General features: G+C 41.3%; 3 protein-coding genes across 3 annotated transcripts; all 3 read right to left on the bottom strand.

Annotated features, from left to right (window-relative positions):
- Positions 1–29,795: 29,795 nt before the first annotated feature.
- LOC109399306 (cytochrome P450 4c21-like) lies at positions 29,796–66,822 on the bottom strand. The gene is made up of 5 exons (XM_062860872.1): positions 66,449–66,822; positions 66,135–66,387; positions 30,962–31,088; positions 30,652–30,843; positions 29,796–30,593 (listed from the first exon to the last, which is right to left on the bottom strand). Exons 1-5 carry the CDS (start codon positions 66,801–66,803, stop codon positions 30,012–30,014), a joined length of 1,509 nt encoding a protein of 502 aa, XP_062716856.1. The 5' UTR covers positions 66,804–66,822; the 3' UTR covers positions 29,796–30,011.
- On the bottom strand, positions 39,866–42,648 carry LOC134291109 (uncharacterized). The gene is made up of 2 exons (XM_062858427.1): positions 40,107–42,648; positions 39,866–40,050 (listed from the first exon to the last, which is right to left on the bottom strand). The coding sequence occupies exon 1, from the start codon at positions 42,644–42,646 to the stop codon at positions 40,175–40,177; it is 2,472 nt and encodes an 823-aa protein (XP_062714411.1). The 5' UTR covers positions 42,647–42,648; the 3' UTR covers positions 39,866–40,050; positions 40,107–40,174.
- LOC134290030 (uncharacterized) lies at positions 42,736–47,476 on the bottom strand. The gene is made up of 2 exons (XM_062856968.1): positions 47,262–47,476; positions 42,736–47,205 (listed from the first exon to the last, which is right to left on the bottom strand). The coding sequence occupies exon 2, from the start codon at positions 46,936–46,938 to the stop codon at positions 42,907–42,909; it is 4,032 nt and encodes a 1,343-aa protein (XP_062712952.1). The 5' UTR covers positions 46,939–47,205; positions 47,262–47,476; the 3' UTR covers positions 42,736–42,906.
- Positions 66,823–72,089: the final 5,267 nt, after the last annotated feature.

Below are 72,089 nucleotides of genomic sequence, written 5' to 3'. Positions count from 1 at the left end.
CCGTGTGTGATGACGGGGTCTTCCTACCCGCTGATGCAGGCAAGTACTGTTGCATTATGAACAATACTCTTCCGTTATTGTCGATTGCTTCTAGTCGTAAATCATCTGGTGAAACAAACGATGCAACCTGGATGTATTATAAAAACGTCCGTGGCCTAAGGACGAAAATAGACGACCTGCTTCTTGTGACAACCGACTGCAATTTCGACGTAATCATCTTGACGGAGACCAGTTTGAACGATTGCATTACTTCGCAACAGCTCTTCGGCACAGCCTTCAACGTTTACCGCTGTGATCGGAGCCCCGACAACAGCGATAAAACTCGATTTGGAGGAATTTTAATTGTACGTTTTGCGTGTTCAAATGGGTCTAAGAAGAAGTCCTCGTGGCTTTTGGCGCTTCGTTAATTCCAAAAGGAAAAATGATGCTATCCCATCAAACGTACATTTGAACGATGCATGTGCGATGTCAGCACAAGGATCAAGTCATTTATTTGCTAAGCACTTCGAATCTGTATTTTCCCTGAACGCCGCTTCTGAACGGGAGATTGCAGACGTTGTCCGTGATGTTCCCGTCGACGTCGTTGATCTAGGAATGTTCATGGTCTCACTGGCGGCTGAAAAACTAAAACGATCATATGTTCCCGGTCCCGATGGATTACCTGCAGTTATCATCTGCCGTTGTATTTCTGCATTGGCACAACCTTTGTGCGATATTTTCAATCGCTCACTCCAGCAGGCCGAATTCCCACGCATATGGAAACAATCGTATATGACACCTGTTTTCAAATGTGGTGATCGCCATAATGTCGCGAACTATCGGGGAATCACTAGCTTGTCAGCTGTCTCCAAACTGTTTGAGATAATAGTATGTGGAATCATCTTCGATGCCACAAAAAGCTATATCTCCTCTGAACAACATGGGTTCATGCCTAATCGATCGGTCACTACCAACTTGCTGACTTTCACATCAAAGTGTTTGAGGGGAATGGAAGCAAATGCCCAGGTGGACGCTAATTACACCGACTTGAAGGCAGCGTCTGATAAAATTGACCACGGAATAGTATTCAATACTTCTACGAAAGTTATCTCGCCTCGGTGTCGCTTCGCATTTGGTGTCTTGGTTGGAGTCATACCTTACAGTTCGAGAGCTTCGAGTGAAGATCGACGGCTGTGTATCACCACCGTTTTCCAACAAGTCCGGAGTTCCGGAAGGAAGCAATCTTGGACCGTTGCTATTCATTATTTTCTTCAATGATGCTGCTTTGGTTTTGGACGAAGGATTGAAGCTGATCTATGCGGATGACCTGAAGCTGTATATTGTGGTGCGTTGTATAAATGATTGCAGTCATCTTCAGAACTCGCTGACACTTTTCGCAGATTGGTGCCGTAGAAATATGCTGACTATAACGTGGAAAAATGTCAGGTGATAACTTTCCACCGCACAGTACAGCCGTTTGATTTTCGATATCATATTGAAGGAGATCCCCTGAACAGAGTGATTAGTGTGACAGACCTAGGTGTTCGTTTGGATACTAAAATGACTTTCGATCTTCATCGCTCTGAAATAGTATCGAAGGCATCGCGTCAGTTAGGCTTCATTTCCAAAATAGCCAAGGATTTTTCTGACACGCATTGTTGGAAATCTCTTTACTGTGCACTAGTACGCCCAATTTTGGAAAATGCCTCCGTCGTATGGCATTCGTATCAAGTCACGTGGAGCCTAAGAATTGAACGAATTCAGAGACGGTTCATCCGCTTAGCCTTGAGAAGTTTGCCTTGGAGAGATCCTGATAACTTGCCACCCTATCCAGACAGATGCCGACTACTGGGGTTGGAGACCTTGGAGCGACGGCGAAAAGTACAGCAATCGCTACTTGTAGCAAAACTACCTAATAGTGAAATCGATGATCCAGCGTTGCTTTCTTCATTAAACTTCCGTGTTCCGACTATACATCTTCGAAATTCGACGTTACTGCAACCAACTTTCCACCGGACCGTGTATGGCTACAACGAGCCCTTCTCAGCGTGTTTCGTGCTTTTACAGATGTGGAGGAATTCTTCATTTTTAATGAACCGACAAGAATTTTTGCTAATCGTATAAAATTTGTGATAAATGTCGTTTAAATGTATGTATATAATATTAATTAATTTTATTCATTAAGACTAACATGTCAGATAAACTATTTAAAATACAAATACAAATACAAATAATCAAGATTTGGGAGGAGGAAGTGTTACCGGAGGAATGGATGGAAGGTATCGTGTGTCCCATCCAGTGTTGAAAAATTAATTTCGTCATATCTAAATTCAATCACCTACAGCTCATTTTAGAAGCTGAACCTGAGAATATGGTATATGGAAAACTTGTGCGGCTAGACCAGTTCTGAAAGAAAGTCACGGAAAACCGCTATTTTTCGAATATTTAAGGTAAATGTCACGGACTACCTTCAAAAAATGCAAATGATATTCACGGTGAATTTTTTTTTCAGGTGGAAAATGTTTTTCGTTTATGCAGAAACCATTTTTTTGTAAAATTTTGTTTAAAAATGGTTTTTGCAAAAACGAAAAACATTTTTCACCTGGATCCACACTCTAAATGTGTACGAAAACCGATTTTGAAAATATTGCTTCGTTATTTTATAAAAAACCCGGATCAATCCACCTAGGGGTGATAGTGCCTTTCTCGTCGAATATGTAATCATGATCTTTCCGTCGACGTAAGCACCCTGAATCCTGTGAATACTTTATTTATAAAAGCAAGAATTGTATCCAAGCCATCATTGTTGGGATACTTATTGATGGCATATATTTCCCTATATTTCCAACGTTATGGTCGATGTATAGACAGCTGGAAAATATCAGACCTCTTAGTTGACTGCGTGACCACCTTTACTATTACTGGAGGCCGATCAATACCAAGACTTTATAACAAGCTAAAATATAATTTATTTCACAACAAAAAATCACTTAACAGTCTTTGATAAACTTTTTCCTGCACACTTAACTGGTTACTAGATTCATAAAATTTGACCAAAAAAAAAATGAAGCAAGTGAAATTTTTCATACTGAATCCAATTCAAATTTAAACCATATCACAGAGCGCGGGGAGCAACCAGTCGGATCAAAATTTTGCGCAGTAGTTTTAGACGCAAAAGGGGATTGAAAATTTTGTTCGAGGTTGATGCGATTTAAACAGGAATTAGAAAAAAAGGTGTGATTCGTTGAGCCTGCTTCAGTTTTGTAAAGATTTTGTTCTCTTACATATATTTATCGCTGTTTTCACCACTTCCTATGAGATACCTGGAACCGGTTCCAAGACAGTACCTATTGTTTTAAATACTTATGGTCTGAGACTAGTTTCTTGCTAACTGTTCAACAGGTTTTCTGAAAAGCCGAAAATTGATGTGCATGCATGGATTTGATTCATTTTACATTTTGGTCATTCTGGCGGAACATACAAAACGGGTTCTGGAACACTACCGGTAGTCTCTGATGTGATAAAAGGCTGTGTTCCTGCAAACCGTTCATTAGGTTATCAAAATAGCCGCGATTCAATATGTCGCATGCATGGTTTGGCTCTCATATGCATTTCCAGCAACAACGGTTCCGGAATACTGCTGGTTGCACCAAATATGGTCTGAAACCATTTTCTTGCTATCCGTTCATCAGGTTATCTAAAGAGCCGCGATTTGATGTGTCGCATGCATGGGTTTGGTTCACTTTTATATTTGACCACTTCCGGAGGGACATTCGGAACTGGTTCCAGAGCACTACCGGTAGTCTCGCTGTGATCTAAGGCTACTTTCCTGCTTACCGATCACCAAGTTATCGAAAAAGCCGTTATTTAATGTGTCGCATGCATTTGGTTTGGTCTAAGGTTTGGTTCACTTTTATATTTGGCCATTTCCGGCGGGGCACCCGGACCCGGTTTCGGAACACTACCGGTAGTCTCTGCTGTGATCTAAGGCTATTCTCATGCTTACTGTTCTTCAGGTTATCGAAAAAGCTGCTATTTAATGTGTCGCACGCATGGGTTAGGTTCCCATCTACATTTGGCCACTTCCGGTGGGGCACACGGAACCGGTTCCGGAATACTACTGGTTTTCCTAAATATACTCTGATTTCATTTTATTGCTACCCGTTTATCAGGTTATCCAAAGAGCCGCGATTTGATGTGTCACATGCATGGGTTTGGTTCAATTTTGTATTTGGCCACTTCCGGCGGGGCACCCGGAACCGGTTCCGGAACACCACCGGTAGTCTCTGCTTGATCACAGGCTATTTTCCTGCTCACTGCTCATCAGGTTATCGAAAAAGCTGCTATTTGATGTGTCGCATGCATGGGTTTGGTTCACTTTTATATTTGTCCACTTTTGGCGGGACACCCGGAACCGGTTCCGGAACACTACTGGTTCAGATATGGTCTGAGACTATTTTCCTGCTTACCGTTCATCAGGTTATCGAAAATCGCGTGGTTTGATGTGTCGCATGCATGTGTTAAAAGCATTTTCATATTTGGCCCTTCCTGTGGTACCGGTCTGGAACACCTAAATGGCCATAACTCCGGAACGGCTGGACCGATCCAAACCATTTTCAATAGGAAACAATGGGACCAGATTCCCCGTCGAATGAACCGTCGGTCATTAAAATCGGTTCAGGTTTACTGCCAAAAAGTGATGTGAGTTTTTTTGTACACACACATACACACATACACACACACATACATACACACAGACATCACCTCAATTCGTCGAGCTGAGTTGATTGGTATATGTGACTCGACCCTCCGGGCCTTCTATCGAAAAGTCATTTTTGGAGTGAACATATAGCCTTTCCAGTACACTTAGTGTACGAGAAAGGCAAAAATCAAAAATCAAAAAGTGAGGAAATGGATCCAGTTTCGCCTTAAGAGTTATGATCCAAAATGTATTTTCAGTAACTGTAGGCCCCCTTTACCCCCCCCCCCCCCCCCAAAACCTCCTGTAACACCCCTGACACCCTCTGAAACCCCCAAAAATGCCTGCGTATCGCTTCTGAAATTCACCCAAAATAATCTGAAGCTGTTTGAAATGCATTCAAAATTCCCCTAACATCCCCTTTGACGCCATGTAACGCACCTGAGATCCTCAGAAGCCACCAAAATCGCCTACGTAACGCCTGAGTAACGCCTATGAAACTGGTTAAAATTCCTGTGAAGCTCTCTGAAACGCTCTCGAAATCCCCCTGAAACGCCATCGGATCCCATGTAACGCAACTGGGACCCTTCTAAACTCCCCGAAAATACCCCTGAAGCTTTACCCCCCCGTGCAACGCCTCTGTCACCCCCCCTCCCCTCCTTCTCCTGAAACTCCCATGAAATCTCTCTGCAACCCCGTATGGCCCCCTTTAAATCTCTAGACCACTCGCCCTTTTTAAATTTCTTTTCAATGTTTAAGTCCATTAAGGTAATCTATTTAAGCAGTCCTGACTCGTTACCTAAATGGAGGTTTTGGTGTAATATAAAAAAAGGGCCTTAGGCGTTTGGCGTCCCTCTGAGGCTGACACTCTTTGCGGGGCCTATTTGGTAAACCACACGCCACGACTTTGTGTATGTGTAGACTAGATTTGACTAGACTAGATTAAATATACCTAGATCGAAAGTAAAAATTAAGTAATAAATAACTGGGTATGTTTACTCAGGATCAAGGCATTTACGTAAGCTCACCTCAGTAAAGGAAATAGAAATGCACCAAGTTTTTCCCATTGAAAACAGTAAGTGAATGTCACCACCGTGCATCTCGAAACTATCTCAGTCAGCAAAACCAACCTAAAGTAAGCCTTTTATCCACTTGAACCTACCAGAGCTGCCGCTCAGTTTGTATGTACCTTCTAACAGCAGCACGGTTGGTGTCATCAAAAAGCACAGACAGAACTTGCACACGTGCAAGCCATTCCGCCTCCGACACTCATCCCGTCGTCGTCGTGCATCGGCTCTCAAACTTCGTTGGGATTTCTCACTCAGGTGCATTCCCATAGCATCCTAAGAGTTGGATAGTGCTGAAGCTGAAGCTGATGATGTGACTGTGTGTGTGTAGGTGTTGTTACGATTCAAAATCCTCTTCAAGTTCCATGCTGCTGGCTACGCTGGTGCAACCTTCCGGTTGAAGAACTCCACAAAAAAAAAGAGATCTGCTCCTTGCCGTTTCGCCTTTCATCGCTTGCGGCGTAAATTGTTATGGCATCCAGTCTCGATTTCCCGTTTTCCGCAATCTCAGCCAGTTTTCCCAGTGGTCAGGAGGGTATCTTAGCACCAGATTTCTGTGCTATTTTTGCCTTTCTCGTACACCAAGGTGTACCGAAAGGCTATATGTTCACTCCAAAAACGAAAATTTGATAGAGCCTCCGGAGGGGTCAAGTCTTATATACCAATCGACTCAGCTCGACGAATTGAGGTGATGTCTGTGTGTGTGTATGTGTGTGTGTATGTGTGTGTGTGTATGTGTGTGTGTATGTGTGTGTACAAAAAAAACTCACATCACTTTTTGGCAGTAAACCTCAACCGATTTTATTGACCGACGGTTCATTCGACGCGGAATCTGGTCCCATTGTTTCCTATTGAAAATGGTTCAGATCGGTCCAGCCGTTCCGGAGTTATGGCCGTTTAGGTGTTCCGGACCGGTACCCCAGGAAGGGGCCAGATATGAAAACGCTACAAACTCATCCATGCGGCACATCAAACTACGGCATTTTTGATAACTTGATGAATGATAAGCAGAAAAATAGTCTCAGACTATATCTGAACCGGTAGTGTCCCGGAACCGGTTCCGGGTATCCCGCCGGAAGTGACGAAACATAAAAGTGAACTAAACCCATGCATGCGACATATCAAACCGCGGCTTTTTCGATAACGTGGTGAACAGTAAGCAGGAAAACATTCGCAGACCATATCGGAACCGGTAGTGTTCCGGAACCGGTTGTAAATGTCCCGCCGGAAGTGGCCAAGTATTAAAGATAACCAAACCCATGCATGCGACATATCAAATAGTGGCTTTTTTGATATCCTGATGAACAGTAAGCAGGATAATATTCTCAGACCATATCTGAACCGGTTGTGTCCCGGAACCGGTTCCGGGTGTCCCGTCGGAAGTGGCCAAATATAAAATTGAAATAAAACTATGCATGTGACATATCAAACCACAGCTTTTTCGATAACCTGATGAACAGTAAGCAGGAAAGTATTCTCAGACCATATCGGAACCGGTTCCAGATGTTCCGCCGGAGGGGGCAAAGTATAAAAGTTAATTAAACCCATGCTAGGGACATATCAAATCGTGGCTTTTTTGATATCCTGATGAACAGTAAGCAGGAAAATATTTTCAGAACATATCTGAATCGGTTGTGATCCAGAACCGGTTCCGGGTGTCCCGCCGGAAATGGCTAAATATAAAAGGGAACCAAACCCATGCAAGCGACACATCAAATCGCGGATTTTAAGGCATCTTGATTGACAAAAAAAAGTTTCCGGCTATATTGGGGACAACCGGTAGTGTTCCGCAACCGATTACGGTTGCCCCATCGGAAGTGGTCAAATGTAAAGGAGAATCAAACCCATAAATTCGACACATTTAGTGACTTTTTAGGTAAGCTGATGAACGGTTAACAAAACAAAATCATAGACCATACTTTGGAAAACCAATAGTGTGCTGAAACCGGTTCCAGGTGCCCCGACGGAAGTGGTCAAATGTAGAAAAAAAAACCAAACGCATACACGCAGCACACTAAATAACGGCTTCTTCGATAACGCGAAGAACGGTCAGCAAGAAATAGTCAGTAGTGTTCCCGAACCAGATTCGAGTGCCTCGCCGGAACTGGCGAAATGCACGAATGAACCAAACCCATACAAGCATTACATCAGTTTGCGACTTTTTAGAAGAACTGATTAATAATTTAAATGAACTCTAAGACCGCATCAGGGACAATCGGTAAGTGGTAAAATGTGAACCGAAAGTTGTAAATGTGAAATTGAATCAAATCCATGCGTGTCGTACCATAAAACCACGCTAATTCGATAATGATTGCTGTCAAATTACCTGTAAAACTTTCAATTCGATAAACTAACTCTATTTTAGTTTTGTTTAGATTGTATGATTTGTTTTTGAACACAAAACTTACAGATATTGTGGTGGTACGAATTGATAGCTTGTACATTTTATGATTGTTGGCTTCCGAGGTTCACTGCGGTTGATCACCAAACGGATCAGGTGTCGGAATGCACCAAATTAGAACTTTCGGAAGTAGCAGCTGCACGAGGAGCCACTGCGGGTGTAAGAAACATCACAATATTGTATCATTCGTATTTACAGTGTATTACACTGTGACATTTGATCATTTTTTTAATTCAACAAATTTCGAATGAGCGGGGTACAAGTTAAAAAGTGTCTTATTAAGGAGTGATGAATACGCGGGGTTTGGCAGTACATCAAAAAGCAGATTTTTTGATAACTTGGCCTGCCTCCCTTCTACTTAGTGTTCTTTAGAGCACTTCCACAGTTAATAATTGAAGGGTTTCCCAACCGGAACGGGAATCAAACCCGCCGTTTCCGGATTGGCGATTCATAGCCTTAACCACTAGGCCAACTGGAGACCCTTTTTTGATAACACGATGATCGATTCGTAAGAACATAGCCTCAGACCATATTTTAGACAACCGGTAGTGTCCCGAAACTAGTTCTGGGTGTCCCACTGGAAGTGGTAAAATTTAAAAGTGATTTGTACCCATGCATAAGATAAATCAAATCGTGGTTTTTTTTAGGAAACCTGATGTACGTTAGCAATGAAATTGCCTCAGACTATATTTGGGAGACCCGGTGGTGCTCCGGAACCTGTTCCGGAAAGTAACCAAATGTACCATGCGACACATCACATCACGGCTTTTTTAATGACCTGAGGAACGGTTAACTAGAAAATAGGCTCATATCACATTAGAGACTACTGGTAGGGTTGCACAACCAGCGTTTGATGCTTCGCCGGAACTACGAAAGTAAACAAAATCAATGCAAGCGATAAATATGTGTAAGAGAACAAAATCTTGACATATTAAACCCACATACAAACAGACGTCTCACTATACTCACTACGTTCTTGTTTTTAACGGTCAATAAAATATAACCTAGAATGTGCAGAAAAAACTTTATTGAAGACCGCAAAGTGATCTGTGAATGTGTAAAAAGTTATATCTTAGCTTGTTAGTATCGTCTTGATATTGATCAGCTCCCAATGTTAGTGAAGGTGCTCAAGCAGTCAACTGAGAAATCTGATATTATTCAGCTCTGCTTTTACGCTGAACGCAACGTCGGAGTATGTGCCATCAATAAGTTTTAAGTCAATTCAATGATGGTTTTGATAAAATGCTTGCTTTTCTTAAAAAAAATATCAGGATTCAGGAACACTTTGACTTACGTCGACGGAAAGATCGGGAGAACATATACGACGAGAAAGGCACTATCACCTCTAGGTGGATTAATTTGAGTTTTTTGCTGTTATTCTTGAATCACGTGAAGGCTACACTACATTCATCCGTTGAAAAATATCTTTCACATTTGTCAAGCTGCATTGTTTGATGGAACTTGTTGTTGGGATCCTTTTTTTTCGTTTGAATACGGCTTCTTTACAACCTGTGGTTACCCGTGCCTTACTGTTGCTCTCGACACGTGCTTCATAGTGTTTAAAATAAGTCAAAGGAAACGAATATCTTTAAAACTGGTGATAAAGCCGGTGTCTGAAGCAATTTTGACACAGTAACATGGCTGTAAGTCTGCTATTGATCAACAAATTAGGTAAAACAAAGTTGTCTGAAAACACTGTAATTGTAAATACACTCCCGATCAAAAGTTTGGGGTCACCCCCTCAAAAACATGTCATTTTTTTAGGCCCATATCTCCGCCAATTTGCGTCCGATTCCAAAACCCTAGGTTTCATTCAAAAGATAATGAGTCAAAGAAACTTTGAACATGATTTAAAAGAAACTTTTTCAAAAAAAAAAATGTATGTGAACTTCACCCAAAGTTGCCAAATTATCTAAAAAATGAATATAAACTTACGGCAGTGTCGCTGGAAATTGGGTCGACCAAATTTTAAGATGAAAGCGGTAATATAACCCATTTTCTATTAGCTTTCAACTGCTTTTTACAGAACTTGGCTAAAAAATCTAGAAAAAAAAGTTATTAAGTAAATTAACTCTTCATGTCATCGACCACAAGTTTGGGGTCACCCCTCAATATGATGTATCAGCCAAAAGTTTGGGGTCACTTTCGTAAAACATGGAAAAGTAATTTGGTGATATCTTCGTCATCTATAGTTCAATTTTAATTCTAGTTGGCTCATTTCAAAGATAGTTAACTAAATTTACGTTTGATGTCTTTAACTTAACGTATTTACCGATTTTTATATATAAAAATGTTATGTTAAGTTAACACATTCCACCACACTTCAAAAAATGATGCAACTTTACGTTAAGTTTTAGTATGTAAATTTCAACAAATATGTGTGGTTCAATGTCTATGCAGTAAGTATCATTCATGTTCTTTCAAATAAGCCAAGAAGTATTAAAATTGAATGAAAGATGACAAAGATATCAACAAATCACTTTTCCATGTTTTACGATAGTGACCCCAAACTTTTGGTCGATGACATCAAGGATTAATTTACTTAATAACTTTTTAATAAGTTCTGTAAAAAGCAGTTGAATGCTAATAGAAAATGGGTTATATTACCGCTCTCATCTTAAAATTTGGTCGATCCAATTTCTAGCGACACTGCCGTAAGTTTATATTCATTTTTTAGAAAATTTGGCAATTTTAGGTTAAGTTTACATACAATTTTTTTTTTTGAAAAAAAGTTTCTTTTAAATCATGTTCAAAGTTTCTTTGACTTATTATCTTTTGAATGAAACCTGGAGTTTTGAAATCGGACTCAAATTGGCGAAGATATGGGCCTAAAAAATGACATGTTTTTGAGGGGGTGACCCCAAACTTTTGATCGGGAGTGTATGTCTAATGAACATAGAGCTTATATTGGAAAATTACATTCAGAAGCATTCGGTCACCGATGTTGGCTACAGAAAATAAAAACATCCTATGTTTTTACCACCTATTTGGACCAACCCTGAAAAGTTCAATCCTATTGCATACGTGTGAACAAGTGTTCGCTTCCCAACTGTCTCAATTACTTCCATTCCCTGGGGTCTTCGCATGAAACGCTAAATGACCGCTATTATGTGTCCACCTCCCATCAACCACGACAAATGCTTTTCAATCTCCATAAAAAGCATCCTTTATTATTTCGATTCGCACCGTTTTTCAGTCTCCCCATCCCCGGTAGCCCGGAAGCCCATCACTTTTAAAAAACCATCACCGTGTACCGCTTCGCACATCGCAACAATTCGCAATTGGGTTTTTAAATTAAGAAAAATGTATCGATTTTTCGATTTTATACGAAAGAGCACCTTTTTCAGAGCCACTTTGATTTTTTTCAGATTTTTAGAACTTTATTTTGGTACCTAAAATCAATTTCAAAGAGATTTTTTTAAATCACCTTTTGACAGCTGGGCAACTGTTTGACAGCTCCACCCAGTACAAAATGCGACGAGGGGTGATTCGACAAATCGCTCCCATACAAACTTCAAATTGATTTTTAAATAGGTTCCCGGGCACCAAAATACATGAAAATTTGGATTTCGGCTCAGTTTTGCATGCAGATTCAGAATATGGAATTATCTCAACACTGCTAAAGAAGCCAATTCCCCGTATAAATTACCTACCGTCATCATATGTAGGTACGGTACCGAGTAGGGGGCAAACTGGCGATTCGTCCGAATTCTATCGTTACATGACAAAGCGATAAATTTTTAATAGCTGCAACTCAGGGGACCCCCGCCGGTGATGGTGGCTTGGAATGGCGAAGCGACTTCGCGAAATTGTGAATTCACATGGGAATTTATGTATTTTTCAAAACTTTGTTCGCCACTGGCATCAGGATGAAATTCTATCTGGTCCAGCCAGGATGCTCCAACGCAACCCAACCCAACGGACGATTGGCATATTTATGAACCATGCCGCACCTCCTATACTGCACTTCTGGTCTTGCCCGCGCTGGCTGTTGCTGCCATGGACGTGCCGTGAATTGTTGGCGTTCAATTTTCCACGCGATAAATATCCATTCAGTGACCAATTTATCGCTGAAAATGCGATTACTTATTTGTTGCCACGTTTTTTGCTCACATCGTGGATGCCTTGTTGGCTTCTAATGCAGGCAGACACATTGTCGGGTGAGAGTTCAAATGCATTTGGAATTATGGGAAGCTGGGCTGCATTGCAATGGACAGTCGAAGCTGCATCAATTTCGTACTAGCGGTTTTTGGTGCTATTGATATGGCAATCACATAAACTACTAAAATGAATTTTTTAGAAAGAGCATCCAATGCTATAGTGGCACTGTCCCGGATGATGTCCAAAAGCTCTGCGATGTGAAAAGGTTTATAGTTACTAGATGACAAAGAGTTAAATTTTTCATCTAGTAACTTTGTACCTTTTCACATCGCAGAGCTTTTGGACATCATCCAGGACAGTGCCACTATAGCAGTGGATGCTCTTTTGCAGGCGTAACCAACATGGCTACAGAAAGAAAGCTTATCGTCGATCATCACCCCCAAGTGTTTGACAAGACGCTTCGAAATGATAGTGCAGTCACTTCCACTTGGTACTTTGACTTTCGGTTGTTCACAAACATTACCTCAGTTTTGCGGTGGGTTAATTCCAGTTTCCGGGATCTCATTCACTCCTCCGCAACTGCGATAGAATGGGCAGCAGTCAATTCCGCTTCTTCCATCGATTCACCATAGACTTCCACGTAATGTCATCAGCGAAGCCGACGATTGCCACCAGGCCCGTATTAAGGGTTGTGGGGGCCCGGGGCCCGAGCGTATGTGGAGGCCTCTCGAAGAGATAACCAAAAATGTTTTTCCTTATTTTCGAACAGTATTTGAGCAATATGAAAAATAAAGCTAACGTTAGCAACCAAAAAAAAGGTTTTTGTGGAGGCCCCTAAAATGGGCACCCCCGGCCCCTCCACTAGATCCTGCCCAGATTGCCACTTCCACCGGAAACTTTACCCTCAACACCTCTTCGACAACATGACATTCCGTAACATCAGACCCAGGATGGAACCTTACGGGACTCCTGGGGTTATGAGAAAGCACGTCTGACTTAATTCTGTGTCGTAAACTAGTACTCGATTTCGGAAGTAGCTTCCGAGAATATTATACATACAGGTACCGGGATATTCCCAGACGCAGAAGCGCATCGGCACTATTCAACCTTAAATCCAGAGTCACTACTGCACAGCAGCCAATCCCCTTTCTCTTACGCTCAAGTGCTTTCTCGGCAGCATCAGGATAGCGCATACGGTCTACCTCCCCTTATGGAAGCCGTACTGGCTACTCGAAAAACCATTTTCACCCTCGGTGTTCCTCAACATTCTATTGAGGATGATCTTCTCGAGCACATTTTCCTCCGTGTCGATCAAGCATATTGGTCTATATGCCGACGGGTCTGCGGGAGGTTTCCCTGCCTTTGGCAATATAACCAGGCTCAGCCTCTCCATGCATCTGGGTAAACGCCCTCGTCCAGGCATTTCTATGCATCTCGGGAGCCTCTACAATAGCTACATTACATTTTAGGCCAGGTTAGGAGCTCCGTCTCGTGGAGCCTTACCTACGCTAAGGGGCTTTGCTATCCCCGCAAGTTCCACATCGGTGACCCTCTTCTCATCGCCAGCCCTTGTCCTTGTTTGTCCAACGAAAGAAGACCAAGGACTACGATCATAACGCGGAAAAAGCTCCTCTATGTTCCCTTCCATAATCTCTGGAGATTGCTCTGTAGGAGCCATTACACCGTCTCATCTTGGCCATTATGGTCCTGTAGGCATCACCCAAAGGATTTGCATTGGTACTCTGAAAGAGACCCTCGAAGCAGGCCATTTTGTTTGCCGCTTTATCTCGGTCTTCAGTGCGGCTTTTTCAGCGACGAACACCACCCGTCGTTCGTCTTGCTCTTCCGCAGATCGTGCTCGCTGCATCCACCGCCTAGCCCGTAGGCAAGTGCGGCCCGGTCCGCAATGGCTTGAGTCCACCAGTAAGCTGGTGGCCTCGCATTTCTAGGGTGGACTCGCCTAGGCATGGTCGCATCACACGCACACGAGAGCACCGCTACCAGCTCGTCTTCGTCTAAACCATAGGTTTCGCTCACAGCGGAGCGCCTCCCTACATTTAAGTATAATGTCTTCCATCAGCAAGGGCTTGACCTTGGCCTAGCCGCCTCTTCCTCTACCCGCTGCCTACTGTTGTTGTAGTCGATACTGTAGCGAACCGCCAGGTGATCGCTGTGAGTGTAGCTATCGGCTACTCTCCAGTTCGAGCTACTTGTTAGGCCAGGACTACAAAAAGTAACGTCAGTTAACGACTTCGCGCCGTTCCGACTAAAAGTACTCTTGGTACGGACATTAGCCAGGTCGATATCCAGTATGGTAAGTGTCTCTAGCAGGACCTTTTTTTTCCTTCTAAACCATAGGGGGATAATCTGCTCAACAGACACCCTAACAGAAGGTTAGGGTAGTGTAGGTCTGAGGCCGTCTTCTACAACAAAAATAAAAGCCGCGACTACTCTCTCCTCGTACCCACTAAACCATTCCTATGGTCGCCAAACCCTACGTCTCTCCAGAACCACCAAGAAGGTATTGCTTCAGAGAGGGGCTAGTGCACGTTAGCTGCGTAGCCTGCAGCAACGAACATCGATGACTCGCCCGCGCCCTACTGCAGAGCGGACATCAAGAACTGATGCCCACATGCAACCCGATCTGACCTGCCCGCAAAGGAAGGGTATCACTACCCTTCAGGCCCTATCAGATGCATCCGTAGGTTGCAGACAGCAGGGTCTCACCTACCCCGACCCTTGCCGGGGACCCCTTTCCAACCGCGGGCTCAGATCCAACCCAGTAGACTGACGCCACGACAGCACCGCTACCGGGACTTCCTCTCCGCTACCACATAATCGCTGTAAGGGTCGATCTCGACCGCAGGGCACCGGTATGACCTACGAAGCCGACTCCGAACCCCTGGACCACCGCTTGTACTGCATCTGGACTAGCCACTCTCCGAGTCCACGCGCCACCTCCTCTGTAGCTCCCAGACGACATGGGTGATAGCCGTTGAAACGACGTTCCAGCCAAACTCATCCCTACACATCCTCTGGACCAAGTTGTCCGGGTTTGTGTGCTCCCCGCATGTGGCAAGCATGCGGTCACGCATTGTGCGAAAACGCGGGCACACGAACAAAACGTGTTCCGCCGTTTCCTCTAAACCATTGCACACTGGGCATTCGGGAGAATCCGCATGCCCGAAACGGTGTAGATACTGTCGGAAGCAACCATGACCTGTAAGGACCTGTGTCAGGTGGAATGTAACTTCCCCATGGCGCCTATTAATCCAACTATCTACCCTCGGTATCAACCGATGGGTCCACCTTCCTTTGGTGGAACTGTCCCACGCGCGCTGCCATTTAACCATAGAGGCCATCCTGACAGTCCTGCGTATGCCTCTTGTGCAGCGCATTTCGAAGCACTCCATGTCCTCACTGATAAGAATGCTGATAGGCACCATACTAGTAATGACGCAGAGAGCGTCGTGTAATACGGTACGGTACGCGCTCGCAACCCTCAGGCACATAAGCCTGTAAGTACTTTCCAGCTTCCGTCGGTAGCATTCAGTACTTAGCGCGGTACCCCACGCCGGGCCGCCATACCTAAGTATGGACATAGCAACACTAGCCAGAAGCTTGCGCTTACTGGCGTACACCGCAGAGCTATTGGACATCATCCGGGACAGTGCCGCAATAGCTGTGGAGGCATAATCGACGTGGCTACCGAAGGTAAGCTTATCGTCGATCATCACGCCCAAGTGTTTGACGGAGCGCTTTGACAGGATAGTGCACTCTCCTACACTGATCTCCGTCTGCTGCTCCGACTTCAGGTTATTAACAACCGTCACCTCTGTCTTGTGGTGAGCCAGCTCCAGTTTCCTGGACCGCATCCACGCCTCCACAACCTTGATCAAGTGGTTGGTAGTCAACTTTACCTCCTCGATCGTTTCACCGTAGACTTCGAGCGTAATGTCGTCGGAAAATCCGACAATCACCACTCCCACTGGGTACTCTAACCTCAACACCTCGTCGTACATGACATTCCATAACACCGGACCCAGGATGGAACCTTGCGGGACTCCTGAGGTTATGTGACAGCAATTCCGACCCACCTCCGTGTCGTAGACTAGTACACGATTCTGAAAGTAACTTCCAAGAATCTTGTACAGGTACTCCGGTATCCCCAGACGCAAGAGCGCATCGGCAATAGCAGACCAGCTGGCGCTATTAAACGCATTTCTTACATCCAGAGTCACTACCGCGCAAAAGCGAATTCCCCTCCTCTTAGGCTCGAGTGCTTTCTCGGCGGTTTTTGTAACCGACAAGATAGCGTCTACGGTGGACCTCCCCTTCCGGAAGCCGTACTGGTTACTCGAAAGACCATTTTCGCCCTCGGTGAACCGCAACATTCTATTGAGGATGATCTTTTCGAGCACCTTCCCCGCCGTGTCAATCAAGCATATTGGTCTATATGCCGACGGGTCTCCGGGTAGTTTCCCCGCCTTTGACAATAGTATCAGGCTCTGCCTCTTCCAAGCTTCTGGGAAAACTCCTTCGTCCAGGCATTTCTGCATAGCAGACCTGAACATCTCGGGAGCCTCTGCAATGGCTACTTTTAAGGCCAGGTTCGGAACTCCGTTTCCATTGTTTCCTATTGAAAATGGTTTGAATCGGTCCAGCCGTTCCGGAGTTATGGCCATTTAGGTTTGAAATTGCGGAGTTATGGCCATTTAGGTATGAAATTGCAACAAACCCATGCATGTGACCCATCTAACCACGGCATTTTCGATGATCTGACGAACGGTAAGCAGGAAAATAGTCGCAGACTATATCTTTACCGGTAGTGTTGCAGAACCGGTTCCGGGTGTCTCACCGGAAGTTGCCAAATATAAAAGTGAAACAAACCCATGCATGCGACACATCAAATTACCGCTTTTTCTGTAACCTGATGAATGGTAAACAGGAAAATAGTCACAGACCATATCTGATCCGGTAGAGTTCCGGAACTGGTTCCGAGTATCCTGCCGGAAGTGGCCAAATATAAAAGTGAAACAAACCCATGCATGCGACACATCAAGTCGCCGCTTTTTCTATAACCTGAGGAACGGTAAGCAGGAAAATAGTCTCAGATCATATCTAAACCGGTAGCATCCCGGAACCGGTTCCTGGTGTCCCATCATGGCCTTTTCGATAACTTGTACGATCAGCAAGAAAATAAGCTGCCCACATTAGAAACTCGCTGAAAGTTGCCGAATGTAAAAGAGAACCAAAAAATATTCGCGACACATCAAATTGATTTTAAGGTATCCTGATGAACGGTTACCAAGAAAAAATATCTCAGATCATGCTTGGGAAAACTAGTAGTGTCCCGGAATCGGTTTCCGGTGTCCCTCTGGATGTGGTCAAATGTAGAAAGGAACCCAACTCCATGCATGCGCTTCATCAAACCGCGGTTCGATAAGCTGATGAAAGGTTTTCAAGAAAACCAGCTCAGATTACGTTAGAGACCACCGATAGTATTCCGCAACCGGTTTCAGGTGTCCCGCCGGAAATGGTCAAATGTAAAAATGAACCATGTAAATTTTCCGGAACCGGTTAAGGGCGTCCCGCTGGAAACTATATTTTAGCGCCAGCAATTTTAAGTTTTCATACGATTTAGTATGGGGAAAATCACTTTTTCAAAGAAAAATCCCCACGGATTGGCCCTTAACCCCTAAAAATAAATCGATGAAAGATTTATTTTGAAAATTTTACGAGGAACCAACCCTCCGAAGATCGCAAAGCGATCTGAGGCATGTGAAAAAAGTTATTGACTGAAAACCGAATGGCATGCACACGCTGTTTACCAAGTAAGGAATAACAATAAATAATAAAATCGCGTTATTATATCGATCGGGTGAGGCCTAATAACTTTTTCCACAAACGTCGCATCGATTTGCTGTCTTCAGAGGTCTGATTCCTAGTGAAGTTTTCTACAACAATCATTCGTCGACTTATTTTTAGGGAATTTGGGGTGACTCCTAGCGATTTTTCTTTGCAGGAGTAAAAGTTCCCCATAGTAAATCGAATGAAGAACTAAGAATGGCGAGCGCTAAAATATAGTTTTTCCGATCGATCTGAAATTTTGCACAGTTGGTATGGGACCAAAGTGGAACTCAAAAAGTATACAGGAACTTGAGTGTTTCCATTTTTTGTATTTTCCCATATAAACCGTGTACCAGGCTAGTGGACATACACAAAAGTGAATCAAACCCATGCTTGCGGTACATCAAATCGCTTTTTTGTCAGTAGCCTGATGCATGGATGATAAGAAAATAGGCACAGTCCACAGAAGTTACTACCGGTAGTGTTTTTAGTTCCGGGTAACCTGATTAACAGTTTCCATAAACTCTGATCCCATTTGAATATACCGGTAGTGTTACGGAATCATTTCCGGGGGTCTCGTAAGCAATACAAAATATACTCAGATTACATAAGAGGCTACCGGTGGTGTTGCAGAAGCAGCGTTGGGTGCTTTAGCGAAATTACAAAAGTGAACTAAATGAATGCAAGCGATAGATATGTGTAAGAGAACCAAAAACCTAAAAAAACTAAAGCGATCTCATCAAATCACACCATTTTAGATTCCTGAGACGTAAATTTACAGTAGGATGGATCAACGTTGTATGGAAAAATTAAAATTTAAGCGCATCAGCCCGGAACATTATTTTAAATCTTTATTTGCGTCTAAAATTACTACGCAAAATTTTGATGCGGCTGGAGGGCTAGCTCTGTAATGTGGTTGATATTTGAATGTGATATAGCACTGGCAATTCAAATTACTACATTACAAATTCTACATGAATTTTGCAATCAATGATAATAAAATATAGTACTGTAAATTTACGTCTCAGGAATCTAAAATGGTGTGATTTGATGAGATCGCTTTAGTTTTTTATAAAGATAAAACTTTGTCAAAGTGTTCTGTAGAAAAAGTTTAATCCTGGCTAGTAATTCTCATCTTGGTATGAATCAGCCTCCAGTGAAGGTGGTCAAGCAGTCAACTGAAAGGACTGATACTTTCAGCTCTGCCCATACGTTGTATATAACGTCGGAATAAGTGCCCCAATCCGATGATGACCTTGATAAAATTCTTGATTTTCTAAATAAAGTATTCTCATGATTCAGAAATTCGTAGGTGGTACAGTCCCAGATCGCTGTTATGAGCATTTCCCCTTTCTCGTCCATTACCAAAGCACAGAGATTTGGGGCTGATCACTGACTCTAAGGCTAGATTGATTGCGTCGACGGAAAGATCATGAGTACATATTTGACGAGAAAGGCACTATCACCACTAGGTGGATAAATCTGGTTTTTCTTCTAAAAATTTGCATTGGGCCCCAGATGTTTTGACAATTTTCAAAGGGGGTCGCCACATCAAAAAGGTTGGGAACCCCTGGTCTAAACCAAGTAAGTTTGGCTCACGGCGGAGCGCCTCCCTAACTACCCCTTCGTCGAAGTATGATGTCTTCCACTTGCGAGGGCTTGGCCTTGGCCTAGCCGCCTCTTCTTCTATCCGCTGTCTGCTGTTGTTGTAGTCGATACTGTAGCGAACCTCCAGGTGGTCGCTGTGAGTGTAGCCATCATCTACTCTCCAGTTCGAACTACTTGTTAGGCCAGGACTACAAAAGGTCACGTCAATAATTGACTCCGCTCCGTTTCGACTAAAGGTACTCTTGGTACCCCCATTAGCCAAGTCGACATCTAAGATGGCCAGTGTTTCTAGCAGGATCTGACCCCGCTGGTTCGTGCAACGGCTTCCCCATTCCACGGCCCAGGCATTGAAGTCACCCGCTATTACCACCGGCCTTCGCCCTGTTAGCACGGTCGTTAAGCGGTCCAGCATTTGCGTGAACTGCTCGATCGGCCACCGCGGAGGCGCATAACAGCTACAGAAGAAGACCCCGTTCATTTTGGAGACCACGAAGATTTCATAGATATTAGATGCCAACTTCTGAACGGGGTATATTATGGCTATGATAAAGATATCCATCATCGACTCAGAAACCGCCTTACAAAGCAGTTGCTGAGCTGCGTCACAGTGGTTCAGGTTCAGAGCACTGCGATTTGTTTACTGCGGCGTTCTCGAATGCCGGGCACTTTGGACTACCTGTTAGGTGGTTGTTGTTCACAGATTCCAGTTATAAATCAGACAAATGGGTGACCTCGTACAGCTTCGTGCCTTGGCCTTCGGTGCCGTATCTTCTACACAGTTTGCTCCTGTCAGGGTCTTTGCAGGAAGAGCGAAACGAATAGCGGGTGGTCGTTTTCGCACAATGGCTGACCGCATACTTGTCACATGCGGAGAGGACACAACTCCGGACAATCTTATCCAGAGGATGTGTAGGGGAGTTAGGATGCGATGCCGTTTCATCGGCTATCACCCATATCGTTTGGGAGCTACAGAAGAGGTTGCGCGTGGACTCGGAAAATAGCTGGTTCAGATGCGATACAAGAGATGGTCCTGGGGTTCGGAGACGGCTTCGTAGGTCATAGGTACCGGTGCCCTGCGGTCGAAATCGACCCTTACAGCGAATAAGTGGCCGCGGAAAGGAAGTCCTGGTGGCGCGTTGCTGTGTGGCGTCGGTCTACTGGGTTTGATCCGAGCCCGCAATTGGAAAGGGGTCCCCGGTAAGGGCCGGGGCAGGTGGTGACCCTGCTGTCAGGGTTCCACCACTGCTGCAGTCTTCACGAGTTTCACGTGATCCTGCTTGGCATTATCCATCGACTTACGAAGTCGCAACAGGACCGTTTTCAGGTCCTTACTAGCGTTGGACTTCGTGGACGCAAAGTCAATGATCTTGCCAAGCTACTGCTCAGCCACCTCGATTGCGGGCAGTCCTTCTTTTTTTTCGGGCTGATGGCCCTCAACAACCACGCCTTGTCCAGCATTTCCACCGGCTGGTTTGCCGGGAAGTGGATAGGAATTCCCACGCTGAAGCTGCGTGTGCAGCTTCCAGCTCCTACTTCTTCTTCTTCTGTATGGCTCTACGTTCCCACTGGAACTTGGCCTGCCTTTCTCTAACTTAATGTTCTTTGAGCACTTCCACAGTTATTAATTGGAGGGCTATCTTTGGCAGCCATTGCATGAATTTGTATCTTGTGAGGCAGCACAATGATACACTATGCCCAGGGAGTCGAGAATTTTTTTTCGACCGGAACGGGAATCGAACCCACCGTCTCCGGATTGGCGATCCATAGCCTTAACCACTAGGCTTACTGAAGACCCAAGGCTCCACTTATCTTCCGTAACTTGCGTTGTTGGCTACCACTGCCAGCGCCACGCCAATGCTGAATAAAAATAGTGAGATTTTTTAACGTGTTGTACAAAATACAACGGCGCTGCCACTCGAGGCTTAACGATTGAGCATATCTTTCACATACTCGCTCACTCATTCCTCAGTACGGGTTGCTTGACACCTTGAATTGGGGTTAGTAAGCCCTATTCTTAGCCGACAACTACACGGCTGACTCGCAGAAGATTGGCGGAGGGGGGGGGGGGGGGTGTGTGTGCAGGCCCCTAGACTACCGTCCCTGTTGCTCCAATGATCTCTTATCAAGAACAGGTTGTATGGATCTCTGCCGCCATCTACAAAAAGGGCGACAAGTTGGATTGCGGGAACTACCGCGCGATCACACTACTGAGCGCTGCCTACAAGATGCTCTCTCAAATTTTATGCCAATATCAGGCTGGATTTATGGGTGAACGCGCTACAACGGACCAAACGTTCGCCATCCGCCAGGTGTTGCAGAAATGCCGCAAATACAACTTGCCCACACATCACCTGTTCATCGATTTCAAATCGGCGTATGATACCTACAATCGATCGAGAACAGCTGTGGCAGATTATGCACGAATACGGATTCCCGGATAAACTGACACGGTTGATCAAGGCGACGATGGATCGAGTGATGTGCTTAGTTCGAGTATCAGGGACACTCTCGAGTCCCTTAGAATCTCGAAGAGGGTTACGGCAAGGTGATGGTCTTTCGTGCTTGCTGTTCAACATTGCTTTGGAAGGTGTAATAAGAAGAGCGGGGATAAACACGAGTGGAACGATTTTCACGAAATCCGTTCAGCTGCTTGGTTTCGCTGATGATATTGATATTATTGCTCGTAAATTTGAGACGATGGCGGAACCGTACATCCGACTAAAGATTGAAGCCAGACGAATCGGATTACTCATTAATGTGTCGAAGACAAAGTACATGATGGCAAAGGGCTCCAGGGAGGAATCAACGCGCCCGCCATCCCGAATTTATATCGACGGTGATGAAATCGAGGCGGTTGAAGAATTCGTGTATTTGGGCTCACTGGTGACCGCCCGCAGAGAAATTCAGAGGCGCATTGTGGCAGAAAATCGTGCTTACTTTGGACTCCGCAGAACTCTTCGATCGAATAAAGTTCGCCGTAACACGAAGTTAACCATCTACAAAACGCTGATTAGACCGGTCGTCCTCTATGGGCACGAAACATAGACCCTACGTGCAGAGGACCAACGTGCTCTTGGAGTTTTCGAACGGAAGGTGTTGCGTACCATCTACGGCGGAGTGCAGGTGGAAGACGGGACTTGAAGAAGGCGAATGAACCACGAGCTGCATCAGTTGCTGAGGAGTCATCAGGATGTCGGATAGCAACCTGACTAAAATGGTTCTCGAGAGTCATCCGACCGGTACAAGAAGACGTGGTGCGCAGCGAGCTAGGTTGGTTGATCAAGTGGAGGACGATCTGCGGACCCTACGCAGAGTGCGGAACTGGAGACTAACTGCCATGGACCGAGTGGAATGGAGGAGGCTACTATGTACAGCAGAGGCCATCCCGGCTTTAGCCTGATCGGTAACGTAAGGATCTCTGCTTAATATAAAGCAAAAGTGAATTCACACAACACAGTTCCCCATCTATAGTTAAAATGATGACACGAAACTTATAACTCCCACAAACCAATCATCAAACCGCCAGCTCCTTGACCCAAATTTGATTCCGGTTGGCGGCTAGCCGAGCGAGGACGACGCTCAGCCTTGAAATGTGTTCACAGATAGACGGGAAAATAAATCCCAGACGAGATGTTATCAATATCCATCACACCGCAGATTCGATGAAATTTCATCGACGGCCAACCAACCGACGACGCGACGTGGGTGCATATTGGAGCTGTGAATATTCCGGAAAACCTAATCGTTTTTGGAGATTGATTTACGATGTGCCAATGCCACTTGATTGAATGCGCGCGGTCTAGCACAATCTTTGATATACGCGTAGCTGGAAACTCGGGCGGAATGAACTGGGGGCGTTATGTAATGAATTTAACCGGATTTTTTCCCCTCACATCACTTGTGAGACATCGCCGAAAAAAAAACAATTTTCCCGTCTGATTCCGGCGTATACGATCGTAGGAGAAAAAGTTCTGATGTATCATCCACTCATCACACTCGCTTGGTTTGGCTGGTGGTAGTCGCGTTTTGCAAGTGACATCCATTTCGCCCAGCTGTCGTCACTCACGTTCTTTCGGTATCATGTTGCCCTGCTATTAACCGAGAACAGAAGCAACAGCAAAAAGTAGCCATTGTACTGTGTTGTGGAAAAGCGTCCATTCCAGGAAAATGTCACCAGGCGTTTTTTGCTCACGTTGAGTATCATTCTGTCATGTGCCTGGAAGAATGCACAAGTACTATTTGCTCCTAAAGCTATGTTGTTCAGTCCATCCACATTAATGCGTTAATGTTAAACTTTGCACTTGCACTTCGAGTATATATATGTAGTATAATAAAATGACAAATGTAAACGAGTGTAAAATAAATTTTGTTTGGCATTAACGTACTAATCAAGTATTATTGTAAACGTCAGCTGAATTAGAGTTCGACTGCAATACTTCAGCTGTTTTGATAATCGCAAACGCAGTCTTATCAATCATAGAATGAGTTATATTATTTAAATCGACGATTCAGTGCGTTGCCGATAACACTAGTTTACAGCTTTTTTGAACTCGATAAGCTGATGATCATTTTTGGTGTAGAATCATGCCCTGAGTTCGAAAACGCGAAGGAAAAAAATTACAGTAGAGCGGAAATTTTTTCGACTTTCTATACAAGGATGATAATTTCAAATCGATTTTTTTCTATTTTTAAGCAACGTCGCTCACTTCACACATCTTATTCTCCGTAATCAATGCTCCGATTGAGCTGAATTTTTTACTGTAACTTGCCTACATATGAAATGTCAAATAAACGTTGAGAAAGAATTTTAAGATTGTTTTTTTCTTATTGAAAAAAATACATTTCTTCATATCGTCCCCTTAATGCTAGAACTAGGTAACTGGTTTTGCGAAATTTCGCGTTTTTTTATGTCAGAACAAATACTACAATAAACAAAAGTTTGTCCATTTGAACTGAGAAAACTTATAACAATTCTGCTTTTAGAACCATAAAAGTGTTAGTTTTATAGCAGAATTATTTTTACCAGCCATTGTTAGCCGCAATTCCCATAGCTAGTTACCTAGTTCTAGCTTTAAGGGGCGATATATTTTTGGAAATTTGGCTAAAATTTGAGGAGATCGTCCCTGAAACTCGCCAATATCTTGAATTTCATCAATCTGACGCAAAACCTGCATTCAGATGATCGAATGGTATTTTATTCAGCTTTTAATTTATGGAAAAAGATTTGAAATTGGTTGACTTAAACGCAAGATATTTGAATTTTAGAAAATTCCATATTTTTAAATGTTGTTAAACTCGATATTGAGCTAAAACTCAAAAACTGCTCTACTTAAAATTTTTTGAAGCACGGTTTCGAAATCAGCACTAAATTGTGCTACAAAAATTTTGGTCGTTGACAGAAGTTCACGACTTTCGTTTTATTTTGTAAACTACTGTAATCAAAACAGTAGACGAGAATTGTTGGTAAAACCAGCTTAAACCTTAAGGTTAGCCCAATAAAAAAAACAAGGAATTTGAACAGTGGAGCGGACCTGGTGTGATGGTTAGAACACTTGACTATCACGCCGAGGACCTGGGATCGAATCCTCTCTCCCGACAAACTCGCAAAATGTGAGTTCTTCCTTCGGAAGGGCAGTAAAGCATGGGTCCCGAGATGAATTAGCCTAGGGCTAAAAATCTCGTTAATACAGATAAAAAAAATCTATTAGGTATGGGAGAATATACTTTAAGAGGGGAGGAGCTGTCAAAAATTTTCCACTAACGCTACCGTGATTTAGAATGCAGCGATATGGTCAAACTCAAACATTACAAAATCCTTGAAAAAGGTCCAATAAGGACCGAAACGTCGAGTTTAGAAAACATATAGTTGTTTTTGATTGACCAAATTAGACTGAAATGCCAATTAAAGATATCATCCAACGTACAGTCGATCACCCAAAGAAAGTTAAACTCAAAGCAATAAAACAAGTACGACCACGATTCTCATCAGTCAACGAGATTGAAACTTTTATTACAAAGCATTTTATTGCAATAGGTAAATATCATTTAAAATAAAAAATCAATAATTTCGCTTTCGGGATGAAATTGATCAGTAAATGAAATACCTTTGCATGTGCCAAATATATGTTTTCCACCTGATTTAACCACCCCAGAATGCGAAATGCTACGCAAAACTATTAGGAGTTTTCTCAATTTTTAATTATTCAAGTTTTAAATTTAGTATTTTTTTTGAAAACGCCTTAAAGTATGCACTTTTTATACTGAAAAAGTGATTACTTCCGGAAAAGTGCAATTTTATGTATAAATTTGAATATTTATAAAATTTTTGATGATGAAATCGTGTTTAGCAAATACTTGGCAGCTAAAAGCATCCACAGCCACGGTAACAAAAGTTTGAAAGGGTATTTGAGATTCGCCAAACACGCAATTACGGAAAATATTGAATTTAATACAGAAATATGTGACTAATCTATATATATAAAAATGCAGTGGCATACGTGGGACCGCGCATAACTTGCGAACGGGTGGTCCGATTTGGGTCGTCTAAGTTTTGTTCTGTTAGTTTTCACCCAAGGAAGGTTTATGAGGCCTAAAACATGGGAAAATTGAGAGTTTTTGAAAATCGGGTTTTCATACATTTTGAACGGGGACTTGGGCGCTTGGCTAGGGACTTGAAACGTCAAAAAACGTAGTAGGCAAGACAAAGTTTGCCGGGTACAGCTAGTTGACTGTAAAACATGTAACTCATCATCCAATAATCCTTTAGCCGGATGATGGTCATTTTATACAAATTGTTTTAAGTTTAAAGCAATATTTTTAACAAATGAAAATGAACCTCACGTCGATCAATTTCACCCCACTGATCAATTTAACCCGAAATCACGGTACCTCAGAAATGCTTTTCTTGAAAAGTGTCCATCTTGCGATATATGGCAAAATTTTCAATAATTACAAAAATGTCATGTTTTGCAAATTGAAATAATTTTTCTTATTTGATTTTTTTTTGACTTTTAAAGCTTATTGACATTTTTCAATGTTATAAAAGTTCACATGATTATCTAAAAATCATCCATACATAACTTTTTTTGTAGGTAATGTCATTTTTATGTTATATTGAGTAAAAAACGGTCAAATACTTTAGCCCTTTTCAAATATTAGTCTAGATAAATAAAAAAACAACGTATGCAATCTTGCTTTAAAATACATAGTCTTTAAACCTAAGAAATTCCATCGGATTCTGAGACAGTTTTGCCAAACCTCTACGGCGAGTTTGGATGAATTCGTCATACACTCTTAAAAACACACAACCGAAAATGTTCAATGTGCCATAACTTTTTTGTACATTTTTTTACCATTATGAAATTTCTACAGATGGTAGCTTACAGAATGAACTTAATTCTCACAAAATATCATGAAGGTAAAAAAATAGCTTTTTGAGATATTTAATTTTTAGTAACAAAATTCAATTTTTTCGGAAGAAAAACTAAATAAATTTTTCAATGTGTATTTTTCTGAGAGCCACCATTTATTAATCTACAACTTTTCCGAAGACAGTTTTCTGATCAAACAAGCAGTTTCAGAGATATGATTTTTCATTCGCACGTGTTCCATTTTTTCATGGGCCCTATTTGAAAGTTAGTCGAGACTCCATAAAAAGTTTTAATATGAAAAAAATGTTATTTATATTGATAAGAACAGCTGTGCAAAATTATATGCAAATCGAAAATGCAAAATAAAACAACAATGGATTTTTTTCGTGCTGCTTCGTGGAAAGCCTCTCTTGAGACAATCCTCCAGCGATTTCTTAGATATTCCTTCCAGGGATTGCTTGAAGAATTCTTCAGAATGAATTGTGCAATTTCTTGAAGAATTGCTGAAAATTTCGGAAGAAATATTTGGGAAAATATTGCAAGAATCTAAACATACATTCCACTAGATATGTCTGGTTCTCAAAAGAAAAAAACCCGCAGAATCACTAAAATTTCACAAAGAATTCTTGAAGAAATCTTGCAAATAGTGTTCGAAGCAATGTAGGCTACGTAAATATATTTAACAATTTTTTTTATAATGTGGAATAAATTTTGAAGATAGCTCTTGCTTAAATTTCTGAAGCAATCCTTAGAATTCTGAAGAAATCTCTGGAGATAAAAATATCTTTTCAAAAGAATTACAGAAGGAATCCCAGCAGGAATTTCTTAGAGAAACCTTGAAAAAATTTCTGAAAAAATATTCATTAAAAATCCTGTAGACATTACTTTTGAAAAAATCTCTAGAGGAATATCCGAGGAAATCTCAGGGATGTTCATGAATGAGTCCCCGAATTTCTTTAGACCTTTCTGGAGAAATACCTGGGGACAGTTCTAGGAAAATTCTTAGTGGAATTCTTGGAAAATAAAATATTTGAGAATAAATGAGAAAATTACTAAAGAATCCCGGTTTAAAAAGTCGGGGTTTTTTAAACATTCTTCAAAATGTGGACGAATTTCTAGAAAAAAAATCCTTAATACTTTGAGAAACACATGGATAAGCGTCTACAGAAATCCCGAGAGGGAACTGTGGAGATATTTCCAATTTCCAAAGGAATTTTAGTAGAAATTCCTAGGCAAATATTTTGAATATTTTTTTTAATCCATCGAGAAATCCTTAGAGGAATAGCCGGATAATCTTCCGCGCTAGTACATGGAGGATTATCACAAGAAAATCCTAAAGAAATACTGTACTTTCTGGAATCTCTAGAGGAATTTCTGCCTGAATCACAGAAAGTACAAATGCAAGCATCTCTGGAGGAATTCCTGCAGGACTTCCGAGACAAATTTCTAAAGACATTGTTGGACACATTCATGTAGGAATTCTCAATTCAATTCCTAGAGCAAATTCTGGATATATAACACTGGGGGACTTCCGGGAGAAATACCTGAACGAATTTCTGGAGGAATATTTGGAAAATTTTCTGATGAACCACTGAATGAATTTCTTAAGAAATCTCAGTAGAAAATTCTGAAAAAAACGTGGGAAAATTTCCGATGATTTTGTTAACGAATACCTGCTTTCGAAGAATTTCTAAAATAATACCTGGTTGAGTTTCAGAAAAAAATCTTGGGGAAATTCATGAGGGAATATCGGAAGCAACACCTTTTAGAAATTTCTTGAAGAATCTCTGGAACAGAATTTCAAAAAAAGAAAGGTTTCTGCAAGAATTCTTGGTAGATTTCAAGTTTGAATTACTGGATAAATCCATGGATTAATTTGAAAAAAAAAAAAACATAGAATATTTTCTTGGATTTATTTAAAGAAGAGTCTCATAAGGAATTTTTGAAGGAATCTCCATGGAAATTTCTTAAAGAATTTTTGGAAGATTTTCTAAGGAATCTTTGTAAGAATTTCTAAGGGAGTCTCTGGAAGAATTTCTAGAAAATCCATGAAGGAATTTCAAGAGGACGTTTAATTTTCTTTAAAAAAATGGCTAAACACATTTAAGAAGGAATGGAAACTTCTCTAAGGCAACTTATGGACAAATTTCTGGAGGTAAGATGTTCTAAAGATTTTTCAAAAGAAATCCATCCTTTCCGAATGGAATTCCTGGAGGATTTTCTAAAGGAATCCGTAGAGCAATATCGGAAAGAATACAGGGAAAGTTTTGTTGCAAAGTTTCGAAATTAGTTTCTGGGGTAATCCAAACTTCGGAAAAAAATCTAAAGGAAACTAAGAATTTTCTAAAAGAATCAATGAAAAAGAAATCCCCGAAAGCTTTCTCTGAAATTTCCTAGTAGATTTTCTGAAGAAATAGCTGGAGGACTTGGTAACGTTACCCTAATGGGGAAGCCTTAATAGATTGCTTCTAAAAGGATTCTACCTCAGTGGAGGTTTCTTTCTATATTAAATAGAAACATCATTGTAAAAAGCCGTCCATTTATCCAATGAGGCATGCTGATAATAATGTAATTAGCTAAAATCAGATTTTGAGTAAGTTCACGACTACTAATTTGTTCTTTAAAAGAATATATCCCCTTACCTTCAATTAAACAAGTTAAAGGATAGTTCGGAACATTAATGTAGCCTTTAAGTAATGCTTTTATTTTCCCTCAAAACGTTACAACACCACATTGTTTACAGAGACAGGGAAGTTTCCTATTTGGTAATAGAATATGAAACGGTGACCTTTATTTCATCCTTTTTACATTCCACCCCACCCCGTTCCCTCTTTAGGTATTACATGACCACAGCCTTTCTCTGCGGAGGAAATTATGTCCCGCCGAGCACACTCAATGCACAACAATCTCCAAGAAAATGTCATCACCGTCTTACTTCATCGTCGTGCTTCCAGAGTTATCAAATGCTTGAATGCCAGATTCAGCGTAACATTGATGCGAAACTTTAAATCCTCGAACTGGATTCGCGTGCTCATCCGAAAGTTTCTCACCAAATGGATGAGCATTATTTTATTGCTTATCATGGCGTACCGGGCTCCGATGCAGTTCCTCGAACCCCCACTGAAAGGTAAAAACGCAAACGGATGTCGTCCCCTCGAGCGTTCCGGTGCGAAATTCTCCGGATCGAATTGCTCCGCGTCCGGCCCCCAAATGTCCTTCCGACGATGCAGGGCGAAGAAGTTGAAGACGAAGATGTTTCCCTTCGGAATGCGGCACCCGTCCAGCTCGATGTCGGTCATGTTGACCCGGGCTATGGTCGATCCTACCGGGGCCAGTCGAAGGCACTCCTTGAAGAATTTGTCCAAATATGGAAGATTTTTGAGAGTTTCGGCTGTTAGCTCCTGTTCGCTGTCCGGCAGCACGGTTTCAATTTCCTGGGCTACTTTTTCCTGAAGTTCTGGGAACATGGCCAGGAAGAGACAACTGTGGGCGACCATGTTGGCGGATGTGTCGTAACCCTTAAACGGAAGTTTGGGATGAACATTGCTTCTTTTGCATAGACTGTTCTAAGCTTACCGCACCCATGATGGTAAGGATTTGTTCACTCAAGTTTTGAGTTGAAATCTCATTTTCAGAGTGATTATCACCTAGTACCTGGTCGATGAACAGTTTTGGCCGGCGAATTTGGTAGCCATCGTCGTCGTCATTTGCATCGGGATTACTAGTTTGCGGTTCAGTTTCTAGCACTTGACGTCTTTCCTTGATGATCTGTTTGTTTGAAACAATGAGTTGAGCAGTTCAAGAAACATTAATATTATAAAACAACATGTGTGGTTACAACAGCTATAATTTTAATATGCGTTCTTACAAAACAAACTATACTTACACGTTGTGCAAAATCTAAACAGTTATTTCGGGCATTTTCTTCCTCGCGGAATGCTTTGGTTAGCCGATAGTAAGTTTCATTATACAGGCTCACACTTAACGTTCTGGTAGCTACTCTACTGATGAACCTGAACAAAAAAAAGTGTATTTTTATTTATTTTTTGTTCAGAAGTCTCTGTTATATTAATTTTATTGTGTTAACGCCTGTGATTCTTATTCTTTCATTTCTTTTTGCCTTTCTCGTACACTAAGTGTACTGGAAAGGCTATATGTTCACTCCAAAAATGACTTTTTGATAGAAGGCCCGGAGGGTCGAGTCACATATACCAATCAACTCAGCTCGACGAATTGAGGTGATGTCTGTGTGTGTGTATGTATGTGTGTGTGTGTATGTATGTGTGTGTGTATGTGTGTGTACAAAAAAACTCACATCACTTTTTGGCAGTAAACCTCAACCGATTTTAATGACCAACGGTTCATTCGACGCGGAATCTGGTCCCATTGTTTCCTATTGAAAATGGTTCGGATCGGTCCAGCCGTTCCGGAGTTATGGCCATTTAGGTGTTCCGGATCGGTACCCCAGGAAGGGGCCAGATATGAAAACGCTACAAACCCATTCATGCGACACATCAAACCACGGCACTTTCGAAAACATGATGAACGGTAAACAGGAAAATAGTCTCGGGCCATATCTGAACCGGTAGTGTTCCGGAACCGGTTCCGGGTGACCCGCCGGAAGTGGCCAAAATAAAAGTGAACCAAACCCTTCATGCGACACATCAAACAGCGGATTTTTCGATAACCTGATAAACAGTAGGCAGGAAAACATTCTCAGACCATATCTGAACCGGTAGTATTCCGGAACCGGTTCTGGGTGTTCCGCCGGAAGTGGCTAAATATGAATGTGAACCATATCCATGCATGCGATACATCAAACAGCGGCTTTTTCGATAGCCTGATGAACAGTAGGCAGGAAAATATTCTCGGATCATATCTGAACCGGTAGTGTTCCGGAACCGGTTCCGGGTGATCCGCCGGATGTGGCCAAAGATGAATGTGAACCAATGCCATACATGCGACACATCAAACAGCGGATTTTTCGATAACCTGATAAACAGTAGGCAGGAAAACATTCTCACACCATATCTGAACCGGTAGTATTCCGGAACCGGTTCTGGATGTTCCGCTGGAAGTGGCTAAATATGAAAGTGAACCTAACCCATGCATGCGATACAACAAACAGCGGCTTTTTCGATAGCCTGATGAACAGTGGGCAGGGAAACATTCTCAGACCATATCGGAACCGGTAGTGTTACTGAACCGGTTCCAGATGTCACGACGGAAGTAGTCAAGTATAAAAGTTAACCAAACCCTTACATGCGACGCATCAAATCGCAAGCTCTTCAGGCAACCTGATAAACGGTTAATAAAAGAGAATAGTTTCAGATCATATTTGGATCAACCGATAGAGCTCCGGAACCGGTTCCGGTGTCCCGCTGGAAGTGGTAAAATGTAGTAGATATCAAAACCCATGCCTGCGGCACATTAAACAGCGGCTTTTTAAATAACGTGATGAACGATTAGTCAGAAAATAGGCTCAGACCACAACGAAGATCTTTATAAAGGCTACCGATAGTGTGCCAGGACCGATCTAGGGTGTCCAGCCGGAAGTGGCCAAATGCCAAAAAGAACCAAACCTATGCATGCGACACATCGAACCGCGGTCTTTTTTTAAACCATGAGGAACGATTAGCAAGAAAATAGGCGCAGACCACAATAGAGGCTACCGATAGTGATGCAAAACCAAGATTGGGTGCTTCCTAGGGTGCTTCGCAGGAATTTCAAAAATGAACAAAGTCAATGGAAGCTATAAATATGTGTAAGAAAACAAAATCTTGACTGAACTAAGGCCACATACATACAGACGTCTTACTCTACTCACTCTCCATCGTCCTTGTTTTCAACGGTTGAAACAAATATGTATTAATTGTTGCTGCTTGTTTGACGTCTACTCACTACCAACATCAAGCCGCAGTGAAACGCAACCTGATTAGCATTTGGCGATTATTTTTTTCGTAACGATGAATATAATAGCAATATGGTACGAATGATATGTCTGTTTGTCTGTACTAAAGCAATCTCATCAAATCACTGAGGTGTAAAAATATACAGTAGGATAGGTCAACGTTATATGAGAAAATTATCGCATTAACCCCGAAGAAAGTTTTTTCAATCCTCTTTTCCGTCTACTACTGGGAATTTTTTTTATGGGATTTAGTATGGGCAATTTCACTTACTTGCATTTTTTGTCAAATTTTACATGAATTTTGTAACCTATGATAATAAAATATAGCCTAAAGTGTGAAGAAAAAACTATGTCGTAGACCGTAAAGCAGGGCTGTCCAACATACGGCCCGCGGAATCGATGAATCAAACTTGGCCCAAGGATTTAAATATTTGAAGATATTTCATATTTAAATAAAATTTAATATTAAAAATAAACTCGAAATAGGTAGAGTGTTTTGTTAAAAATTTTCAAAGAATAAAAAATTAAAATACATAAATTTAAAAATTTTAAACTTGAAAGGTACAGCCAAATTTGAAGCAGAATTTCAGCAAAATTTACTGAATTTCAGAAAAACGTTGCTGCTGAACAGCAGAGTTTACTGAACGAATCAGGAAAGTTTGCTGAATTTCGGCAAATTGTTTGCTGCAACCTGCAGTTCGGCAAAATTCAAAAAAAAAGTATTCAGGGTGATTTTTGCAAAACAATCAAGAATTCTTGCTCACATTTTATGACCCAAATGATGTCAGTGTTGTGATTTGCCGTGAGAACGGGTAATCGGATGTACAAAATTTCACTGTTGCATTCGTGCTTTCAAAATTTGATGTCGAAATTTAATGTCTGGCCCGTCGACTGGTATGGAGTATCACTTGTGGCCCGCGGCCACGAAAGGTTGGGCAGGCCTGCCGTAAAGTCATCTGTGATTGTGAAAGACGTTATATCCTAGCTTGTAATTATCGTCTTGATGTTGATCGGTCTTCAGTGATAGTGAAGGTGCTCAAGCAGTCAACTGAAAATTCTGATATTTTTCAGCCCAGTCTATACGTTTAACGTAACGTCGGAATATGTTCAATTAATAAATTTCCCAATTTAATTAAAATTATTGCTTTTCTAAATAAGGTATTCTCAGGATTCAGGAACAGTTCGCATTACGTCGACGGAAAGATCATGCTTCGGAATGATGGCCCTAGCACAGAAACTAGCTTAACAAACAATAGTAGAAGATTCCAAAAACAGGACCGAATTCTAAACCGCCCGATAGGTAGGAGATTGTCCACATCACGACGGTTTCAAACCGATCGGACTCAATAAATACCAAAACTTCCGTATGACATTTTTAAGTTAGGCTAGGCATCTTGACAGGGAAACCTTGACCGATTGAACCCTTGAAAAGGCGCCATACAGATCGAAACGTCGGAAAAAATCATAAACTAGTGTTTTCGATTCCCCCAAAAGGCTGAAGCCAACATTCTGAAGCAAAACCATCCCAGTCGTATCCCAACCAAGGAAAGATCATGAGTACATGTTCGACGAGAAAGGCACTATCACCACTAGGTGGATTAATCTGGGTTTTTGTCTTTCTCGTACACTAAGTGTACTGGAAAGGCTATATGTTCACTCCAAAAATGACTTTTTGATAGAAGGCCCGGAGGGTCGAGTCACATATACCAATCAACTCAGCTCAACGAATTGAGGTGATGTCTGTGTGTGTGTATGTATATATGTGTGTGTGTGTGTGTGTGTGTGTGTGTGTGTGTGTGTGTGTGTGTGTGTGTGTGTGTGTGTGTGTGTGTGTGTGTGTGTGTGTGTGTGTGTGTGTGTGTGTGTGTGTGTGTGTGTGTGTATGTGTGTGTGTGAGTATATGTGTGTACAAAATAAACTCACATCACTTTTTGGCAGTAAACCTCGACCGATTTTTATGACCGTCAATTCATTCGACGCGGAATGTGGTCCCATTGTTTCCTATTGAAAATGGTTCAAATTGGTTCAGCCGTTCCGGAGTTATGGCCATTTAGGTGTTCCGGATCGGTACCCCAGGGAGGGGCCAGATATGAAAATGCTACAAAATCATGCATGCGACATATCAGACCGCGGCTTTTTTGGTAACCTGACGAACGGTTAGCAGGAAAATACTCTCAGTCCATATCTGAACCAGTAGTATTCCGGAATCAGTTCCGGATGTCCCGCCGGAGGTGGCCAAATATAAAATTGAGCGAAATCCATGCATGCGACACATCAAATAGCGGCTTTTCCGATAACCTGATGAACAGTGAGCATGAAAATAGCCTTTGACCCAGCAGAGACTACTGATAGTGTTCCGGAACCGGTTCCGGGTGCCCCGCCAGAAGTGGCCAAATATAAAATTGAACCAAACCCATGCATGCGACACATCAAATCGCGTCTCTATAGATAACCTGATGAACGGTTAGCAATAAAATGGAATCAGACTATATTTAGGAAAACCAGTAGTATTCCGGAACTGGTTCCGTGTGTCCCGACGGAAGTGGTCAAATGTAGATGGGAACCATACCCATGCATGCGACACATTAAATAGCAGCTTTTTCGATAACCTAAAGAACGGTAAGCAGGAAAATAGCTTTAGATCACAGCAGAGACTACCGGTAGTGTTCCGGAACCGGCTCCGGATGTCCCGCCGGAAGTGGTCAAATGTAGATAGGAAACAAACCCATGCATACGACACATTAAATTGCAGCTTTTCCAAAAACCTGAAGAACGGTAAGCAGTAATCACAGCAGAGACTACCGGTTGTGCTCCGGAACCGGCTTCGGATGTCCCGCCGGAAGTTGTCCAATATAAAAGTGAACCAAACCCATGCATGCGACACATCAAATAGCGGCTTTTTCGATAACCGGGTGAACAGTAAGCAGGAAAATAGCCAGCAGAGACTACCGGTACTGCTCTAGAACCGGTTCCGGATGTCCCGCCGGAAGTGGTCAAATGTAAAAGTGAACCAAATCCATGCATGCAACACATCAAATCGCGGCTTTTTAGATAACCTGATGAACGGTTAACAAGGCATGCACATCAATTTTCGGCTTTTCAGAAAACCTGTTGAACAGTTAGCAAGAGACTAGTCTCAGACCATATTTGAGACAATAGCTACAGTCTTGGAACCGGTTCCGGATATCTCACAGGAAGTGATAAAAACAGTGAAAATAATCAATGCAAGCGATAAATATGTGTAAGAGAACAAAATTTTGACAAAACTGATGCAGGCTTATCAAATCACATTTTCTCATAATCCTGAGGTGTAAATATACAGTAGAATGGGAAAAGAGAGAATTGAAATTTATTCGCATCAACCTCGAGCAAAGTTTTTTAATCCCCTTTTGCGTCTAAAATTGCTGCGCAAAATTTTGATCCGTCTGATATCTCCTCGCGCTCTGTGATATGGTTCTAATTTGAATTGGATTTAGTACAAAAAAATTCACTTGCTTCCATTTTTTGATCAATTTTTTGAATCTAGTAACCAATGATAATAAAATATAGCCTGAAGTGTGCAGGAAAAAGTTTATCGAAGACTGTAAAGTGATTTTTGGTTGTGAAATAAATTATATTTAAGCTAGTTATTATCGTCTTGGTATTGATGGTATTCCAGTAATAGTAAAGGTGGTCACGCAGTCAACTAAACTAAGAGATCTGATATTTTTCAGCTCTGCCTATACATTGAACAAAACACCGAAAATATGTGCCATCAGTAACTCGATGATGGCTTGGATTCTTGCTTTTATAAATAAATTATTCACAGGATTCAGGATGCTTACGTCGACGGAAAGATCATGAGTACATATTCGACGAGAAAGGCACTATCACCACTAGGTGGATTAATCCGGGTTTTTCTTCTTGGCACAGCCTAAGGCAAAACTGAATGCATTTTCTCATTTTTTCGATTCCCTTTTTTTTTTAATTGAGGCAATATTAACAAAATTGATTCCCATACATAAAGAAAAAAAGTATCTCCTGATTTTTCCTGGTGGAAAATATTATCCAGATTTACAGAAACCAATTTCAAACAAAATAAAAAAAATCTTTGATTGACTGAGTGCTCTTGACTGAGCTCCATTGCCACAATGACCATTTTGGGCTGTCACATGAACATGAAGTTACCCTATGTCCTAGAAAGTCAATTAAATTCCCTTAAAAAAAAGTTCCTGGACCGACGGTGAATCGAACTCATCATCTCAGGCATGGCCTTGCTAAATTCCTACGCGTTCACCGCTTTGGCTTCATGGTTTCTTGCACAGAAAATTGTTTGTCTGTGATACTAGATATGTAATCTATAATGCAGGTTTTTGAAACGGTTTACTCACGAGCTCATGCGTAGTGCATATTTATGTAAAAATTCTGTGGAATAGAAATCCAAATTGACTCCAAGCTCACACAACTAGGACCAGGGCCGAAGCTGACATTTGATCAAAAATTCCTCCGGTGATTTTCAGTTATTCTTGAGGGGTTGGCAATACTCTTAGTTTTATGAATAAATCTGATTTTTTTCAATAGTTATTATTGCAATTCGTTTAGGGATTCTTCCGACAACTTCTTAATTATGTATTATCTTCAAAAATATCTTTGGTAATTCCGGAAAATTCTTTAAAAGGCCTGTGGTAATTTCTTTGGTAATTTCTTAACCTTAGTAAGGTCTTGGGGTCTTTTTTGACCTTTTCCGAATTTCAATTCGCTATAACTTTTGTTTCGAAAGGCCTAGAAATCTGAAATTTTCAGACAATTATTTTTTTGTGGAAAACTATCATTTCCATTCATCCAAAACATTGGACGACCCCTAGGGGAGCTCCCATAAAAAAAGTTACAAATAAGACCTTGGGGTCATTTTTGACCCCAAACTTTGAACGGCTCTCAAAAATCAGTGGCTGGGCCGATTTTGATTTTCTTTGACCCAAATGAAAGCCACACATGTCTAGTTTTTGAAACCACCGGAGAGTTCCGGATTTGGTCACTGTGGCCACCGGGAACCTGCTTCAACTGAAAAATGCCGCTTTAGAGACCAAGCTATAACTTTGCAACCAAACAAGTAATCAGGACCGTTCAAGAATCGTTGGAAAGGTACTCACGTGGACTTTGATTAAAGACATTAATATTGACTAATTCTTAAGAACCGATTCCGGAAATCCGGAACATCCGGAAAGTAATGTTTTTCACGATAATGTGCTACACGGAGAAATGAAATAACCCAAACTGGAGATAAAAATAACTAAAAATCAAGTACGTCACCAAGACTGCTGTATTGGGTACATTTTTGATCTTATTGTTGGATAACTTAAACTTAATATTGAGGTATATGCCGAACACTCAGGAATGAGTAAATTTGGAGTTGTTGAATTTCTTTGTTTTCGTTTCTTTCTATGAAAGTATCCAAAAGTAAGTTCTTCTACCACACTTGATTTTGGATGAAAATTTCATTCTGCGCCATGTTCAATTGATGTTGCCATTCGCTGGTTATATTTTTGCTAAATTTGGTAAGTTCTCAAATATTTATGATATTTTATGAACTGTAGTTATTTTTTTTCATTACAGCAAGGATTTACTTTTGCTCCGAAGCGAAAAACGTACTCCATTTCCCAGGTTGCCGAGAAGTTTTGAATTTGGAGATGATAAGCTATAATTCATTTATTTGCAATCGTTAGTAAAATCTAAATAACATTATTTATTTAACGCAAAATTGATAAATTTATCCTCGTAGGATGCTCGAAGGGATGCGCCCGAAGATTGAGGACGATTTCCATACTGAAAACTGCCGTACCCGTAACAGCGCTCAGGATCCGGATGATGTATCCCGCAAGCGGGCAAAATTTATTAGAAATAGTGTTGTGATGTGTTCCATGTACATTGTAATTATCGGATGTGTATAAATAGTAATAATAAACATCGTTTTAAACCAATGAGTGCCTTTATAATTAATGAGAATCCAATATAAAATTTTCGTATAAAAATCTATAGTAAAAACCTAATTTTGAGTACTTTAAGCGCAATATTCGCTATTCTCATAAGACCTACTATTTACCTAAAACAATGTCTTTGTGAAACAACTCAAATTTGAGTACTTCGCAAATAACTCAAATTTGACTGGTTTTACTTTGCTGTCAAGCTGAGTGAAAAAGACTTAATTTTGAGTTATTTCGTTTCCCCGTGTACAAAGCACATTCACATTATTTACAGGATAGAAGTTTTTGCATCAAACTTCTTTAGGCCATAATACAATCTGTCGAGAACTATTTCTGTATGTTTTTGGTTATGTCCCGTCCTTCTGGAACCGGTTCCAGGGATCCCACAAGATGGCCAACGAGTTAACTGTAACGAAATTGAACGGTTTTCCGCGCTTAACACATCTGCGTTGGTTAATTCATGATGAAATCTCAATAATTTCACATGCTCCATATTGTTGTGATATGTAAAAACATTGTTGGACATTGTGGTCCTATGTGGCCACCGGAGTGACCACCGGAGAAACCCGTATTGAGGGACTTCCATGTTTTTGCAACAAAGATAGGCATTCGACGGCTCTAACTTCATGATTTTTCATGGCCATGTTACTTCTGGCACTGAAAAGAAGAATTAACCATTCTGGTCTGTTTTGGCCACCGGAGTGACCACCGTAAAAACCCGTATTGAGGGAGTTTCATGTTTTTGCAACAAAGATAGGCATTCGACGGCTCTAACTTCATGATTTTTCATGGACATGTGGCTTCTGGCATTGAAAAGAAGAATTGACCACAATGGTCTGTTTTGGCCACCGGAGTGACCACCGGAGAAACCCGTATTGAGGGACTTCCATGTTTTTGCAACAAAGATAGTGTTACGGGACGGACGGGTTTTAGAAAATCTCTCCAGACAAACTCGCTTTTTTGGTGGAGTAAGCTTCAAGCTATAATAAATTTTATTCATTCATTGCATGATTTTTACCAAATTTAGGTTAACTTACAGTTTTTAGTTTTCTTCGTGTCTGTCCGTCGTTTGTAACTATTTATTCTTCAATGTTTTGTGTTTAGCTGTAGGTAATTTAAGTTTAGTTTACAATATAGTTAAAGAAATTCACTTTACTTACTTTTTAATGATAATTTTAGGGAAAACAAATTTCAACAAATTTAGCACTAAATAATTCACGTGTTCTTTCTATGGCTTTCTGTTGTTTTGTGTCATAGGATTAGGTTGGTTATTGTTCTGTTGATTGTCATTTGGTGACAGCGGTAGATTTGTTGTAGTGTCGGTAGTTGGTAGCGCATCTACATGGGCGGTACTGAACGCCATGGGTTCGGTCGCGTACATACCCCCACCCGTATTGCTGCCAGAACCTTCAGCTATACCTGGATCTACAGCGACGTTTAGTATAGCCAACTTCGACACCGGACGTTGCTGAACTCCCATCGTAGTTTGCACGTCGACTCGCCGAACTCTCCGGTCTTTCCCTGGATAAATTCGGAGTATTCTTCCTCGCGTCCAGCTGTTTCGCTCCTTATCGCTGGCAATCATCACCAAATCGCCGACTTCAACATTGCGCGTCTCCCCAAACCATTTCGACTGAGGAGATATCACCGGGAGATATTCCTTGAGCCAACGCTTCCAGAAATTGTCCAGCATGACCTGGATAGCATTCCAACTGGAACGCAGAGCTGCTGCATCATCCATCGGTCGTACAGCAGGTTGAACCACCCCACTGGAGTTCAAGAGCAAAAAATGGTTGGGCGTCAAGGCTTCGTGCTCTTCGCTTTCCAGGGGCAAATATGTCAATGGGCGTGAGTTGACAAGCGATTCTACTTCTGCAAGCACAGTAGTCAAAGCTTCATCGTCGGGATTTCTATCCGTTAGTAAGCAGCTAAGCCCTTTCTTAACGGAGCGCACGAGCCTCTCCCACACGCCACCCATGTGAGGGGCGTACGGAGGATTGAACTTCCACTGGGTCCTTTGGTTGGTTATGGTGGAAGCCAACGACTCGTTGATAGACCGCATTTCTTTGTCCATTTCACTACGAACACCTTGGAAATTTGTACCCTGATCCGAATAAATTTCCTGGGGAGCTCCTCGCCTTGCGATGAACCTCCGTATAGCTTGCTTGCAAGAGTCCGTTGTTAACGAAGCCGCAACCTCCAAATGGATGGCCCTGGTCGTCAGGCAAGTAAACAAGGCCACCCAACGCTTGGCTTTCGCCAGTCCAACGCGAACTGTCAATGGCCCGAAATAGTCCAGTCCTACGAAAGTGAAAGCTCTGACGTAGGGGGTGATCCGGGCTACCGGTAGCGGACCCATTTTCGGAACCTGAGGCAATACTCGGTACACCGAGCACCAACTGCAGCGTTTCGTAGCCTTCCGAACGACTACTCTCATATCCGGGACGTGGTACTGTTGCCGCAGTTCATTCACCACGGTTTCACCGTTTGCGTGGCCATATTTCCGGTGATACCAGTTCACAAGAAGGTCCGTAACGTGGTGATTTCTTGGAATGATGATCGGGAACTTCGTACCGTACGGAATGTACGGCGATGCTGCTATTCGTCCATTCTTCCGCAGGAGATCTCCTTCGCCGATAAACGGCGACAGCTTGTAAATATGGCTACTCTTTTCCACAGTTGTCTGCTGGCCTTCGGGAACGGACTGATCTTTGCATAGTGAGCGGATCTCGTCTGGAAAAGCCTCTGCCTGCACCAACCTCCAGATGGTATGTTCCGCTGCATTCAGCTCCTCGCTCGAGAGAGCATCCACGTGGATCGCACAACCAGCCTTTTTTCGCTGGCAGTTTTTGTAGAACCGCCGAAGATACGCCGTCGCTCTGAGCAGTCTTTCCCATTTGGAGAACCGCTGGAACTGCATAAGAGGCTCGATTGAAATCTGCACGTTGACGTGAACGCTTCGCAACTCTTCGGTCGTAGAATCCTCCATCCCAGAATCTTCCACGGGCCACTGACTTTCATCCTCGTACAAGAATGCTGGTCCTTTAAACCAACGGCAACTCTCAAAGTAGTTGGGACTCTTTCCCCATTTAGTGGCCTCATCCGCCACGTTCTGCTTAGATGGCACCCATCTCCAATCTGCAACGCTCGTTTCCTCCAATATCTCCGTGACGCGGAATGCCACGAACTGGCGATATCGTCTTTGATCAGAACGGAGCCACGAGAGCACTGTTCGTGAATCGCTCCATAGTACTCTGCGCTTGATTGCAATGGTGTGGTTGTCGGTAACTGTCTTCATTAGCCGCGTCCCAATCGTCGCTGCCTGAAGTTCCAAGCGTGGTATGGAAAGCTGTTTCAATGGAGCTACTTTTGTCTTCGCTCCAACCAAGCAGCATCGAACCTCCCCATTATCGACGACTCTGAAGTAGGCAACAGTCGCGTACGCACTCTCGCTGGCATCGACGAAGACGTGTAGTTCCAGTGATTCGTAGGCTTCTTTGCTGTATCCTGGGAAGTAGCACCTAGGGATCTTCACTTTATCTAGTGACCGCAGCACCTCCAACCACTGTTGCCATCGAGGAATGATTTCTGCGGGGATACGTTCGTCCCAGCCGACTTTTGCCCTCCAAACTTCCTGAATAATTACTTTTCCTTCGATGACAAAAGAAGCCACGAGACCCAGAGGGTCGAACAGACTCATTACCAGCCGCAAAACCTCTCGCTTGGTAGGAATGACGGCTGTATCAAAAAGACGCCCAAATCGCTACGGAAGGTCGTGGTGTACGAGAACATGTCCTCGCCGGGCATCCAGACCATTCCCAGGATGCGTTCCTGTTGGCTGCCTTTGTCCATCACGAAGCTTTTCACTGCTTGGGTATTGTGTTCTCCTATTCGCTCGAGAACTTCTGGAGAGTTCGACGTCCAGTGTCGTATTTTAAATCCTGCTCGTTCATGTACCGTTTAAACATCGGTTGCCAGTTGCACTGCCTCGTCGACACTGTCGACGCTATCCAAATAGTCGTCGACATAATGGTTCTCCTTGATCGCAACGGCTGCTCTCGGGAACTCCTCTGCGTGATCGTCAGCGTTGACATTCTTGGCATATTGGGTGGAGCACGGCGAGCACGTGGAACCAAAAATGGCCACATCCATCACGAAAACTTGCACTAGCTGTGCTGGGTTGTCTCTCCACAGGAACCTCTGTGATTGTCGATCCTCCGGTCGTATTTGCACCTGATGGAACATTTCCATTATGTCGGCGCTGATGGCAATGTTCCTCTGACGATAGCGACAAAGCACGGTTTGAAGGGGTACCAACAAATCCGGTCCTTCGAGGAGTACCGAATTGAACGAGACTCCTTGAACTGCGGCGGCTGCATCCCACACTACGCGAAGTTTATCGGGTTTTCTTGGGTTTACGACCACCCCTAACGGTAGGTACCAGACGCGTTTGGGGTCGGATTCTTCCAGTTCCCGTTGTGTAGCTTTATGAGCGTAACCTTTCGTCTGATAATCGACCATCAGCTGTCTCATTTTCTCGTAGAGTTCTGGTGACTTGGTGAGGCGATGTTCAAGGCATTTCAGACGTCGCTCGGCCATTGGACGACTGTTCGGAAACTCGACGGCATCGTACCTCCAGAGAAGGCCTGTTTGGTATTTACCGGAGGGAGTCCTAACCGTTGTCGATTCCAGAATATCTCGTGCTCGTTGATCATCCGCTGATTCCGTAACCTTCGCAGCAGACACTCCTACGCTTTCCGTCGAGAAGAACTGCTTGACAAGTTCGTTGAGGTCGTCGTCGTGAGAACGGGTACAGACGTGGAGGACCCGATTAGGCTGGGCTTGATCAAGGGTCCCGGTACGGCCGAATACCACCCATCCTAGCCTTGTTTTGGTGGCTATCGGTTCGTTGGCTTTTCCTTCGCGTTGCTTTAGGGAAGTCTTCACCTTGGTGTTGTCCAGACCGATTAGGATACCCGGAACTCCATCACGATAACTCACGACGGGTAATCCTCGCAGATGGGCGAATCGACCTTCAAGTTCCTCGAAGCGAATCGACTGGTGGGGTAGGTCTAAACTCTCCACGGTCTGTACGCCTCGTAACTGGAACTGCTTGCCTTGTCCTACTCCGGAGATATTGAATTGGACCCTTCTGGAATCTTCCTCGGTTCTTTTAACTCCGTTGGTCCACTGCATGCACAGTGGAGACACAGATCCTTCCACGCCGAGCTGATCCACTAGCGACTTCTCCACTAAAGTTGAGTCCGACCCTCCGTCTAGAAAGGCAAAGGTTTGGACGGATCTGCCGTTGGCGTGCAACATAACGGGAATGATTCTGAATAGCACTTTGTTGTGCCAGTTTTGGTGGACAGTTACTACTCCTGTTACAGCACTTGAAGATGCGGTAGATTCTCGTTCTTCCCTTGGGTCGCCGGGGTGAAGCAGCTTGTGATGGCGTTGTTCACAGCCATCCGCGCCGCACAGCGATGCTTTGCAGGGCCACTTTCCGTGCGGGTAAAGACATCTTCTGCAGAGGTGAAGTTCCTGCGCGATTTTCCATCGGTTCTCCAGAGATTTCGATTGGAAAGACGAGCAGTCCTTCGGCTTGTGCCCACTAGTCTTACAAACCAAGCATGGCTTGTCACTAGCTCCTACTGGTGGGTTTGTGTAGCTTGTCTTCGTCGTACTCGGTTTCTGCTCTCCGCGGCTCTTGCTCGCATAGCTTTCCGACGCGTGGGCATTCACGACGGCTCTTTCCTTTGATTTCTCCGGTTTATTCATTACCGGCGTTACCCGGCTCGCAGCATCGACGATTACGTTCATATACTCCGAGAAAGCTCGCAAATCCGCGCGTGCCACGCGCTGTGTATACAAGGCCCAGTCCAGCTTGATGTTGGCTGGAAGTTTGTCGACCAACTCGTTGATCAACATCGGGTTCGCTAAATGCATCTCTTGCCCAGTCGCTATCAAGTGGGCACAGAGATTCCGTACCGCCAGTCCAAAATTTATGACGGTTTCCAACTTCTCGGATCGGGGAGCAGGAGTAGCTCGTACCTCCGCAAGCAATGTCCCGATGATGGCTTCTGGTCGTCCGTAGAGGGTGCACAAAGTACGAAGAATTTCCTGAACATTCAACGGGTGGAGAAGGAAACAGTTCACCGCCTTCCTGGCTTCTCCTTTAAGGCATCTTTGAAGCCTCATGAGGTTCTCCGCATCACTGTAGCCGCAAATTCTCGTCGACGTCTCGAAACTGCTCCAAAATAACGGCCATTCAGCAGGATTCCCAGAAAATGGTGGAAGTTCCTTAGGGACGACGTGACGGGCCGCCAGCTGCTGGGCGGTGGGAGCGTTGAAAAGTTGAGCGTCGTAACTTGCTGAAGATACGGGATGACCTGGACCACCTTGTACCGCCTGTGGGTACGGAGAATAGTTGAAGCCTGGTACACTCGCTGGTGCAGCGGAGACTGCTCCAGGGAAAATTGCTGAAGCGGCCGGTATTCCAATTGGATTCACTGGCGCCGATCCAATCGGCAGAGGATTTGCTGGCTGTCCTAGTCTGGAGTTGATAATCGGTGCCGACGAAATGGTTCCACTGTGATAACGGTTGCCGATAAACGGAGAGGAATGCACTGGTTGTTCACTTATACTCGCATACACTGTCACTGGAACACCGGTAGCACTGATCGGTAAAGCACTCGTCGATCTTGGTAAGACCGAATCACTCGCGAACGGTTGAACGTTTGTCGTTGAGGGGAAGGGAGGAGCGGAGGAACCCATTGGAAGCGAGAATATTGGGCCCGGATAGCTCGAGACACTCCGCATTGGAGCTGTGTTAGTAGGGTGTGGTGGTGTGACAGTTGGGAATATTGTTTTGTTTCCTATTGCCCTATGCTGGTTTGATAAAGTTTCGTGTGCTATGGGATAGGCTCTACCTGCAGTATAGGAACTAATATCAAACAACTGCTCAATCGGATTTGATTTCGATTGAATTATTCCCCCCACATCAGGTGCCCTACTAGCTGCATTTGTATCGGCTGCGATCCTTACATGTCTAGTTGGCGTACTTACCGGAGCCGAACCTGTATACAAACTTTGTTCGGCTTCCAGTGGGTTGCCGGTGCTGATGGAACGGTCGATCTGCACCGAATACGTGCGGTTGTGGTAGTCCTCTTCCTGGTCGGCATCGACGTCATCGGGCTGGCTACGCTGTACATTTGCTGCCGACGATGCTACGAAGGGAGTAGATTGGCACGCGGGAATGAGTACCGCGGCGCTCGATGCTGGAGCGTTGTTAGATATAGCAAACGACGAAACCGAATCCACCATGCTACTAGATGGCTGGATCGCTGCTCCGATGGACTGATCTTTGGGCGCGCCGATTACATTCGCTGTTTCGACTGGCTGCTGCTCCCGTGGCTGGGGTGGATTTCGGGAATGTAGGCTTGGGCCCTGGTTTGAGGAACTGCTCTGCTGCGACGTGATTCCAGTGGGGATCGTTTCCCCAGAATTGGTGGTCAGGGTCGCGGGCTGGTTGTCAATCCAGGACTGCACCTTGGCGATACTTCTCCGACTGCTACGTCGGCTGCGCACACTCTTGCATTCCTCCTCCACTTCCGCTTGAGCGAGGAGAAGATCGTACTTACGTGTAATATACACCTTCTCAAGCTCGATTTTCTCCGCGATTGCTTTTTCCCGCTCGGCAATCAATCGTTCTTGGAGACGTTTCTCCTCAGCTAGTTTTTGCATCTGTATCTGCAATCTAGCCCGCGCGCTAGCTGATGTAGACGCAGACGACGATACGGAGGGCGCGGGGCACCTAGGTACACACATCTCGCAGTAGTACGGGCTAGAGGTTGCCGATGTACCATCCTGAGCGCCGGCACACGAATTGTGGTACCGCGTGTGGCATCTAGCACACTCAATCATCGGCGCTTGGTTGTCTGGCTGCTCGCAGATAGAACAATGCCGATCGGTCGTCGCTTTGTCGGACATGTGGTTTTGCCCGTGGTGACGGCAATCATACAAGAGATCAATCTATTGATTGAAATAAAAACTCTTGAAGATTGTTACGGGACGGACGGGTTTTAGAAAATCTCTCCAGACAAACTCGCTTTTTTGGTGGAGTAAGCTTCAAGCTATAATAAATTTTATTCATTCATTGCATGATTTTTACCAAATTTAGGTTAACTTACAGTTTTTAGTTTTCTTCGTGTCTGTCCGTCGTTTGTAACTATTTATTCTTCAATGTTTTGTGTTTAGCTGTAGGTAATTTAAGTTTAGTTTACAATATAGTTAAAGAAATTCACTTTACTTACTTTTTAATGATAATTTTAGGGAAAACAAATTTCAACAAATTTAGCACTAAATAATTCACGTGTTCTTTCTATGGCTTTCTGTTGTTTTGTGTCATAGGATTAGGTTGGTTATTGTTCTGTTGATTGTCATTTGGTGACAGCGGTAGATTTGTTGTAGTGTCGGTAGTTGGTAGCGCATCTACATGGGCGGTACTGAACGCCATGGGTTCGGTCGCGTACAGATAGGCATTCGAAGGCTCTAACTTCATGATTTTTCATGGACATGTTACTTCTGGCATTGAAAAGAAGAATTAACCATTCTGGTTCGCTTTGGCCACCGGACTGACCACCGGAGAAATCCGTATTGAGGGAGTTTCATGTTTTTGCAACAAATATAGGCATTCGACGGCTCTAACTTCTTGATTTTTCATGGCCCTGTGGCTTCTGGCATTGAAAAGAAGAATTGACCATTTTGGTCCGTTTTGGCCACCGGAGTGACCACCGGAAAAAATGGCATTGAGGGACTTCCATGTTTTTGCAACAAAGATGGGCATTCGACGGCTATAACTTCATGATTTTGTACTATTTAGACTATTCTGGTCTGCTTTGGCCATCGGAATGACCACCTGGAGAAACACATACTAGGAAACTTCTATGTTTATTTTTAAATGCTCATACAGTCGAGTCTCTTATTAAACGAATTCCTATTAAACAGACTCCTATTAAACGAACTCCTACTAGACAGGGGTGAGCGTTATAGGAGACTAAGAGCTTATGGGATTTCGGCATTTTGGGGGTGTGGCCTATTATCTCGGGTGTGTTAAGAGTTAACGCAATACTTTCCGCGGCAAAGTTTTAGGGCTTGATAAGATCTACCATTTAGAACTTTGGTTCATATGATTAGTTGGCAATTTGGCCGCTAGAGGGACCATCAACAATTTGATGCTAAATTGCACTACAGGAACCATATCAGGTTGTCAAGCAAACGTTACGATATGCGACAGCTCAAGACCCTGATAATTTGGAAGGATAGTGTGTTCGTGAAAGTTGTTGGGTACGCCAATAACTTACTGACGATGAGTTGCGAAGTTCGAAATTCCTCCACTGGGCGGCGCTAGTGAGCAAGTAAATTTTCAAAACCTCATATCTCAGAATCCCGATAACTTAGAAAGTTGGTGTCTTCGGCAAAGTTGATCAGTATGACATAAACTTACATAAAAATAAACACTTGTTTCACAATTCTGCCACTAGGCGGCGTTTACTGGGTTTTTACGTCTTTTTTCGATTTTTTTGGCGGTTTTTCGGCTTGGCAAAACTAGTGTCGCTCCCCCCGATAACTTAGAAAGTTGGTGTCTTTGGAAAAGTTGATCAAAATGACATGAACTTACATAAAAATAAACACTTGTTTCACAATTCTCCCACTAGGAGGCGCTAGTAAACTTGCAAATTTTAAAAATCTCATAGCTCAGAATCCTGATAACTTAGGAAGTTGGTGTCTTCGGCAAAGTTGATCAGTATGACATAAACTTTCATAAAGATAATCACTTGGTTCAAAATTCTGCCACTAGGCGGCGTTTACTGCTTTTTTTCGTATTTTTTCAACTTTTTTGAGGGGTTTTCGGCTCAGCAAAACTAGTGTCGCTCCCCCCGATAACTTAGAAAGATGGTGTCTTTGGCAAAGTTGATCAGAATGATATAAACTTACATAAAAATAAACAATTGTTTCGCAATTCTTTATTTTTTTAATTCTTTTAATTCGTCTAGTTGTTTCAGCTGGCATACTCTTAAAAATTCCAAGGATTCCTTTCGAGTCCGACTGACATCAAGTTATACAACTAATAAAATATGCATGCTTCCCAGGGGCAGAATTTCAAACCAAGTATCTTATCAATGAAGAATTCAGTCTCTCCAAGATTGCAGAATTCTAAGCCATGAGATTTTCAAAATTTGCGTGATTACTGGTGTCACCTAGAGGCAGAATTCTGACACTAGTGTCATTTTGTGCAAGTCAATGTCATACTGATCAACTTTGCCGAAGACACCAACTTTCTAAGTTATTAGGATTCTGAGCTATGAGATTTTTAAAATTTTCATGTTCACTAGCGCCGCCTAGTGGCAGAATTGCGAAACAAGTGTTTATTTTTATGTAAGTTTTTGTCACTCTGATCAATTTTTCCAAAGACACCAACTTTCTAAGTTATCGGGGCGAGCGACACTAGTTTTGTCAAGCCGAAAAACCACCAAAAAAGTCGAAAAAAGACGAAAAAACTCGGTAAACGCCGCCTAGTGGCAGAATTGTGAAACAAATGTTTATTTTTATGTAAATCTATGTCATACTAATCAACTTTGCCAAAGATACCAACTTCCCAAGTTATCCGAATTCTGAGCTATGAGATTTCTAAAATTTGCAAGTTCACTAGTGCCTCCTAGTGGCAGAATTTTGAAACAAATGTTTATTTTTATGTAAGTTTATGTCATACTGATCAACTTTGCCGAAGACACCAACTTCCTAAGTTATCGGGATTCTGAGATATGAGGTTTTGAAAATTTACTAGCGCCGCCCAGTGGAGGAATTTCGAACTTCGCAACTCATCGTCAGTAAGTTATTGGCGTACCCAACAACTTTCACGAACACACTATCCTTCCAAATTATCAGGGTCTTGAGCTGTCGCATATCGTAACGTTTGCTTGACAACCTGATATGGTTCCTGTAGTGCAATTTAGCATCAAATTGTTGATGGTCCCTCTAGCGGCCAAATTGCCAACTAATCATATGAACCAAAGTTTTAAATGGTAGATCTTATCAAGCCCTAAAACTTTGCCGAAGAAAGTATTGCGTTAACTTTTAACACACCCGAGATAATAGACCACACCCCCAAAATGCCGAAATCCCATAAGCTCTTAGTCTCCTATTAAGGACAGACTTGTTAGAATCTCAAAATAGCCGCCACAATGGCCGACTTTGGCAGCTACTCACAATTTCGAGGGCACAAACAAAACCAGCGCACCTGATCTTCTTATTTTATGCTTATTACAAGTGAGCAAGAACAGAATAATAAAATGGACTGTTGTTTGAAGCTTGCTTCTTGAGATTTGTGCGTTTGAAGTTTTGATGCACTGTTGAAGCGGGATGTCAAGAAGTTTGTCCTTAAGCGGATTCCTATTGCGCCCCCCGACCAGTGATCTTATAAGAGTCTCGACTGTATTATCTAGATTTATCACCAGAAGCAGTCTTTCGACGGCTCAATTTTCGTGCTTCGACACGCGACATATTATCTTTATGCTCAGTTGTTATTCTTATTGTTCAACAAGGTTATTCTGTAGTAGAGGCAATTCATGTTAAAATATACTGCGATTCTTGTAGTCTGATACTGTACTGTCAATGGTAATATGATTAGTTCGAGAGTTGAGGATAGTTTTACTTCGGTTTACAAACAAACCTTTCATCGTATATTTTGGTTAACACCACTTAACGTTTTGGTCGTCTATGTTCACTGTTCTTGAAAATCACATCGTTTCTTTTCATTATCTTTTTAGATATGTCCACATTATTTGTTAGTAATTGATATGCTTTCTCCTTGCTGGCTCTATTTCCTTATACGTGAAGTCAGCTTTTTCAGAATGAAAAGTTGTCTTAGTTGGTAGGAGAAGGGCTTTCTTTAGGAAGACAAACAATGTTTCATTTGAATTGGGGAATCATCAAGTTCTGCAATCGAGGAATTCAGTCACAAATATTATCCATTTTGTGAATTTTATGAACATTGTACAATTGGGTTAATAGTTGATTCAGATTATTCATAATCGGAAAACCAAAAATATTTCATCATTTTTGGTGCACGTGGAACAATTTTTAAAATTCATTTTTTTAGCTGTCATTCTATCAATTGAACTGTTCTTTATTTCATTCACGAAAATTTAAACTGTTTTTGTTTATAAAGAAAATTAATCGTACTAAAAATGTGGTATACTAAGAAAAATGAGCTCTTTCAATTAGGCTAGAGAAAATATAAATATTTTATTCACTTAACAACCCGATTCATGTGAAGAAAAATTGGGAAAATGTGGGACTTTTTTGCCTATTTTTGTGAGATTATTTTGGATATACAGTGGGGTTCCGATTTTGGCAACAAAATTTTTATTTTCAGTTGCCAAAAACGGAACCGTGCTTAAAACGGAATCTTTTTTCATCAACATTTTTTTACATTTCTCTGTTTGTAAATGATTACATAATATGCCTAGTTACCATTATGGAACCATAGGATGATCTAACCCCGGAACAATTAGTTTGATCATATTTTCGTAGAGCAGTTTGTAGCCTCATCAATGAGGATCAATGAAAGGATCTCTAAAATCAAATATCCTTATGCGTGTAGCTAACAATATTTGTTACTTTTTTGAAACATAGTATAAGTTCTATGTGAACTCCATAAATGTCCTTTGTGCAATTTATAACCGCATTAGTGACGTTAAAACGCCTTAAAAGCTTTGAATTTATGATAATGTTGATTTTAGATATTAACTGCTTCTCAGAGACTTTACAGGTAGTGTTTTTTGTTTAATGTAGAATGACAAACAACATAGTCAATACTACACTGTGCTTACAGTTGAGTAAGGCCTTATAAAATGTGACCTTGTTTGCCAGGAAAGAAGGTATTAAAACAAAGTTTTAAAGCAAAGAGGCAGCATTTACGTTGTCACAAAAATAGGATCATTCGTGAAAGATACAAACATGAAAATCATGGACAAATTCCCAGTCAACAAACCCAGTCTACACACGACTGCATATTATACAGAATGAGACAACAAAAAAGAAAAAAATGGCAGCCATTTAATTGGTGTATGTCCGCATATGCATCATCCCATTCAGCAATATTTGCAAACATTACGTCAGTTTGGCATTTTGAACCTAACCATAAAATTTCTCAAAGGAACAACAACTTTCTCGAAATTCTTAACGAAATTTCTGATCTATTTTGTAACATATTCTCATAATATGTGGATAATATTCACGAAATTTAACAGGAATTGCTGAAAAAATCCCTTCTTGTAATATTTTGTGAAAACTCTGAAAAAGTTCTGGCAAAATTTCTGTAGGTGTTTCTGAAAAATAAATCTTGTGGGTTTATTCCCATTCGCAACGAAATTCATGTGTAAATTCATATAAATATCTATGGAATTCTTGAAAAGAGCCATACAGACTAAACGACTCATAACTGAACAGCGAACACTGAATTGACAAAGACCAGTACTCAACCAACATTTTGGTCGTATAAGCATCGAATAAACTGCTTTTAACCCTCGAGTGATCGCGATGCTGTATTTTGTACAACACGTTGAAATAATCTCGCTTTTTGTTCTCAGCATTAGCGTGGTGCTGACGGTGGTGGCCAACCGCGCAAGTTACGGAAGGTTAACATAACTTCAACTAAAAGTGGAGCGGACCTAGTGTGATGGGTAGAATACGTGACTATCACGCTAAGGACCTGGGATCGAACCCCACTCCCGACAAACTCACAAAAATACCAACCTATAGGGCTAAAAACTTCAACTAAAGAAACTGTTGTTCAGCTACTTCTGTTTGTTAGGTATGACTATTAGACTGGGTCAATAAAGTCGATTTTTCGGAACAAAGCTTTTTCGATTCCTTTTAGCGTCAAAAACAACTGTGCAAAATTTGGGAGCGATTGGTTGCTTCCCCGTATTCCGCATTGCGATTGAAATTTGTATGGAAGTTAGTATGGGAAAACGTGCATTTTTGCATTTTTCTCATAAATTGAAATTTTTCGTCTAAATCGATCTAACTAATGACGTTGAAGTATAGCCTAGGATATGCCGAAGAACTTTGCCGAAGACCGCAAAGTGATCCGACACTTGTGAAAAAAGTTATAACGTACAGATTGCCCGGTGGTGCTTAACATTTAACATGTAAAGGAATAACATCAATAATAAAATCTCAATTAGCCTTAGTTACCAGGCTAATAACTTTTTTTACAAGCGTCGGATCACTTTGCGGTCTTCGGGCAAGTTTTTCGGCATTTCCTAGGCTATACTTTAACGTCATTAGTTACATGGTATTAGGCAAAATAATTCAACTTATGAGTAAAATGCTAAAAAGTACGTTTTCCCATACTAACTTCTATACAAATTTCAATCGTAATGCGGAATACGGGGACGCAACCAATCGCTCCCAAATTTTGCACAGTTGTTTTGGACGCTAATATAGATTGGAAAAGCTTTGTTCCGGGTTGACACGATCAAGTTTATAGTTTCTCCATACAACGTTGACCCACTCTAATGACTATGAACCAGAGCGTTCATGATTAACAAAAATTTTAATCATGATTAATCATTGATGATTAACATTCCAATTTTGGTGATTATTGATTATGATTAATGATTAATGTGATTTTTAGGATGATTAAAGATTATGATTAATGATTATAATTGGTTTTATCTGTGATTATTGATTATGATTAATGATTAAAAAAGGCTCATTGATTAAAAATCATGATTAATCATGATTAATCAATCACAAAAAACTGGAAAAGATTAAAATATATTTATTGTTTAACATGTTTTTAAAGTTTCAAAAGTGAGAGGTAGCTCTGTCTGGAAGATTTTTGAAAAAAAGAAACATGAATTATATTATTAAGAACAGCATTTGAACCAATTTAAATTGGATCATATATTTTATATGATGAATCATTTTTGGTGATGAATGATTAATGATTGATTAATATTTTTTCCTATGATTATGATTACTGATTAATGATTAGATTGCAAAAACAGTGTGATTAAGATTAATGATTAATGATTAAATGAGATTTTTTTGTGATTATGATTAATGATTTTGATTAATCTTAATCATTAATCATTAATCATGATTAAATTTATGATTAATCATTAACGCTCTGCTATGAACCATTTGGACATCCTGGACAAACTTGTAAATTTTTTAGAGCTTCGGTGAACTTATTTGAACATTTCCTGGGTGAATTCTGTGAGGAATAAATGATTTATTTTTTATATATTTCTAGATATCTGGAGACTTTAACAGAGCCAAACAATAAGCTAAAATTTATCACTAAGACAAATAGTGAGGTGGTCCCATAAAGATTATGAAATGATTCTCTCAAAGCAATTTTCCACAAAATTCTCTAAAGCAAAAGTACCCCCAGCGGACCCTTGTACTCTAAAAGACAACACTTTCGCGTTGTAAATAAGTGGTCAGAGAATCAATTCTCAGCCCTGCCACCAACAACTTTTAGACAAGCACAATTATTCAATCTATCGTGTCTACTCTAAGCAACTGCTCTAACGAAAGGATAATTTGATAACGCTTCTGGACTACATCACTGCAAAGAATAAGAATATCAAGAACGCCCACTCCGCTGATGCTCGGTGGGACACTACCGCAGCGCTATCTGCGGATGAAAGTTCAATCTTCATGTGATAGTGTGCGTTATTGATTGTGTGCGGATACCAAAACATACGCACACCATCTTTTCTTATGACAAATCACGAATATTGTTACATAGAGCTTACATCTTGAAACAGTTTAAACGCTTATAGAGCGCCCATATAGCCGTGGCGGTAAACGCACGGGTATTCAGTATGACCATGCTGAGGGTGACGGGTTCGATTCCCGGTCTGTCCAGGATCTTTTCGTAAAGGAAATTTCCTTGACTTCCTTGGGCATAGAGTATCTTCGTGCCTGCCACACGATATACACATGCAAAATGGTCATTGGCAGAGGAAGCTCTCAGTTAATAACTGTGGAAGTGCTCATAGAATACTAAGCTGAGAAGCAGGCTTGGTCCCAGTGAGGACGTTACGCCAAGAAGAGAGAGAGAGAGCGCCACTTGTCTTGTCGCTTGACGTTTACATAGAAAAAGGCAAGAGAGAGCATTCTTTCTATTTTTATTCTTTAATCACTGTCTACTGGACTTACAACCAATATGAACACAAATACCTCGTGCTCATCGTTCTACCATCGTCAAAAGTAGAAAAGAAAGCAGTAGTAGTGTAAGAAAAATATTATTAGTTATTAGTGTAAGAAAAAATATTATCCAACAGCACACGTTCTAGTCCTAGTGGACAAATGACAGACTACAAATGTGCGAAGAAGTTTATTTCTAAAACATACTTTGAACATCAACGCCACAGGTTAAAAGTCGTGTATATTTACCGTGGCCAATGGACATGCTGAGGATGACGGGTTCAATTCCCGATCGGTCCAGAAACATTTTGTGAAGGAAATTACCTTAACTTTCTTAAGCGTAGAGTACCTTTCGTGCCTGTTGCACGATATACACAATAACATCTGTGGAAGTGATCATATAACACAAAGCTGAGAAGCAGGCTTTGTCCTAGTTGAAACGTTATGCCAAAGAAGAAAGATCTATTCAGTTTTGTGCACCCTGCAAACAATAAACAGTTGGACATAATATAAAAAGATATATGGACCCATACATCACGTATTTAGGATATGTGTGGCAAACTTAAATGGGCTGGTTCCTTTGTTCGAATGCCAGAATAGCATAAAATCGATATTATTTCTAATTGATATAATACAAGTTGTCTATTAGAAGAATTATTTGCCAATATTTGGTATATTTTTATTAGACTTGAAAATGTTGCCAAAAACGGAAACCTTTGTTGCCAAATCCGCAGGTGCCAAAAACGGAACATGCCAAAAATGGAGCATTCCAAAAGCGGAATCCCACTGTAGCTGTTTCTTCTTGATATTTGTTAATTCCAAACATGGAAGTCCCTTAATACGGGTTTCTCCGGTGGTCATTCCGATGGCCAAAGTGGACCAAAATAATTAATTGTCCTTTTTAATACTAGAAGCAACATGCCAATTTCAATTCTTCTTTTTTATGCCAGAAGCAACATGGCCATTAAAAATTATGAAGTTAGAGCCGTCAAATGCCTATCTTTGTTGCAAAAACATGAAACTCCCTCAATACGGATTTCTCCGGTGGTCACTCCGGTGGCCAAAGCGAACCAGAATAGTCAATTCTTTTTTTTAATGCCAGAAGCAACATGTCCATGAAAAATCATGAAGTTAGAGTCGTCGATTGCCTATCTTTTTTGCAAAAACATGGAAGTCCCTCAATACGGGTTTCTCCGGTGGTCACTCCGATGGTCAAAGTGGACCAAAATAATTAATTGTCATTTTTAATACCAGAAGAAACATGTCCATGGAAAACCATTGAGTTAGAGCCGTCGAATGCCTTTCTTTGTTGCAAAAACATGAAACTCCCTCAATACGGATATCTCCGGTGGTCATTCCGGTGGCCAAAACGGACCAGAATGGTCAATTTTTCTTTTCAATGCCAGAAGTAACATGGCCATGAAAAATCATGAAGTTAGAGCCGTCGAATGCCTATCTTTGTTGCAAAAACATGAAACTCCCTCAATACGGATTTCTCCGGTGGTCACTCCGGTGGCCAAAGTGAACCAGAATAGTCAATTGTTCTTTTTAACACCAGTAGTAACATGTCCATGAAAAATCATGAAGTTAGAGCCGTCGATTGCCTATCTTTTTTGCAAAAACATGGAAGTCCCTCAATACGGATTTCTCCGGTGGTCACTCCGATGGTCAAAGTGGACCAAAATAATTAATTGACATTTCTACTACCAGAAGAAACATGTCCATAAAAAACCATTGAGTTAGAGCCATCGAATGCCTTTCTTTGTTGCAAAAACATGAAACTCCCTCAATACGGATTTCTCCGGTAGTCATTCCGGTGGCCAAAACGGACCAGAATGGTCAATTTTTCTTTTCAATGCCAGAAGTAACATGGCCATGAAAAATCATGAAGTTAGAGCCGTCGAATGCCTATCTTTGTTGCAAAAACATGAAACTCCCTCAATACGGGTTTCTCCGGTGGTCACTCCGGTGGCCAAAACAGACCAGAATGGTCAATTCTTCTATTTCATGCCAGAAGCCACATGGCCATGAAAAATCATGAAGTTAGAGCCGTCGAATGCCTATCTTTGTTGCAAAAACATGGAAGTCCCTTACGGGTTTCTCCGGTGGTCACTCCGGTGGCCACATAGGACCACAATGTCCAACAATGTTTTTACATATCACAACAATATGGAGCATGTGAAATTATTGAGATTTCATCATGAATTAACCAACGCAGATGTGTTAAGCGCGGAAAACCGTTCAATTTCGTTACAGTTAACTCGTTGGCCATCTTGTGGGATCCCTGGAACCGGTTCCAGATGGACGGGACATAACCAAAAACATACAGAAATAGTTCTCGACAGATTGTATTATGGCCTAAAGAAGTTTGATGCAAAAACTTCTATCCTGTAAATAATATGAATGTGCTTTGTAGCACATTATCGTGAAAAACATTACTTTCCGGATGTTCCGGATTTCCGGAACCGGTTCTTAAGAATTAGTCAATATTAATGTCTTTAATCAAAGTCCACGTGAGTATCTTTCCAACGATTCTTGAACGGTCCTGATTACTTGTTTGGTTGCAAAGTTATAGCTTGCCAAAGTTAGGGTCTCTAAAGCGGCATTTTTTAGTTGAAGCAGGTTCCCGGTGGCCACAGTGACCAAATCCGGAACTCTCCGGTGGTTTTGAAAACTAGACATGTGTGGCTTTCATTTGGGCCAAAGAAAATCAAAATCGGCCCAGCCACTGATTTTTGAGAGCCGTTCAAAGTTTGGGGTCAAAAATGACCCCAGGGTCTTATTTGTAACTTTTTTTTAGGGACTAAGGAAGGTTAAGGAACTTTTCATCAGTTTATTCCAGCCATTTTTTTCAGGTCTTTTTCAGCTATTTATGATTTTGATTCTTCATTGTGACCACCAGCAATTTGACAAGGAATTTTGAAAAACACTACATCGCACGGTGTTATTATCGAACTTTCATGTACCTCGGAACTTTTTTTTACTGGAACCGGCATTTTGGCTCTGTTTCATAATTTTGGTTTATGTAACATTTCGGCCATTTTCCATACTGAAATTTATTGAAAAAAAAAACTGTTTTAGCCGAAATAAAATGTATTGAACAAATTTTCGCCAATGAAATAATTTCTAGTCTTGCGATCATGAATGTAATTATTTATGAACAAACATGTAAGGTATATGAGAGAGTTCGAGACCGTGCATCGTCTTCAATCAGATGTTGCACAGTCTGAACGATCCCTAACATGAGACAACTGGCAATACCCGAAACACCCAGTGGTCCAGTTCAGAATTTTCCGTTTGACGGAAAATTGTCCTCCACTGGAGTGAAAACCGTAGACACACTTCAAGGCTTACGATACGGTCAGACGAATGACGCCTCTAACCGCACGCCCACAAAGCTCATGAAATAGTTCTGCTAGGATAATTTCTTTAGGAAATTTGTCCAATTTGACAATTCGTCCAGAAATGTCTCTGGCGATTACACCAGTTTTTTGTTTCTGAAATCTCTCAAGGATTTTCTCTAGCAAGTTAATTTTGAATGTCCCCTGCAATTACTTGAAGAATACCCAGACACTTCCCATTGTTTCCTACGGCAGATTTGTCGTAAATGTCTGAGATGTCTTTTTTTGGAAATTCTCCCGACAACTTCGTAAGGAATTTCTCTGGAAAGTTCCTCTGGAAATCCTTCCAAAATCTGTTCTGGATTCTCACCGGAAATTCTTTAATTATGTTGTAAATCTTTTAAGGAATTCTTTGGGTAATACCCGAGCAGAGGGGAATATCAAATTAATAACTACGAAATTACAAAACCTGTTTTTATATCTCGTTTTGTTATTATTGTATTATCAAGGCATTACGTTTCCATAACATGTTTTGTTGGACAATCTTATTTTGTTATGACCAAGCTATTGGTATACAGTAAGGTGGCCCACACTTATATGAAAAACAAAAATTTCGAAAAATGCCAAGTCTTACCTCCAAAATCAGTTGTTTTGGACTCCCAGAAGCTACGTTCAAAATTTGAGCAACATCAATTAAGCCAAAGGGGGCGCTCAAAACGCTTGAAGTTTGTATGGGAAAACTTGGCCAAATGTATGCAGAAATTTTAGGTTTTCGAATTTTTCCGCTAGACGGCGCTGTAAGCGTTCAATAATCAAACCCTTTGGTATTACTGTAGGTGACTATAAGCCAAACAACTTTGTCCAAGACCGCGAAGTGATCCGACGGCTGCGAAAAAAGTTATACCCTAGGTAAAGTGAGGATAAACTTTATTGTTGATTTTCCAATACATGTAAAGGAATAATATCAATAATGAAATCTCAATACTTTGCCTCACTTTGCCTAGAGTATAACTTTTTTCACAGCCATCGGATCACTTCGCGGTCTTCGACAAAGTTTTTTGGTATATAGTCACCTACAATAATACCAAAGGGTTTATTTATTGAACGCTTACAGCGCCACCTAGCGGCAAAATTCGAAAACTTAAAATTTCTGCATACATTTGGCCAAGTTTTCCCATACAAACTTCAAGCGTTTTGAGCGCCCCTTAAGCTCAATCGATTTTGCTCAAATTTTGAACGTAGCTTCTGGGAGTCCAAAACAACTGATTTAGGAGATAAGACTTGGCATTTTCCGAAATTTTTGTTTTTCATATAAGTGTGGGCCACCCTAGTATACAGCCATTAAATAACATTTCAATATTACATTTTGTTGTGGAACAAGTTTGGTTATTATTGTATTATTGAAACTGTACAAATACTATCAAAACTAAAACAAGTTTTGAAATAAATCCTACGTCATTCAACAACGTTATTTACAGTATTTCTCGAGTTATGCTTACGGTATCACATTTGATAAGAGGTGTGGTATATTACCTGACATTGAGGTGCTGTAATGTGTACAAAACCAAGTCCCTGCTGGGTGCCGCGAGATTTGAAATTGTCTGAGTTGTAGCTGAAAAGTTCCCAAAATATCAGCCACTGCCCAAGTGGCGCAGCACCCTACATACATCAAAACGAGAACATAGCAGACGATATTGAAGGTGGGGCTTGAAAGTGACGTTCCAGATTCCGCCTTTGACATGAGAATTTCAATGATAAAAATTTCAAACTTATTGAGTAAACTTGTTTGAACGAAGCTAATACAGACAGCTGAATCCAAAATTGTAGATCGTTTTGAATGGGATTTTTCAGAAAAAATTGTATTACATATCACATGTTTTCCCTGTCGTTCCAGATGATTAAGTCGGATCTACCTATTTGTGGTAAAAGATTGCATGAATAGTTGAAAATACGCCTATGAGGGAAGAGAGAAACTGAAGTTCGCAATGATTGTTCCGCCATTCTCACATGCTGGTCTAAATATGTATAGCATTCTCAGCCAACACGAAGTCATATATGATGTAGAAAAGGATGCTAATGTGGAGGCCATATGCGTACATGCTTTCATTTACCACGGCTAAAGCGTACGCATATCGCCTCCACTTTAGCATCCTATTCAACATCATGTGCGATTGTTTGATATCATAACTAATTTTGCTTTCGGTATGTTATCAATAACTCTTTAATATCAAAATTTGTTATTGGAATATTTCCCAAATTCACTGTTATTAAGTTGTTATTGACACTAACAAAACATGTTATTAAATTGATTTTCCAGGAACAAATTTTTGTTATGTGACTTGTTATTTTGCCGCTTATGACAGGCAAGTTTATAACTCAATATGTTATGTTAATAACATAAAAATAACTAATTCCATTATGCAGTTATTTTGCCAAAATAACGCATTTTGTTATGCCGTTGTTATTCTCTTCTGCTCGGGTACCCTTGAAAAATTTCTCAGGATTTTTTTTCGGGATTAGTATTCCTATGACAATTCGTCAAAGCATTCCTCCGATAATTTTTATTGCAATTTTTTCAAGAATTAATCTTATTTTATTCTTGATTTTCAGAAACTTCTTTATAAATTCCTATTGCGACTATTTTATGAATTCCTTCGATAATCACTGCAGAAATTTCTTCGTAATATTATTCAGAAACTAGTCTTATAATTTATTGAGGAAATCTCTGGTATTTTTTCTTTAATTCAAGATTTTACTCTGGCAATTTCACATAGAACTGCTCTTGCATTTCTTCAGAAACTCATTCGACTATTCCTTCAGAATTCCCTCTGAAATCTTCTTCTGGAATTATTTGGCAATTTGCTTATAAATTTCTCCGGCATTTATACATCCTTGGGCATTTCCACTAAAACTACCTTATACGCATCTCCACAATTCACTGGGAATTTCTCCGATGATTTCTTTGAATTCGTTAATACACGGCTGTGAATTTCTCTTTAAGTGGTCATCGGGTAATAATTTTCTGTTATTCCTTTGAAAATGTTTCTAGAAATACAAGCAAGACAGCTTCCAGCAATTCATTTGTAAACTTATTTAGCATCTTGTTGAGCAGTACTTACGGAAATTCCGCTGGGAATTTCTCTTGGAATTTCTTTGTTATAACAAATTATTCAGGAATTCGACAAACCTTTAGAAATTCCTCCGGCAATTTCCTTAAGAATGCATCTGGAGATTCTTCTCGGAGCAAGAGGTTGTGCAATCCAAAAAAAAACTCTGAGCAATTCTGAATAACTTATTTTGCTCAAATCCATCCAAAAACGTCTCGAGAATACAGAAAATCATGCAAGATTGCTTCATTTTCCTCTGGCATCAGTCAACACTTTGTGAAAGTCAGAGTAATCCAGAGGAATGGTGAACAACCCTCTGAAAATAGATTTACTCTTTTTATATCTGTCTTTCCCCTAGTCGTTTTATAAACAAAATCTTAGCAACTACACCTAATTGCTATTAACAAATTTTATAGAAAATAATTTTGGATTTTTCCTTTAGAAAGTTTAAAATAATATCTTCGGAAATTTCTACGAAAATTCTTTTAGTCACTCTCAACTTCCACTATCAACTCAACTGCAATTACTTTTGAAGGACCAATTTTTGCAGGATTTGCTTTGGAAAATCCTTAAAGATTTTTACAACAGTTTTTTTTAGATTTCCCTCAGTCATTTATTTTTAGGAATTCCACAAGCATTTTTTTTTTAATTTTTTTCCGGTAATTCTTTGAAAAACATCGCTTAATATTTCTTTAAAAGTTTTTTTAGGAATTTGTTCAGAGGTTTGCCCGAGAATGCTTCAGACAATTCCTTCACAAAGTGCTCATGCATTTTTTTAATATCCCAAGCAACACGACTTGTTGCTAAGCCAGTAACAGCAACCTTAGTGCAATTTATTCACTGTCCGTATTACGGACGACAGAACACAATTGCTTCTTCTTTGAAACGCAAAAAGCGCAGATTCTGAAATCTTATGCAACATAAACGAGAAGGAATGATAAAAAAAATGGAAAAAGATTTTGTCCAGACTCGAACCATGGACACCAGGAGTATAATCTACTCACCTTACATACTCTACCGAGAGCTCTGTGAGAGAATCGATACTCAACGCACCATAAAAGCTACTGAAGTTACTTGTTACTTTATTGCACCTTCTTTGTCACAAGCTAGAGAACTGTCAAAATGAAAAGACGCTCAAGTTTTCTGTAACGTATTTGGAACCTAGTCTGAACAAACAAACTAGTGTTAGATATTTAATGCATGTTACATAACACATTTAATGTAAGCTGACTGTATTACCACTTGTGAGCAATATGTAAGCTCCGCCTCCACGAATCGATGTCAAACACGTGGTAATTTGTGATTTCTATGAAACAAAGACGCAACTTTACTCGGAGTATATTGCTAATTTAAAGAAAACTTTCCGTTTTACGGTAGAATGAAAAGCTACCGCAGCTGTCAGACTACTGATTTTCACTGAGGTATCATCAATCTACCCTAGCGATGCCTTGGATAGCCTTGGATACGACGCCGATGATCATTGTTTGTTGTTGGTTTTCAGTTCATTTCTCCTTGCAAGCATGCTTTGATTTGGCCTTCAGTTTCAATGATATGATGATTTTCAAGCCTGCGGTAGGACTTTGACAGCTGCGGTAGAACTCGGCGGCTACCGCAGAGTGGAATTTTTTCTAAAAATCCGCAATAAATGCAACTTAACTGACAAGATGAATGTTTCGTGTGCTTCTAGTGCAACTCATTTAGACCAAAGGGGCTGTCCATAAACCACGTGGTCATAAAGGGGGGGGGGGGGGGTTTCGGCCAATGACCATTTTGTATGGACAAATAATTTTTTTTGTATGGACTAATGACCACGCGTGGGGGGGGGGGGGGCTTGAAAAGTCCCAAAAAAATGACCACGTGGTTTATGGACAGCCCCAAAGCATAGAAAGCCACATTCTGGATGATGTTGCAGGTGCTGCTTGGGATGGGAATATGATAATAGATTTAGGAATTAAACAGAAGTTTTTTTTTAAATATATTGCAAAATATTGCCGGAGAAGTTCTATAAGGAATTGTCGGAAGAATTCTTAATGGAAGTTCTGGATTAATTCCTGAAGAAAGTTGCCCCAGGAAGCTTTTCGGGAGTTCCTGCTGTGAACCCCTCGGGGATTCCTCTTGGTAATCTTTCGAGGAAAATTTGGCAGATCCTTTGCGGTTTAATTTTGGTAATCCTTCGGGATAACCTCCTAGAAATCCTTCGCTGTTCCTCCCAGAAATTCTTCGACGATTCCTCCTGGAAATTATTCGAGGATTCCTCCTGGAAATTATTCGAGGATTCCTCCTGGAAATTTTTGGGGATTTCTCGAGGACATGTTTACGAGCATTCCTCTGGAAATCCTTGGATGAAAACTGTTAAAAATCTATCGTAAATTCTTCCTGAAATTCTTTCGGAAATCCTTCCTGTAATTCCTTCGAGAATTTCTTTAGGAATTGCTACAGCTAATTTTCAGGGGATTCCTTCTGGAAATCTTTTGAGGATTCACTCTGGAAATTCTTCGGGGATTCCTCCGGGTAACCCTTTTAAGATTTCTCTTGGAAATCCCTCAGAAAATCCTCCTGACAATCCTACGAGGATTTTTCCTGGAAATCCTTTGGGGATTTCTCGAGAAAAGGCTTTCGAGCTTTTTTCTGGATATTCTACGGAGATTCCTTCGTAGATTACCCCTGCAAGTCCTTTGGGAAATCCTCCTGGAAGAATTGTGGGGATTTCTGCGGGTGATTCTTCCTGGAAATCCTTTGGTGACTGGTCCTGTCATTCCTTCGGAGGATCCTCTTGACATTCCTTCGAGGATTACTCCTGGAATTCCTTTGGTAATTCTTCCTGGAATTCTTGTGAGAATTTCTTCTGGAACTCTTTAGGAAATTACTCTTTGTATTCTTCCAGGAATTCCTTCTGGCATTCCTTCGGCGATTCCTCCTGAAATCCTGAGATTTCTCCTGGAATCCCTTGTGGGACTTATCGTGGAATCGCTTCTGGGATTTCTCTAAAATTCCGATCAAAAATTTCTCCAGGAATTTCTGCAAAGATCTATTTTGGAGAGATTCTTGATACACCAGGGATTCTTGCGGAAGTTCCTTTAGGAATTCATTTAACAGTTTCTGCACAGATTAGTCCAGGTGTTGCTTCAGGGATTCCTCCAGGCAGAAAGGAATAACAAAATTATATCCGGTAAAAAGTGTAATGGCTATATGTGCACTCCAAAAATGACTTTTTGATAGATGTCTCGGAAAGTCTAGTGGTATGTGACTCAACTTTCCGAGCCATCTATCAAAAATCATTTTTAAAGTGCACATACAATCTTTTCATTACACTCAACTCAGTTCGACGATCTTAAGTGATGTCTGTGTGTTGTGTGTGTTTGTGTGTTGTGTATGTGTGTATGTGTACAAAAAAACTCGTATCTCCTTTGGACAGTAAACCTCAACCCATTTGGTCATGAGGGGGGGGTGGTTGGTTTCGGCCAATGACCATTTTGTATGGACAAATAAAAATTTTTGTATGGACTAATGACCACGCAGGGGGGGGGGGTGGGGGTGAAATGTCCCAAAAAAATGACCACGTCGTTTATGGACAGCCCCTTTTTAAGAACGACGGTTCATGCGACGCGGAATCTGGTCCTTTTTTCCTTTTAAATGGTTCAGATCGCCGATGTCCAAATATCCGGGTTCGTTTGAGCCATGGACTCAGAAAAGGGTCAGTGTCAGCTGCTCTCAAGGGAAACAGATTCGTATTCGTATTCGTATTTTATATTGGTAAAATTACGAAAAAAAAAACTATAGTGGCGCTTACGTTGACTACGCTAATATGGGCAGCAAAGGAATTAATTGCAAGAATTTCTAAATAAATTGACATAACGCCCCATTTGGGACAAAGGTCTACTGTTTTATAAGCACTTCCGCAGATATTAACCCAGAATTTCCTCTTTCGATGACAATTTTTTGTTTGAATATTGCCAGGCACGGAGATACCCAAGTTAGTCAATGAGAATGCAGATGTCTTTAGGAAATTTCTGAGGGAAATCTGTGAGCAATTTGTGGAGGGATTTTTGAATAAATATTTTATATGATACTTGGGGAAATATTTATACAAAATCCATGGAGGTATACTTGAGGTATCCTTGAATAAATAATAAGGAAAGAATTCTGAAAACTAATCATGATGGTGATCTTAGAAAAATACCTGAGGTATTCGTTGGAGAAATTTGTTAAGGATTCCTTAATGAAATTGTTGATGATATCTCTGGAAGAATCCAAAATAAATTCACAAGACGAACTGGTGATTTTTTAAGAACATTGTTTGCCCTGTTACAATCAACTTGTACAGTGTGCACCATCGTACAGTGTGCACTTTTTGGGATCTTTCCTTTTTTAATGTTTATGGGTAATAACCCTGATTTCTAGCAGCCAAAACCAGCACCTATACACACGAACATTGAAGAGACAAACTTTGAACACGGGATTGTCGTCAAGATTTTAAAGCAAGGTTGCTATAATTACCATCACCTACACGTGCATGCTCCGCAGAAATTCCCCTTTGCCACTGTCTTTCTTCAAATCCGTTCCAAGTGTAGTGCCACAAACCATTTCCAGAGCACATTCTGCGGTAAAATCCAAAATATCGACCGATGTTCCTTCCGGGTGGCATTTCAACTTCTCCACCATCCTCCTGGAAAACCGCTCAAATATCGGCACAAAACTGTTCAAAATTTTCACATTCATCGTCGGGTTCAACGCCTTCCGGTTGGGTTTCCAAACGGAATCTGCAACGATCATTCAGTTGATTTACACTGAGAAACTATAAACACACGACCCGCCACTAACATTTCGCCGAAAACAATCCGTGAGTCAGCTTGGAGAATTCGTAGAAAAATGGTTTCTCGCAGCAGTTCGGATCCGTGAGCACCTTTTGCACCAGCTCCGGATGGGCCACGTAGAGAATCAGCTGCGGCCCGAGCCAGCCCTTGCCGAGACGATCCACTTGACGGAGGATGTTCATGAAATTTTCGAATCTACGTTCTTCACTGTGTCCCAGGAAAACGGTGGCGATTCCCAACAGTGGATAGCTGGGGCTAACCGATTCCAACGATCTGGCAAATTTGCCCACATGGTGCTTTCGGGTGCTGTCCACTAGCAGAATCAGTAGAAGTACTAAAACGATTGCCAGCACCAGCAACATGTTTGATTAGATGCGACCTGCACATTGCACTGCAGTGCGTTCGATGCAATCGGCACAGTTAAATAGTGGTCAATGCTGGATATGTCGTATCGAAATAAGGTTGTCCAAAATAGAAAAGCGGTTTGCCGTTGCGTGCTTTTTATGCTGGTGTGGTAAGTGTGGACTTACTAATTTAGATCCGATATTGGGCATAACGTTTTCTGAAATATCTTCATAGATATCTCTCTTTCAAGCAAACATCCTACAAGCAAACTTTGATAACAATTGATCCAAATTATTCTAAAATATGAAACCTTTTGAATTTTTAAATGTTTCAATAAATGTTTAAATTTATTATTTTTAGTGAACCAAATATGATTCGTTTAATAAAATCTTCTCTTTCACATACTTCATTGAAATAAAGAAAAACACCAAAGAGTTCACAATATGGCAATTTACCATAAACACATTCAGCATCTGAATCATATAGAAAAAGCTAGTTGTGATCGGAAACATTCAAAGTAATTTCAATAAATTCAATTAGGAGCGATCAATGATACTAAAAGTAGGTGAACAGCAATGGGCTACATGTTGACTGCGGGGATCTTACTTACTTTGCGTAGAGTGTGGTCGATCCATTTTGATCAACATCAACGATGTAACTCAATGTACAAGATACAGATGATCAGCGTCAAGTAAGTTTTCTATGTCTTTGACGGCCTTATTGATTACGATTTTTAATTAGAAAAATGTCTTCACTTTCCCATGAGTTCGTGTGAGTGAAAAAGTGTACACTGATTTATGACTGCCTTATGGCTTCCTTTTGTTTCCAGGAGCTTCTTTGGAATCCGTATCGGAAAAGGGACTCATTACGCAATTGTGAGATTCCTTCAAAAGGAACTTATAACCTCTGAGATTACCACGGCATTTATACCTATGATTCCTCTAGGCATTCCTCTAGTGGTTTCACTTGGTTTCTAGGCATTCCTCTAGTGGTTTCACCAGAAATTTATTCCAGGACTCCTAGCGGTCCATGATGTGATCCTCAGGGAGCCCCATCTGAGATTCTTCTTGCGGTTTCATCAAAAGCTCCCTCTGGAAGTCTTCCTGGATTCTTTCTGAGATTCATTCTGCAGTTTTAAGTGACGCATTCAGAGATGCTCTTAGCTGTTTCTTTTGAAATGTCTGCAATGTATTTTTCTAGGCTTTCCAGAAGGAATTTCTGGAAACATGGAATCCCGAAAGCACTACTGGAGGAAACCTGCAAGTAATTCCAGGGAGAAATCCTAACAATTCTGATTGAAAGAAATTGTTGGAAGAATTCTCCAAGAAACTCTTGGGAGAACTTTATAAAGGGGCTGTCCATAAACCACGTGGTCATGAGGGAGGGGGGGGGGGTTCGGCCAATGACCATTTTGTATGGACAAATAAAAAAAATTGTATGGACCAATGACCACGCGGGGGGAGGGGGGGTTGAGAAGCCCTAAAAAAATGACCACGTGGTTTATGGACAGCTCCAAAGAACTGCTTGAGTATATATCGAAAATAAATGCCACAAAACATCAGAAGGAATTCACTAATAAACTTGCGGAGAATTTCCATCCTAGTAACATCAGGAATAATTCCAGTATGAACTTTTGGAATTCTAAAAAAAAATCTGCAGGAAACCAGAAAAGTATTTCCATATAAGGCCTGGATTGGGCTTCTGAATTTCAGGAGCATTCCCGGAATGAAAGCTCAGAGAAATCATCGAATGAGTTCCCAATGGGATCTCGGACGGGGTTCACGAATGAGTACGAACCCCGGGAGGAGTTTCCGAAATAATACCCGGAAAAAAGAATCCTGGGAAAAGGAGGTTCTTGAAGATATCCTGGAAAGAGCACCTGTAGGAATGTCGGAGGAAATTCCTGAAAGAATCACGGAATCAATTCATGAAATAATCCTGAAATTTGACAGGACTTCCTGAATGAATCAAGGGTGGAATTTCTCGAGGAATCCTTGAAGGAGTTCCTGCAGCAACCCTGGAATTATTTCCTGAACTAATCTCGGAAGAAGCTCCAAAAGAAATCTCAGAAGAATTTCTTGGAAGAATATCGCAAGAATTTTTTGAAGGTTTCCCAGGAGGATTCTCTAAATTAATCTCAAAATTTCTAAAAAAATATATTTTTTTTTCTGAAGGAACACTTGGAGGAATGGAATGGACTTTCTGGAGGAGTTTTGGAAGGAATCCCGGGAAGAATTATGGAAGAAATTCATGAAAGGATCTCGAAATGGAATCCTTGAAACAATCCAGGAAAATATAAAACTTCTGGAGGAATCTCGATATAAATCTCCGGTGAAATTCCTGGAAAAATCCCGGAAGGAATTTCCAATGTAGTATCAAAAAAAAAAAAATACTTGAGGAATCCCAGAAAGAAATGTGGAAGGCACCTGTAAGGCAATACCTGGGGGAATCTAATAAGGAACTTGTAACCGTTCGTCAAATTCGCTCAAGGGATCTTAAAACTCGGTGGCTTTTGCGCCACTCTCGCGAACGAGAGACCACCGGTTCATTTTTGGGTTTGCCCGACTAATTTGACGACTCTACTCCCAAGGTCTTCTTCGAACGGCCGCTGGCTTAACTTACAACTCCAAAGTCTAGTACACTAAACTCACAAACTGAACCAATAACAGAAATTTACTCAAATAAAAACTAAAAACCAAAATAAAAACAACAAGCAAACATGCAAGAGTCAAGCATGGGAAAACTCATTCGCTCACCCGGATGTCGGCGATGCAAAATAACAAAAAGAACGCTAACAACCCAATACTGAGTGAGAGCAGGGCGCACCATGAACGAACGCAACACGAACGGTTCGCCACCGACCCTGATAAAAAAAGATCATAGAGATACAACAGAACGTATTGTTACAACACGCTGAAATGAATGGTAGTTACCATGATTTCAATTGTTTAAAACGATAGAGTAACAACAGACCCTATGGTTTTCCACCATAGCATGTATTGTAAATGTCACTTTTACAATAGAAAATGGGGGTTGTTATGTATCTTTACCATAAAAAAATCCAAATTTTCTGGAGCAAATTCAAGTCAACTACCATTCAATTTATGGTGTTTTTATTAGGCCGGAACAAATCTCATTTTCTTCTTTTGTCACAATACTCGTTGGCTCGCTATGGGGGAGGACAATAAATAATAAATGTATTTGACGAAGAAATTCCAAAACAATTCGGCAAAATCTATAAACTCATCGGATTTGTTAAGAAATTTTCTGTTCAACTCTAATTTCACCTTAAAAATTTAAAATTTCTTGAATAATTTATTGGTGCCCCCCCTCAAAATGTTGAATTTCGACCAAAATTTTCCGAGGGGGCGGTGACATAAGAGAAAATCGAAATTTGTGTCAGCCTTATTGAAATCTCTAGTGCCATTCATTTTATTGTGCACAAATTGTAGTTCCAATACATAATTTTCAGCAGGAAAATACGTACACAATATGATTTGTTGTTGAACAATCAACTTTATCATTATTCAATGGAAGTTTATGGCGATTTTATTGTATATTTTTATCAGGGGACGCCACCGAAGCGGATCAGGAGAGAAAAAAATAGAGTGCGAAATGAATCAGCTTGCATCGGTGTATACAAAAAGAACGTTCGCTCTCTCAACTACCGAGTGGCATTTAGCTGATTGAAACAAAACGCACCCACTGATTCAATTCCCAGTACTGAATGCTTCCACTGAACCCTAAACGAATGTTCCAAAGTGAATGCTCTCGCACTTGACTCAGAACGCAAACATTCGTTCAATCTTGGTTCGTTCGCTTTCAGTACTCAGATTCGGTAGCGATTCATTCGGCCGTCAGCGCTTGCGTCGCCCGGTGCTCGGCGATTAGAAAGAATGGGCAATTAAAGTGGAAAGAGTTTGCTTAGCTGGGGGAGAAGCACACTCGCATCAGATTGTGCGTGGATGTGAGTGAGGGATACCCAATAAATGAATGATTTTTTCCCATCCTTGGTAAGAGTCACTGAAGCGAATTTTTTAAACGATATCTAAGAAACAAACAAAAAACAATCAAAAAACAATAGAAACAAGGAAAAACTAAAACAATTGAATTCGTCAAAAGTATATTATTTTTTCACAATTTGCTCGTCAAGTGTGTGTATGTGTGTGTTGTGTGTATGTGTATCATGGCCATGAACTTAAAAACGACGTACCTGCGCAGGCTTTTTCGTTGTCGGTGCTTCGTCGTGGCCAATCGTCGACGTCGGTTCGCTCTCCAAAACGTTCGCCGGACTAAAGGTGCGGAGGCGGAGTGTCGGCGGTCCGGTACTCTGCCAGATCGTGCTTAAATCGCACGCGAGTAGGCCGGATGTCATCCCTACTCTCCGTTTGACTGCCAGTTTTGGCGGGTGAGGAGCAGCGGGAAAATGGCTTGAAGCCGAAATAAAAAGCGTCTTTTGGACGCTGGGGTCGAAAGACGAGACACATGATTAAAACAATACACACTAAACACGAATTCATTTACAATACCCTTTCTTACAACAAATCAACGCACAGGCAACAGAGTGTCTGCCCCCGGCGACTATATCCAACATTTAAGTTACTACAGAATGAAAAACGAAACTAATTTATTAAAAATTCACTTCAAACGACACTACTTCAGAAATCTACATTACTACAAAACACTACACACCTGAACAAAAACTTAAAACTGGCAGAAGGTCGCCGAAGCTCACTTCTGTTCTCCAGCCGACTCTAACTAAAAGTGATGGAGGCAAGTCGATTTTTCTAGTCAAGTAAATTTCCTGCTATTGAAGCAGTCGCCTATTCAATGTACAAATAATTATTTACAAGTGTGCCAAATTCAACTTGCACATGGCTGCAAAAACTATTTTGCGCCATCGAAAAAGTCCTATAAGATATGTAACATGAATCGTCATTAGCTTAGCCTAGACACAAACCTTTCATGAAACAGATAATCTCTACTAATGTAAACGGTTCAAACTCAAAGTCAAATTCAACGAATCTAATTCAAATGAGATTGTACTTTAAAAAGATAAAAACGTCAAAAGCTACAAATTAATTAAAATAGTAATAATTTAATGAAACGAACTTTGAATTAGAAATCTTAAAATCCAAGTTTATCGAGCTGAATTCTAACTTTATTTTACTTAAATAGAATAAAAACGTCAAAACGTTACAAACTCTGATGGAGGAATCCCAAAAATACTTACCAATCCTAGAAGGAATCTCTGGAGGGATCTCGGGATGACTTACTGGAGGAAACCAAGTGAACCTGCTTGA

Source organism: Aedes albopictus, chromosome 3, assembly GCF_035046485.1.
Source record: "Aedes albopictus strain Foshan chromosome 3, AalbF5, whole genome shotgun sequence".
Lineage (NCBI taxonomy): Eukaryota > Metazoa > Arthropoda > Insecta > Diptera > Culicidae > Aedes > Aedes albopictus.
This window is presented reverse-complemented; position numbering and strand designations above follow the sequence as displayed.

Excerpts from the sequence above, each read along its gene's own strand:
- LOC134291109 (XM_062858427.1), bottom strand. The coding sequence starts at position 42,646 with ATGAGTCTGTTCGACCCTCTGGGTCTCGTGGCTTCTTTTGTCATCGAA.
- LOC134290030 (XM_062856968.1), bottom strand. The coding sequence starts at position 46,938 with ATGTCCGACAAAGCGACGACCGATCGGCATTGTTCTATCTGCGAGCAG.
- LOC109399306 (XM_062860872.1), bottom strand. The coding sequence starts at position 66,803 with ATGTTGCTGGTGCTGGCAATCGTTTTAGTACTTCTACTGATTCTGCTA. Across the intron at positions 66,388-66,448 it reads CGGATTGTTTTCGGCGAAAT|ATTCCGTTTGGAAACCCAAC; the intron begins GTTAGTGGCGGG and ends TGATCGTTGCAG. Across the intron at positions 30,594-30,651 it reads TCCTTACCATCATGGGTGCG|GGTTACGACACATCCGCCAA; the intron begins GTAAGCTTAGAA and ends CTTCCGTTTAAG.